Below are 72089 nucleotides of genomic sequence, written 5' to 3' on the forward strand. Positions count from 1 at the left end.
CAAGATTGTAGCATCTACATAAACATGTACATCACAATGAGGAGAAGAAACTACCATATTATTTATATATAATGTAAATAAAAGCTGCGGAACACCTTTACTAATTTTAAAGAGAGCTTGAGTCGAAACCGCTCGTGTTCTCTCAGAGAGATCAGCTGGCGGGGTTAGCCTGCCAGCTCTAGAAGAGATCTATGGTGTCAGGCTGCTTTCCCGTGCCTCTGGCATCATCAACGACCCCTCTGGTCACCCAGCCGCAGGTCCCTCTTTGTCCCCCTCCCCTCGGGCAGACGCTACCGCTCTATCACACGCTCTACCTCTGGGTTTACTAAGAGCTTCTTCCACAGTGCTGTGCGCAGCCTGAATGACTCCAAAGGCTAGATTTGTATATTATCCTATTTTTGTTTTGCTGTGTTATTAGTCAGGTTGTGGAAGTGCTGTTTTTGTGTGTCTGTGCATCATGCACTTTGATTATATGCACTTTTACTGTAAATTGTGCCTCTATGCATTATGCACTTTACTATGATATGCACTTTTAGGGGATGTTGATATCAACTTTAGCATTTGTCCTTTTATACTGTCTGTGTTTTTACATATTTTTTTCTGTACTGTTTCTACTCTGCTCCTGTATTGGATTAGTTGTAGACACACAGTGTTTACTCTGTACCTGTATTACAATGTGGATTCGTCCATACATGGCAAATAAAATCTCTGACTCTGACTCTGATTTATACTGTGTAGCCTACTACTAGATATTTTGGCTGCAATTTTCTATATTTATCTTTGCTTGCATAACATTGACTTGTTAACTAATTGAATAATTGATTTGATTTGATGAGCTGTGCATTGGGGGGGGGGGGCAGGTTGTTACGGTATATATCATACAACAGCCCACTATAAAGGTGTGTGAGATCAATTCTTTTTTATTAGAAATGAACCCGATGAAGCGCATTTTTGCGAAACGCAACGCTCTTTCATTGTGGAACTAACAAAATAAAGAGGTGTCACGCAAAGTCAGTCCATCATGCAAAGTTGTTTTTGTAAGAATGTGCGGCCCTTTCCTATATGGACGTGAATCCAGAGAAGAAGGTTTAATGACCACCATGCACCACCAGCACCTCCCACCCTGGTCCTATTTTATTATTACCGTAAATCCTCAAATATAGGACGGGTCTTCTATTTACCTCAGCTGCAAAGAGCACCAGGCCTTTATTAGAGAGAGGCAGGCCTTAATTTAAAAAAAATGACACTCATGGACATAATCCCTTCATTTTCAGACTTTTATTGCATTATTATTATTATTATTATTATTATTATTATTATTATTATTATTATTATTATTATTATTATTATTATTATTATTATTATTATTATTATTATTATTATTATTATTATTATTATTATTATTATTATTATTATTATTATTATTATTATTATTATTATTATTATTATTATTATTATTATTATTATTATTATTATTATTATTATTATTATTATTATTATTATTATTATTATCTTTTTTATTTTTTAATACGTACATTGTCTGTCTACATTTATTTAGACTAGCATTGGTATTTAAATATTGAGTGCAGTTGAGTAATTGTGGGATTAACGTAATTCACACACTGAAGTTGGAACTGTGTATACTAGGTTGCGGGGTCCGGGGACGGTTTAGCGTGTGGTACCTTCTCGACTTCCTCAGTCGAATCGAGTTGTTGACATGCAGGGAATAGGTTTAGCTGACGCTATCATAGCATCATGATCTGTAATGTGTCAACTGGACAACGCCAGCCTCGTCTGCCAACGTCATATAGATAGCGAAAGTTAACGTTTGCAAACGAAGTCAACGTCATCAAGCTGACACCACAGATCTAGATATTATGACAACGTTAGCTAGCGGCTAGCGCTAAAGCTAACCAGAGGGAAACGTTAATGTATGTCAGTGTAGCGGGAGGCAGCACTTGATTTCCATTGGCAAGAGTTTATCTCATTCTATATCACGGCACGAAAAATAAAAAAAAAACTTTTTTTTGCGACCTTATATTAGAGACCGGCCTGTGTTTGTCTAAATGCATCAAACCCCAGGCCATTATAAGAGGCCCCTCCTTTATTGGAGGTCCCTCCTCTATTAGAGGATTTACGGTATGTAAAATAAGTGTTTTATGTATCAAAAATGCAATATGTACAGAGAGATGCTCGAGGTGTATGCATGCTGAGGGTCATGGTGACTGTGTGGAGGGGCTGCTCCCCAACATGCTGAACTCTTACTGTGGGGCCGAAATTACATCTTATGTTCGACGACTTCGCAATCAGTTCAACTCTCAGTCTCAGGTTACTAATTTAGTATATCTCTTCTGGGTTTGGCTATTCCTTTGTAGATGGTGGTCACGGCCCTCGACCTCGTGATGGTTAAAAGGGGAAGAACTCTCCTCTTCCTGCCGTTCTTGGCCAGCTCTGTGATTCAGGACACAAAAGTGACTCAGAGATACAGATGATACGGTGGCCCCTATCGAATGCACTTTAATCGTATCTTTCTTTTTTTTATCCACTTTTTCTCTTTTTCTCTTTTTCTCCCATCCCAATTTAGCCGTACCAATTCTCCCCTCCCCTGTCTTGAACGTTGCTCACATGTGCCCCCCACTGGCCGGTTGTAGGGAGGATAGAAGCCCATCGCATGTCCCCTCCGATACATGTGTAGGCAGCCAGTCGCATCTTTTCACCAGCTCATTTGGCGAGGAGTAACGTGTGGGAGGCTCACACTACCCCCACCATTTTCCTGTCTCTGCTGTGCAGGCGCCCCAACCGACCTGTAGGAGTCGCTGTTTACAACGTCCAGACTACCACCCTTCGACTTCCCACCCGCTAACTCTGCCAATTGAGTCAGTATGACGGCCGGCCCAAGCCGGATACAACGCCGACAGCCGGATTCGATACCGGTGTATCGTGCGTTGGTGACGAGCGCAATGTCCGCTGCACCACCCAGCCGCCTGCTTTAATCTTATCTTTGAACGAGTCCGCCTGTCTCTCCACGCCTCGCTAAACCATGGCCGTCTAAATGAACGTATGCCAAGAGCCCCGAGATGATAATTCACATGATGCGATATCGATATTCACTCGGGTGTCTCCCTATATACGATCATCTTCTCAACGGTGTCGTAATCATCAGTCTCCATTAGTTCACAGGAAGTTGCCCGTCTCGTAGGAGGAGGCTGAGGTCGGGCTGGCGGGACCGGGCGCGGCGGCCGCAGGCAGGACGGACATCTGGGCGAAGCGGAGCGAGTAGGACGCCCGGCGACTGGGCCGCCAGTGGATCCCCCGCCGGCGCTCCCAGCGACTCTTCGGCCTCACGTGGACGTACCGCCCGTTCAGGTTTGTCTCTCCGCAGGCGTTGAACCACCAGCCACCTGGAAAAATGCCACAAGTGCAGATGCAATTGGTTGGAGAAAAAGGATCCATCGAGATCAATACCTCCTTTGCAGAGCATTACATTAAACGGCCTTGTAGAGAGAGGATCTGATCCTGTCCCTGTACATTGTTTTATTTTATTTTTTATATAGATGCACGAATGCCTAGTGAGTGAATGTACAGAAACTGTTTTTATATTAGCTTTAATATCCTTCTATTTTTTTATAAAAAAAATTTGGCTTAAACATCTAGCTCAGGGACTACAACTGAAAACTAGCAACCCTGCTAATGTTGGCATATTTACAGTGTTTTTTTTTTAAATTTATATTCACTTATAAATGTATAAACTGTTGATTGATATGCACTGTCCCTGATCAAATAAACGGAGTAAACTAAACTAAACCGAAGGCGAAATCATTCTGGTCAGACTCGGGGGTTCCGAAAACTCTCATAGATCATTTTGGCACGGAATGCAGCGTTTTGTATTTGACTCATCGTCGGTGTGACTGACCGCCGGTCCTCCTACCTGTGTACTCATGAGCACAGTTGGAGTCAATTATCAAAACTCTTATCTTGGAATATACCTGTACACCCCTCTGTATTACTATTGAATGATGTTTTTGAGTTTGCAGTACATCCACAGCTAAAGAGATTGGTTTTATCGGGTATCACAGTAGCTAAAAAGCTGATCGCATCACGCTGGTTTCTTTGTATTTTATTTTTTTATTATTTTTTAAACAAACACATATACAAACATGACAACACACGATAAGATATACAAGCATTAGTTGTCAGTGCACATCCAATGAAATCACATTTTAGTTAATTGTCTTATATAGGATATACCCCTAATACCTGTTATCTAAAAACCTACACACATATGCTCCAGCTCGAACCCCCCCCTCCCGGACCCCTCCTTGGATAGTACCTCCATTATCCCTCGCTCCTAACCAGACACTACCATTATAAGCTAGCTTTTATTCTCTCCACCACTTCTAACCACATTGACATTTTGGATTCATTGAGACCCAGAATTCTTGCTGTAGATATTTCTAGATAAATCACATCGAGATATGTAAGAAACCACACTTTCCGGCACATTTTTTCCGGTTGAAACCAGCGTGATGCGATCAGCTTTTTAGCTACTGTGATACCCGATAAAACCAATCTCTTTAGCTGTGGATTTACTGCAAACTCAAAAACATCATTCAATAGTAATACAGAGGGGTGTACAGGTATATTCCAAGATACGAGTTTTGATAATTGTTGGGTCACATCTTTCCAGAATGTCTTAACTGGTGGGCAGTCCCAATACATGTGCATAAATGTCCCTTCGTCCCCATTTGTACATTGGGAGCATTTGGAGTCTTGTTTAAGACCCATTCTGTTCAGTCTTATAGGAGTCAAGTATGTCTTGTGAATATAGTTAAGATTGATTTGTTGATGGTCCGGGTTCCTTGATGTAAGTCGGACATTTGCCCAGGCTCCTTGCCAATCAAAGTCACTTTCCAGGTCTGGTATATCTCTCCTCCAGGCAGAGTCTAGTTGGAGGGTTTCATACGAGGACGTTAGTAATTGATGATAAAAATCTGAAACAAAACCTCTCGATGTCTCTCTTTCATAGAAGAATTTGTGGTATCTGTGGTGTTCAATTGGTATGTCTAATGGAACACTGTGAGACTTCAAACATAGCCGTAACTGTATGTTAAAAAGCCATGTGGACTTGGTGAAATTAAATTTTTTGCATATTTCTCTATAACTACAAAAACCCTGTTTGTTAAAAACATCCCCTAATGAGTGTATGCCTTGCTCTTCCCATATAGGGAATCTTATAGGTAGTTTTTCAATTAAGAGTGCCTTGTTATTGAATAAGGGAGTATGATTGTGCCATTTATGTGGGTTAGGATATTTTTTTTGTGTTTCACGCCATATCCGGATCGCACGAGTAATTATGGGGCCAAATTTCTGTTCACAGTGCTTGATTGGTAGTTTAGTGTATGCTATGTCCTTCAGTCTATGTGGGGCTACTATGTTTTCTTCTAATTTTCTCCAGGATACTAATGCTTGGGGATCAAACCATGTTGTCAATGGTCTTAATGTGTACGCCTTAAAATAGTGGAAAAAATCTGGAAATGCCATGCCACCGTCTGCTTTATTTCTCTGTGCGGTGGATCTTTTTATACGTGGTGGTTTATTATTCCAAATAAATTTGTATGTGGAGGAGTGTAATCTTTTCCAGTAACCCTCTGGAGGGGGTAACGGTAGCATTGAACTGAAGAAGTTGATTCTAGGTAGTACATCCATCTTAACTATTGATATCCGTGCCTGTACTGAGTTTTTAAGTTTTGCCCACCTATCAAGGTCGTCTTTGATTTTGTTTTGGATTTTTGTGTAATTGTGCTTCACCGTTTGTCTTATGGTGGGGAATATTTCCACTCCCAAGCATCTAAAATGTTTTACCATAGGTATCTCTCCTGGGAGGGTTATATCTTTTTTTGCAGGGGTGTTAAGTGGAAGGAAAGCCGACTTCGGCCAATTTATCTTAAATCCCGATAAATCACCAAAGTTCTCAATCAACTTGAGCAGATGAGGCAATGTGGTGTTGGGGTTTTGCATGAATAATATTACGTCGTCCGCATATAAACAAATTTTATGTTGTGTGCCCTTGATTACGATTGGTTCTATGGATTGGGATTGTCTTATATATTGTGCTAAAGGCTCTAATGATAGATCGAATAGTCCGAGACTAAGAGGGCAACCCTGTCTGGCTGAGCGTGATACCGGAAAGATTTTGGAGATGATTGTACCTGTTGTAATCATGGCCGATGGGTCTTTGTATAATACTTTAATCATATCAATGAATCCTTTTCCTAACCCCATCCTTTCTAATACTGCCCATAGATACGACCATTCCAGCCTGTCAAAGGCTTTCATAGCATCCAGGGACAGCATCGCCTTAGGTATGGTGTCGTCCTTGTCGGCATCTAGTACGTGCAGTATTCGTCTTATGTTATCAGTGATCAGGCGGCCTCTTATGAAGCCAGTTTGGTCCGGATGAACTAAAGACGTCATATGCTTTTGTAATCTGATGGCTAATACCTTAGAGTACAGTTTGATATCGGTTCCGAGGAGGCTTAAAGGTCTATAACTACCGCACTCGTTGGGGTCTTTGTCTTTTTTAAGGAGGACTGTTATGAGTGCAATATTGTCATTCTTATGGAAGTTCCCCTCCTTGACCGAGTATAAGATCATATTTAGTAATAAGGGTCCAATTATGTCCCAACAAGAAAGGTACATTTCTGGTGGGATACCGTCTCTTCCAGGAGCCTTACCACTTTGCATTTCGGATATGGCCTTCTTGAGTTCCTCTAGTGTGATCGGTGTTTCTAACTGTTTAGCGTCATCCTCTGAAAGTTTAGGGAGAATAATTTGGTTAAGATATGTGTCCATTTTGTTTTGATCGAAGGTCGTTTCTGATTTATATAAGTCGGAGTAGAATTCTTTGAATGTATCGTTTATTTTTTTAGGGTCTGTTTCAAGTACTTGTTGTGCTCTAATGGTAGTTATATCTGCAAATTTTGCATTACGCTGGTTTCAACCGGAAAAAATGTGCCGGAAAGTTTGGTTTCTTACATATCTCGATGTGATTTATCAAGAAATATCTACAGCAAGAATTCTGGGTCTCAATGAATCCAAAATGACAATGTGGTTAGAAGTGGTGGAGAGAATAAAAGCTAGCGTATAATGGTAGTGTCTGGTTAGGAGCGAGGGATAATGGAGGTACTGTACTATCCAAAGAGGGGTCCGGGAGGGGGGGGGTTCGAGCTGGAGCATATGTGTGTAGGTTTTTAGATAACAGGTATTAGGGGTATATCCTGTATAAGACATTGGTATAAATGGTAATTTCGTTGGATATACACTGTGTATTAATGCTTGTGTATCTTATCGTGTGTTGTCATGTTTGTTTATATGTGTGTTTAAAAAATAATAAAAAAATAAAATACAAAATATCCTTCTATTTTTTTATTAATTTTTTTTGGCTTAAACATCTAGCTCAGGGACTACAACTGAAAACTAGCAACCCTGCTAATGTTGGCATATTTACAGTGTTTTTTTTTTTATTTGTATTCACTTATAAATGTATAAACTGTTGATTGATATGCACTGTCCCTGATCAAATAAACGGAGTAAACTAAACTAAACCGAAGTCGAAATCATTCTGGTCAGACTCGGGGGTTCCGAAAACTCTCATAGATCATTTTGGCACGGAATGCAGCGTTTTGTATTTGACTCATCGTCGGTGTGACTGACCGCCGGTCCTCCTACCTGTGTACTCGTGAGCACAGTTGGAGTCCTGGTGGTTGTCGTTGTCCCGGTCCTTGGTGGAGAACATCATCCCCGTGTGGTTGGTCATCATGGCGTCGGGCAGATCCCCGGACGGCCGTGCGAGGTGGATGGTGTAGCTGCTCTCGGGACCCTCCAGGGAGAAGCTGTAGTCGATGAGGTGTTTGCCCTGCCGCCAGTCCTCCAGCTGGACGCGGAGGAGAGAGGGACCCCGAGAGGCCTGCAGGGAGTGGATCTTCTTCAGGCCCAGCCAGAAGTCACCTGTGGTGGGAGAGAGAGATCAACAAGGCGCTTACAGCCAGACGACCAGCGGGTCAACTATTTAACCCCTTCACTGCCAAACGGCAGAAGGTTAGCCCTTTCACTGTGACAATACGGAAGGTTAGCCCTTTACTAACCGAGCCGTTTCTTGGATGAGCTGGAGTTACTGACCTTGAAAATCACCGAATCCGTTTTCATACTCCTCCCAGATCTGGTCAAAGTTCACAGAGCCGTCTGTCCGTCTCTGGATGACAGTCGCCCCTCCATCTGAAAGAGAGAGAGAGAAAGACGGAGAGGTAGCAGATTATTTAACCAGGACGTTGAATTTAAATGCTTGTAAACCTGTATTCTCTTCGATTGTCCACGATTTGAAACGAGAACTGTGTATATACTCAACTATGTGGCCTACAATTACATGGAATACGCATGTCATTTGAGTCTACAGTACAAATATTGAGTCTACAAGTATTCCTCTCAGGGCCGCCTCAAGGGGTGTGCGAGCAGTGCGGTCACACAGGGCCTTGCGGGGAGGGGGGCCTAAAAATATATATATATATAATAATACTTTTTTTAATTTAAATAAAAAAATATAATGTTAACAATCACTTTCCATCACAGACTTAAAATCCAGTTTTGCTTACATGCTTATATATTTCACATTAGACACGTTTGTAGAATGTGTCTGACTTGTTCCGGGCTCTGCAGCTCTGCAGATATACTATTGGAGCTCTGCGGCTCTGCAGATACACTATTGGAGCTCTGCGGCTCTGCAGATATACTATTGGTTTCAACGAGGGGAGGGGTTACAGGTACGGCCGGGGTCTGACTATTCGGAGCGCTGTGCAGCATCGGAGCAGAAGAAATAACTCTGCGTGCCGTAAGCTTATCAATACCAAGTATAGTGATTAGGTTATGCCAAGACGAAGAGGACGTTCGGCAGATGGACTGAAGATGAAAGTTGTTGCATGTTAGAAAGTTCAGTCAGGCTAGCCATGTCGGCTTAGCTAAAGGCAGGGACAGCTAACTAGCGTTAGCTACGTTATTGAGTGCTAACATGTGGCAGATAAACTAGGAACAGACTCCCAAGTTCATCCCAACGGGGGGGGACAATATGGACTGGTGAACTTTGTCAACTCCACGGTTGTCTCCTTCCTCTTGGACGTTTGGTGAGTTTTTAATGCAATCTATTCTGTTCCCGCCGTGGATCTCTCTCTCTCTCTCTCTCTCTCTCTCTCTCTCTCTCTCTCTCTCTCTCTCTCTCTCTCTCTCTCTCTCTCTCTCTCTCTCTCTTGCTCTATCTCTCTCTGTCTCTTTCTCGCGCTTTCTCTCTTGCTCTCTCTCTCTCTCTCTCTCTCTCTCTCTCTCTCTCTCTCTCTCTCTCTCTCTCTCTCTCTCTCTCTCTCCGTCTCTCTCTCGCTCTCTCTCTCTCTCTCTCTCTCTCTCTCTCTCTCTCTCTCTCTCTCTCTCTCTCTCTCTCTCTCTCTCTCTCTCTCTCTTCTCTCTCTCTCTCTCTCTCTCTCTCTCTCTCTCTCTCTCTCACTCGGGGTGTTGCATCATGCAAGGGTCTGCTCACACTGTGCTCGTGCAGTTTGTGACGTGTGTACTAAGCTTATAGAGTTCGATTCAAATAAGGCAAAACTGCAAATCTGCATGTCGTGCTTGAAAAATTAACCTGGCTTTAAGCTTGTTTATCAGGTTCCAGGGGTGTTTTATGCATTTCCCTGTTACTGCCAGGTGTACGACTGGCAGTAACTATTATTTAAGAATACGTTGACTGTATCATATGCCCAGCCTCGGGCAGTGCTATTATTTAAGAATATGTTGACTGTATGCACTTTTTTTTTTTTTATGTATTAAATATATATATATTTTGTATTGTTATATTTTTATTATTATTATTATATTTTTTTGTACCTTTAGGGGGGGGGGGGGCTCGCATTTAAATCTCGCACAGGGCCTCGCATTTCTCCCAGACGGCACTGCTCGTAATTGTATTGTATTGTCTACTACGTGGTCCTTTATTGTAGTTATATGACTTTGTGTGTATACTGTATTTTGTACTTCTTTTAGTATTTCTGTTTTTGTATTGTACAGGTACAACTTCGGTTGATTTTAAATGTGCTATATATAAATAAAGTTGACCTTGACCTTGACCTCATTTCAAATGATCATACAAGTAACAGTGAGTAAGAACCATTTTGTACTGGATTCCTGGAGGGCTTACCTTTGTTCATGTCACAGAAGACCATGAATGCTTCTGATCCAGTGGGTCTGACGGCGTAGATGCCACTGGCACGCTCGCCTCTGTTGAACAGGTCACTGCAGTCTGACGGCAGATCTGGTGGACAGATAACCACGTGCAACGCTGTCATTCAAAAGCTCCGAATGAACGATGGGCAGGGGTGTAAAGTACTTGAGTAATTGTACTTTGTTACAATACTTAAGTAAGTACTGTTTTGGGGTATTTGTAGTTTACTCGAGTATTATTAGGTTTGTATACTTGTACTTTTACTCAATTACATTTCAGAGACAAAAAAACATACTTTTTACTCCTTACATTTAAAATGCAGACCTATAAGTACAAAGTACAAATCTTGCAGGTCCAACTATTTTAATTAGTATATTTGTTTCTCTGGCCGAACTAACGTTAACGTTATTATTCCTGCGGCTGCACTTTATTTAAAAACAGCCAATCAAATCCCCATCAATGGAAAATTAACCCGCCCATACCCATGCTGATTGGTCCTTGTGCAAGACTAGAAAGCGGGGATCTTTGATTAAACACCTGCTATCAGAAGAATAGACAGATAATAAATAATAAAGTTGTCCCCCGAAGAGGGGGGGGGTGGATGGAGTGCCCTCAAAAAAGGGCCGGGAAAAAAGTAAAAAAAAAAAAAAAAAAAAAAAAAAAGAAGAATAGACAGTCAGAAAAAAGGTTTTTACTTTTACTTTTTAGTACTTAAGTACATTTAAAAGTAGAAACTTTTAGACTTTTACTCAAGTGTGTTTTTAGCCAGATACTCTGACTTTTACTTGAGTACGATTTTGAGACGGTATACCCATACTTTCACTTAGGTATCATTTCTGGGTACTTTTTACACCCCTGACGATGGGTTATATCTCCTGGTGTCACTCAATGTCTTTCTCAGGTAAAAGAACGTGATACGGATCCCATTACCTTTTATTTCTGAACTGCTTTGGGAGTCTGCGGCGAGATAAGGGGTCAGACTCGGCACTTCAGGGTCAAAGACATCCGTGGACCTCTCGATCGTCTCTTGGGAAAATGTGAACTTGAGAAGGATACGAATATCGTTATGGAACAACAAGAACACGTTTTATCATAGATATATATATAAACACTAGATGGCTCAAGGCGGAGTCTCCCGCGTAGTTCACCAGTGGCCATCTTGCTTGAGTGGACTACTGCTTTAAGGTGGTGTGATCTGCACAAACAAAAATACTCTTTAACTCGCTGAAATATTGATGGATTTACAAACGGTTCGGTTTATTACAAACGTTTCTTTTTTTTATGAAAGGCCATCAAGGTCTTCACCTGGACTCCAGAGTAAGATACAGTATAGCACACAGAGGGAAAGGCATCCAGTACCTTCTCCAGGCTCTTGATCTTGATCCTCTGGTGGTCGAGCTGCTCACTCTGCTCCCGCACGGCCCTCAGCAGCTCCGTGATGCTGTCCTCCTGGCTGCGGATCACATTCTGATGGGCACAACATGTCCAACATATTCCCAAGACCTAATTAATGTCCACGGTGGAATCAAATGTCCTTTACACACAGCATGCAAAGTACTAGCTGAGCTGAGCACAAGTGACTTGCATAAATACAGTGACTTGCATAACTACAGTGACTTGCATAAATACAGTGACTTGCATAAATACAGTGACTTGCATAGCAACAATGATTTGCATAACTACAGTTGGTCACCGTGCTGTCGCTGTTTCCTGGATGAGCTGGAGTTACAGGCCTTGACACAGCATGCAAAGTACTAGCTGAGCTGAGCTGAGCACAAAACGACACAAACTCGGTCAACGTACAGCATGAGGCCTTAACAGCCTTAACATCCATGTGTGTTTGTATGGGTTTTCTACGAGTTCCATACATTAATGACTAACGACTATACTTAGTATAATATAGTAAATATGATATTTAGCATTTCAAAAACGTATCGTTTATTTTTTCTCCCCCCAAATCAATATTCATGATTTTCTTAGCTTTGCACCACAGAGCTACACACACAGAGATACACACACAGAGATACACACACAGAGCTACACACACAGAGATACACACACAGAGATACACACACAGAGCTACACACACAGAGCTACACACACAGAGCTACACACACAGAGCTACACACACAGAGCTATGCACACAGCTACACACACACAGAGATACACACACAGAGCTACACACACAGAGATACACACACAGAGATACACACACAGACCTACACACACAGAGCTACGAGAGCAGGTTGGCAGAACTATCACTGTCACAACTCGGGACTCAAGAACTAGAGACTCACATCATCATCACCGACTATCTTGATTCTTTGCACTAGAGCAGCGGTTCCCAAACTTTTTTGGCCGTGCACCCCCTGTCACCTCTCGACCTAGCTGACGCACCCCCCAATGGGTTTCTGTTAGAACAAATTGTTGCTGGTCTCCGTGCACAGATTACATTTTTTATTTTATCTCTTCCCATGGCGACTATGGATAGGGAATTTCTTTATTTAATTAAAATGTTCACAACAACATGGATGCATGTACTCTGCCAGCATGTTGAATATCCATAATACTAAAGGTTTGACTAAGATTTTTATGAAATTGTATTGTATTCCTTTTCATGTCACGCACCACCTAGAGGGCGCTCGCGCACCACAAGGGGTGCGCGCACCACAGTTTGGGAACCACTGCACTATAGACTCACCACTGGACTCTCACCATGGACTATCTTGTGTTTGTACTTTTATATTACTATTTTATAGTTTATATTACTTTATTTTATATTACTTTTTACTAGGGATGTCAGTTTATCGCGTTAATTAGATTCATTAATTACACAGCAAATTATCGCGTTATGAAAATTAACTCAAAATTTATAAAAAAATTAATATGGTTCATTTGCATGTTCTTGGTATCTGATTCTAGGGACATCTATGGATCTCAGGGAATGTATTCCCGGTGTCAGAAATACTGTGTCTGCTACTAGGCTTGAGTAAATTGAAATGAACCAAATGAGAATATCAATTAAATTTTGTTTTATCTTTGACTGTGAATAACACCATGCTAAAATGTACCAGACCTGAAAAATCGAAGCAAATGAATAAATGGAAGATGATTAAACAGAAGGATTTGTAGATACAGTACTGAATTCTGCCATCCGGACACATGCCATTTGAAATATGATTATAGAATATAGAATATCAGGCCTAAAAATGGTTATGCGATTAAACTGCGATTAATTAGATTAATTAATTACAAATCCTGTAATTAATTAGATAAAAAAATTGTAATCGCCTGACAGCACTACTTTTTACATTACTTTATTATTATGTTTTATATTTATATTGTATTTGTACTGTGAAGCTATGCATCCCCCACCCTGTACCCCCCCTTCCCCCCCATGCTGCTTTGACACCCGAATTTCCCCAAGGGTATCAATAAAGGTAGGGCTGTCTTAAATACTTCAAAGCTTCGTTCGATGGGCATGGGATTCGAATATGAAAATAATTCTTTTATATATCATTAAAAAAAATCTTTTTTTTGTATGTGCAAAATCAACTCTACCTCTCTTTGTTAACTACAACAAGCAATGCTGTTTGTTATTTAAGATGAGGTCGGACTCGGCACTGACAGATTTGTGTTCATTGTGCTGCTTTTATAAAGCCTCAAATGACGGCTTACAATATTTCATGAAAGCAAAGTGTTTCGTTTGTCTATGATTTAAAAAGGTTTAAACTTTACAGCACTGACAAAAGTTGAACAAAGTGCTGTACAAGTCCCACAACATAAAAACAAATAAAAAAACATAATTAAAAAAAAAAAAAAATGTATTTATAATTTTTTTATAAATTTTTTTTGGAAGAAAAAAAACTTTGAAGGTCAGCCCTAAATAAAGGACTATCTCATCTTATCTTATCTCAGGTGACTCACCTGGAGGGCAGTGATGTCCGCCAGCCGCTCCGTGGTCGCCACACTCCGGGACAGGCTGCTCAGCCTCTCCTCCAGGCGGCCCACTTTACTCTGCAGCTCGCTGCGCTCCTTCAGGACGCTCTCCACCTTGGAGTTCACCTCCAGCGACAGGCTCTTGATCTCGTCGTTGCTGGCCTTCAGCACCGCCGTGGTCTTCTTCAGCTCCTCCTCTTCCTCCTTGATCTCGCTGGCCAGCGCGGACAGCCGGTAGAAGGAGCGGTCGAAGATGTTGATCTTCTGGAAGATCTCGTTGATCTGACTCTTCGTCTTGTGCACGAAGTCCCGCAGGCCCTGGCCCAGCTGCAGCAGACCGTTGGCCAGGAGATGCACGTCGTCCAGCTCCGCGAAGGTGGACCGGGCTTCTTCACCGCGGCGGGGCTTCACCTCGGGCTGCGGCGGCGCGGGGAGCTGCTCTGCGTCGGAGAGGACGGACGCACAAGGAGAGGAGGCGAGGAGGACAAGCAGCAGCGTCAGTGTCGTCGGCGGCTTCATGTTTCGATGGATTCCTGCTTGAGCTTCAAATCCTCTGTGTGTCAAACGGGTCTTTGAAGTGCCTCTCCCCCCGAACTGGACCAGACCCCGGGGCTATTTATAGGCTGCCTGTGGAACGAGGTCACTGATTAACAGGTCTGCTATTGGGATGTGACCTCCTCCTCCCGCAGACGGTCTTTCTACCTGACAACAGCAACATCCTAAAATGGACTACTATGGTATTGTTATGTTACACGACTGGTCTATTTTTAAACAAAGGGCACATGACCCCATGTAAATATAGTATTGATTCAGAAGCGTGACCTACAACAACCTAGCCTGACCTTGACCTACAACAACAACCTAGCCTGACCTTGACCTACAACAACAACCTAGCCTGACCTTGACCTACAACGACCTACAATGACCTTGACCTACAACGACATAGCCACACACCCACGGAACGTAACACAAGCTATGCTGTGGAGGTAACTTCCGTACGTTCCCCCCTTTTTAGTTTTGTTGTTGTCGTCGTTGTCTCAAAGGGAGAGAGAGTAGGAAAATAATACTGTATTTTTATTTATTTTTTTTATTCTTTTTTCTCCCTTCTTTTTCCGTTTTTCTCCCCTCCCAATGTTAGTCGTTATGCCAATTCCCAATCCCCTTCCCGGTCGTTGCGCACTCTACCCCCTACCATCTGTCTGGCAGGGCGGAGACTATTGATTGATTGATTGATTGAAAACTTTATTAACAGATTGCAGAATGGGTACAATACAGTACAGCTCAATACACACAATTGTTAAGGGGATGCAGACCAGAGAAAGACTTTCGTCTTGTTTACATCAGGGTCCCCCATTTTCAATTCATCTGGACATATATGACATACACTATCACATGCTTCCTCCGACACATGTGTACCCAGCCCACCGCTTCTTTTCACCTGGCAGCGCGGACTCTCACTGGGAGAGTGTAACATGTGGAAGGTCACACTACCTCTCCTAGATCCTTCCCTTGCTGTGCAGGCGCCCTGACCGAACTGTAGGAGTCGCTGTTTTACAACGAGCAGGACCCACCCTCGCCGGCTTCCCACCTGCTAACACTGCCAATCGTGTTAGTATGGACGGTCGGCCAAACCGGAGGCACCACAGCTGGATTCGATCCCACTGGCTCTGTGGTGGTAGACAGACGCTTAGTCCACTGCGCTACCCGGCCGTGCTAATAATACTGTCTTTAAAGGATTACGCACCTTTCCTTTGACTTTTGAGTTCTCTTCTTGACCTTAGAGCCTTAGAATTAAAATGCTGCTTATTATGGTACATTAATAACTGCCTTTAGTCCAGTATCACCAACGCAGCTGTAGGTAGACCATTATGCAAAACTATACTTTGGGTATCTCACCCTATAGAGAGGTGTAGTCTGACGTCACTGGTTGTTCCACCCGTATAGGGATTTATCATTGGGAAAATGGATTATCGGCTACTGTAACAATTCTGCCGCATGGAAATAGAAAAACGTTCCACTTTTGCACAAAATGAGTTCCCTTCTATCACTAACATTATTGTTTAAGCATATTTGGTTGAAATAAAATTCCGCTTAATTGATTAATTGCGAATATTTTCATGTTGAGCTATAGATTGTGAATATGCACAGAAAGGTACACCATGCCAATGTTAATGCTTTATTTGTTTTAAACGAGACGATTTAGAAATGGGCAATGGGGAAATGCATTGGGTTGGACAGAGGGTGGAACACGAAAAACGGCAATGAGGTAACCACTACACCTCCCTATAGACCAGGAAGGCAGGAAGTAACCACTACACCTCCCTATAGACCAGGAAGTAACCACTACACCTCCCTATAGACCAGGAAGTAACCACTACACCTCCCGCGTTATTTTTTTCCGTAGCCGCATTTCTCGGAGACGCTCTCTGATTGGCCGACGCCTGTTTCTACACTGGTTAAGCTTAGGCACTATTTCGAAGTTGGTTAAGGTTAGAGTTTGTCTTAGAGCGTGACGGCAAGTTCTTTCGACGGTTAAGCTTAGGCACTCTTTCGAAGTTGGTTATGGTTAGAGTTTGTCTTAGAGCATGGCGATAGAACGGCAGGTAGTTTGCAGGCTGTTCGACGCGGAAATGGGCAAAGACACAGCTCGTCACGCGATTGGGCAACCATGTCAGTGGCCAATCAGAGAGCGTCAGTCAGTGGCCAATCAGAGAGCGTTCGCCAGAAATGCGGCTACGGAAAGTATAGACGCACACCTCCCTATTGTGAGAAAATCTAACGGTTGTTTTGATGGGTCCTTTTGCAACTTTAACCCTTTCACTACCACACTACCAAACGGTTAACCCTTTCACTGCGACAATACAGAAGGTTTAACCCTTTCACTGCCACACTACAGGAGGTTAACCCTTTACTATCACACTACTACGCCATCTGTAGTGTGATAGTAAAGGGGTGAATGAATGAATGAATGACTTTATTTGACAATATAAAAAATAAACATGTGACAGAAGAGCACAGTCGGGATATACTGCCAAGGATGAAACACAAAAAAGCTCAGAGCTTATTTCCATTGTGGTCCTTGTAGGGGGGTGGGGGAATGTGATGCTTAAAACATGCATCATACAAAACGTGACATCACAAGTTCAACACATCACATAAACCATTTAACATTTATATACATACAGACTCATACAACATGCAAGGGTGCCTTAAGCTAAGTGTCTAGGTATAGTCCCTTTTGAGCCATGTCTTCAGGCTGGACTTGAATCTAACGGCACTGTCTATGGTTTTCAGTTCACTGGGCAGACTATTCCAATAGACAGCTGCTGAATATAAAAATGACTCCTTCCCCATACAGCTCCTGAATCTGACTGGCACAAAGTCAGTTGAGCTGCGCCTTGTTTGGTAAGCATGGGTGTCTCTGATTCGGTTGAAGTAGTTGTTAAAGTACACTGGCACTACCCCATGCACTATTCTGTGGACTAGGCACATCCCTATCTGGTTTACTCTGTCTTCCACCTTAAGCCATCTCATGACCTCAAAGTGAGATGGGTCAAGGTGGGTTCGAGCAGGTAGCCTTAGTATTACCCTGATTAGCTTGTTTTGAGATGTCTGTAGTTTTATTTTCTGACTTTTGGGGGCACTGTTGTACCAGGAGCCACACGCATAGTCATAGTGACACTGTATGAGAGCTCCAGCAAGAATCTTCACCGCTGACTGATCTAAAAAATGTGAGATTCTGGCTAGGTATCTAGTCCTGTTATTTATCTTTGTAAGTGCTTGGTGAGCCATGCTTTCCCCTGATAAGCTGTTTTCCAGGACGCAACCGAGATATTTCACAGATGTTTTGTCTGTGAGAACAGTATCTCCTATTCTAATGTTAAAACCTGGCGATTTTCTGAGCCTGACCTTTGACCCGAATAAAATTGACTCAGTCTTCCCCACGTGGAGGGACAGCTTGTTGTGGCCTAGCCAGTCGCTAACCTTCTCTAGTTCTGCACTCAATGTCTGCTCAACCACTTTTTTGTCTTTGTGAGACACTAGTAGGGCGGAGTCATCTGCATATAAAAAAAGGTCACATGAGCAAGCTGCTTTCAGGTCATTTATATACAGTAGAAAGAGGAGCGGACCCAAAACACTCCCTTGTGGGACCCCGCACTCTACTGTCCGAGGACTGGAGAGTACTCCGTTTATATCTACCACCTGTTGTCTCCCTGTTAGGTAGGAACCAATCAATTTCTGAGCTGCCTCATTAAAGCCTAGGGCCCTAAGCTTCATTAACAAGATGTTGTGATCCACTGAATCAAATGCCTTCTGGAGGTCTAACATTACCATTCCACAGAACTTTCCCTCGTCTACCTCTTTCCTGATGTAATCTGTGAGGAACAGCAGGCAGGTGTCTGTGGAGTGGGACCTCCTGAAACCAGATTGGTATTTGTACATGATGTTATTAGTGGAGAAATATTTAAATCTATTTGCTCATATACTAGCCTCGCAATGGTTTTTGATAGAACGCCCAGGATGGAAATGGGTCTGTAGTTACCCGGTTCCAATTTGTTTCCCTTTTTGTGGAGAGGAATAACTCTTGCCGATTTCACTTCGCTTGGAAATGTTCCTGTGTCAATGGCTAGGTTGGTAATGTGAGCTACATATGGGGCAATGATTTCTGCAGCATCCTGCAAGAATTTACCAGGGATGTTGTCTAATCCAGTAGCCCTTGAGGTGTCAAGTTTTTTAAGCTTTTCCTGGACCTCCATCTCAGTCACTTTCCTAAAGGAAAAAGCATTTGCTTTAACCCCCTGATCTAGGTAGAATTTATGGACTTCACTCTCTATGTTGTTGCCGGGTTTAGCTGGGATCTTTTCCGATATAGTTTTTGCAATGGATGTAAAATAGCTATTCAGACAGTCTGCCACCTCTGATTTGTCTGCTGAAATTTTGTCTCCTATTTCTAAACTGATATTGCCCGATTTAGTCTTTAATTTCTTACTGTATCCTACCTCTTTAAGTGTCCTCCAGAGTTTCCTTGAGTTGTTCCTAAACTCTGTTATTTTTTCATTAAAAAAACCCTTCTTCGCCCCTTTAATCAAACTATTTACATAGTTTTTGTGTTTCTTTAAATCTAACCTTCTGTAGTGTGGTAGTGAAAAGGGTTTAATGAGATTAATTCGCACCCCCCCCCCCTCCCGATACGTTCATCCACCCGCGCATGTAGTGAACGGTGAACCCTGTTAAATGTTAACAGTACATAATAGGAGGAGGACACGGTAAACACCCCCCGACTTCCTCCACCGACAGTGGACACAGTTAGCCCCAGATACTCTCTGGAGGGAGTCTATAGATGTTACTGTATGTTTATCCAACTCTGGGGTCAGGGGTCAGGGTGCATGCGGAGGCATAAAGAGTGCAAGGGGGCGTGTATCTGATAGATGTGCCAAGGTGTGTGTGTGTGTGTGTGTGTGTGCGTGTGTGCGTGCGTGCGTGCGTGCGTGCGTGCGTGTGTGCGTGCGTGTGTGTGTGTGTGATATCAAACATAGTGTAGTGACCCCATTAGGGGTGGGAAACCAGAGGTCTCACAAAAACATATGTAAAAGGGTGGATTATCCCTGCTTGTGGGAGTAGTAGTACACAGACACTGAGTAGTAGGATAGCCAGTGGGTCTTGGACTTCCTGACGGGCAGACCCCAGGTGGTAAGAGCAGGCAACTGCACCTCCTCATCCATCACGCTCAACATAGGGGCCCCCCAGGGCTGTGTTCTGAGCCCCCTCCTCTACTCCCTGTACACACATGACTGCGTGGCACAGCGGAACAACAACACAATCATCAAATTTGCTGATGACACAGTAGTGGTGGGCCTGATCTCTGCCAACGACGAGAGGGCCTACCTGGAAGAGGTAGAGAATCTGTCACAGTGGTGTCAGGAGAACTGCCTCTCCCTGAACGTCAGCAAAACAAAAGAGATGATTGTGGACTTCAGGAGGTCGGGGGTCAAGGACTACAGCCCCCTCAGCATCGACGGGGCACCGGTTGAGAGAGTGAACAGTTTCAAGTACCTCGGAGCCCACATATCCGAGGACTTGACATGGACCACACACATTGACAGTGTTGTGAAGAAGGCACGACAACGCCTCTACTTCCTCAGGCGCCTAAAGAAGTTGCAAGTCAGTCAGAAGATCCTTAGGAACTTCTACTCATGTACAATAGAGAGCATCCTGACTGGCAACATCACCTCCTGGTTTGGGAATAGCACTGCACAAGACCGTAGCAGACTACAAAGAGTGACACGTTCAGCCGAACGCACAATTGGAGGGGGGCTTCCCACCCTCCAGAACATTTACAACAAGCGGTGCAGGGGGAAGGCTAAGAGAATCATCAAGGACTCCAGCCACCCGAACAACTGCCTCTTTGAACAGCTGCGGTCAGGCAAGCGATACCGGAGTCTTAAGGCGAGCACAGAAAGACTCAGAAGAAGCTTCTATCCCCAGGCCATCAGGCTGCTCAACGAACAATAAACACTATGCAACAACCATCAAATGCACACAGCACAATCACCCACACGCACACACTCACTTAAACAAACAACACACTGCAGCACCCACTCTCCACACTTTAGATCACCTAAACACACTTTACACTTTATATTTATTGGTAAAGGATTTACATTTACATTTAGTCATTTAGCTGACGCTTTTATCCAAAGCGACTTACAAGTTCTGTACGACAAGACAGCAAGAAGGGTACAACTCTATCAGCTGAGTAACAATGTTCATCAAGTGTTGCGTGTTACAGTGTAGGTTAGTTTATTAGGACAAGTGCATGACAGTAAGGTTAGTCAGGGTTAGTTTTTTTTTTTTTTTTTTTTTTTTAATCATTTCAGATAATGGTTGAAGAAGTGAGTCTTTAGTCAACGGCGAAAGATTTTCAATAAATGGATCCTCGTCACTCTGTCGAGCTCCAGCTCTGTCACTCAATGACTTTTCCTAAAAGTACCCGTTTTATCTGGCACGGTTTCTGAAATTTCAAAATGACTCCAGGAAAATGTAATTAGAACGTTATTCCACATAATGGGCCGTTGGAACAGACGAAAGTCACAGCACTTTGCGAGCATGGGTGGCCAACCCATGGCTCGCAAGCTGCATGTGGCTCTTTGCCCGTCAATGTATGGCTCTTCCATCCAAATTATTATTATTTTTTTAATAATATATATATAAAAAAAATTATATATATTTTTTTATGTCACTCAAACCTACATTTCATTGTGGTAAACCTCATATTTTTATATTCAGAGGTAATTATATAGTTTACACTGTTTATTTTTCTCATATTTCTCATATAAGCTGTCGGGTCATCTGACCCGTTCCCGGCGGGAATCAGTGACATTTTCTCCATGGCTGTGCTAGTGTTAACGTGACGTCCCATCTCGTTGTTGTCAGGGGAAAAAGCTTCGTTGATGACCATATTTAGTCATAATCTTTGTTGACTAAATTAACACTGCTAAACACCCACTGGTTTTCTAACAAAAAAGTCCATGGGCTGTTCAAGATGTGCATATTCCTGTTGCCTGGCATTATCACAGTTTAGTTTGGAACCCAATGTGCAGACAAAGGGGGTATATTTAATTAGAATGGTCAGTGTCCAGGCAGGGGTTGATACACGGGGAAGGTACTCATATAGTCCAGGGTGTGCGTGGGGGCAAGAGAGTCAGACAGGCGGGGGTTCAGAGCAGCTACTTGTGAGCCAGCCAGTGTCTCCAGAACTTCACCAAGCAGGCTGGGGAGAGAGGACGATAGCATAGAGTAAGCACGGTCAAAGAACATGAGATCCAGGCGAACAACTAGATGAATCAGAATAGGGAACACAAGCAAAGTAACACGACTAACCGGTAACAAGAGTTTACGATCTGGCAGCCTCTCAACATCTGGGGCGGGGTTATATCCCCGACGCAATAGGCCCACAGACGTCAGATCAGCTGCCACGCTGAACACCACACCTGAACCTACTTAATCAATAAAGAGAGCGGGAGAAGGGAAGAGAGAGAGAGAGAGAGAGAGAGAGAGAGAGAGAGAGAGAGAGAGAGAGAGAGAGAGAGAGAGAGAGAGAGAGAGAGCAGTGAGCACTGAACTGCAGGTGAACTGCAGGTCCACACAAACTCACTGTCTCTACGTATGAGGCTCCACACATAATATTATTGTTCTCAATCACAACAAAAACACATCTCTCTCTCTCTCTCTCTCTCTCTCTCTCTCTCTCTCTCTCTCTCTCTCTCTCTCTCTCTCTCTCTCTCTCTCTCTCTCTCTCTCACACACACAGACACACACACACCGACACACACACACACACACACACACCGACACACACACCGTCACACACACACACCGACACCGACACACACACACACACACACACACACACACACACACACACACACACACACACACACACACACACACACACACACACACACACACACACACACACACACACACACACACACACACACACACACACACACACACACACACACACACACACACACACACACAGACCAATGAATGCTGATACAGCTGTCTTCCTCTTCTTCCACTGTAAGAGAATCCTCCCGTTTGGTGCTCTAACCCTCTCCATCAATCTCCCTCAGCCTGACAGAAGCAATGTCCACCTGTTCCCTGACTTCCTACCACAAGCAGGGTGCTAGGTACTATAGTCACTCTACTTCCTACCACAAGCAGGGTGCTAGATACTATAGGTCCTCTACTTCCTACCACAAGCAGGGTGCTATTATAGTTCCTCTACTTCCTACCACAAGCAGGGTGCTAGGTACTATAGGTCCTCTACTTCCTACCACAAGCAGGGTGCTAGCTACTATAGTTCCTCTACTACCACAAGCAGGGTGCTAGCTACTATAGTTCCTCTACTACCACAAGCAGGGTTATAGCTATACTGTAAAAATGAACCAGCATTTCACAACATTTAACAGTATTATCTTACAGTAACATATTGTAATCAAGGCCCCCTGTAATATCCCAACAAATACATGTAAAAAAGACAGTATCCTTTGATTTCACATTATATTATTATTATTTCACAATAAAATATTGCAATCAAAATCCTCTGTAATATTACATCAGATTTTGTAATCTCACAATAGCATAGCAATATTTCAGCACCTGTGTAGTCTGCGTCACGATATATATATATATATATATATATATATATTAGGGATGTCCGATATTATCGGACGATATCGGCATAAAAATGTGATATCGGAAAATATCGGTATCGGTTTTCCATTTTTTTTTTTTTTTTTTTTTTTTACATTTCTATAACCTTTATTTACCCAGGCAAGCAAGTAAGAACAAATTCTGATTTTATTTATTGTCAAAAGTATGCATAATGTTGTGTTAATTCCACAACAAGAGATATGTAATGTTAATTACCTGAAATTATAAAAAAAAATTGGGGGGGAAACCCTGCATATATCGGTATCGGTTGATATCGGTATCGGAAATGAAGAGTTGGACAATATCGGTATATCGGTATCGGTAAAAAAAACAATATCGAGCATCCCTAATATATATATATGCGCGTCACTGCTACTAAACTGAAAAAACGGGAAAGAGCAGGTCTTTGAATTTACATCAATACAGTATATGCAATATATGCAACAAATTAATTTATAATCATTTTGTGATCATGTTTCAAGTAAATCCCGTTTCCTGTCCACGCCGTATTGTGCTGTCATCCTATAGTAAGTGTTTGTTGTTTTGTTGAGCAGGTTTTTAAGTAGTTTCTGTATGTTCCTATAGTAAGTGTTAGTGTTTGTTGTTTTGTTGAGCAGGTTGTTAAGTAGTTTCTGTATGTTCTTTGTATTGCACTGGATTCTACAGTAAACTCCCTCTCCAAGCTTCAATCCTCGTCTCTGCCTCCTCCAATCCTTTCCCTTTCTGCAAAACTGTATTCTACCTACCTCCACCGTAACAGAATGTCGCCACCAGTAATGAATACAGCAAACAGGGCAAGCGATACCATTCGGGTCGTCCAGAGCCTGATGGCCGGAGACATGAAGCACTACTCACTGGCCAAGTGGGGGTTCCTGCTCCGGAAGATCGACCAGGTCGCCACGGAGAATCCGACACTGCAGCCAGCGATGTGGGAGATGGCTGAACATATTGCTGTCCTCATGGAGAAGCATAAGCCGGAGGCTAGGGTAGCTAGCCTGCCGACTGTTCTCAGGCTTACGGCCAGCCTAGAGCCCCCCACAGCCGTTGAGGCTGTTCGGGTGTCCATCGCTGTTCTGACGTCCACAGCTAACACAAACCCGCCCGTTAGCTTCGTGCCAATAGCTAATCGGCCGTCCCCAGTTAGCACAGCTTTGCCTGTTAGCTCCGCCACTATAGATGGCCAGACGTCTCCAGTTGGTACAGCTCCACCCGTTAGCTCCGCTCATACAGCTAGCCAGACGTCCACAGCTAACATAGCTCCGCCCGTTAGCTTCGTGTCAATAGCTAACTGGCCGTCATCAGTTAGCACAGCTCCGCCTGTTAGCTCCGCCACTATAGATGGCCAGACGTCTCCAGTTGGTACAGCTCCACCTGTTAGCTCCGCTCATACAGCTAGCCAGACGTCCACAGCTAACATAGCTCCGCCCGTTAGCTCCGTCCCTATAGCTAATCGGCCGTCCCCAGTTAGCACAGCTCCGTCTGTTAGCCCCGCTACAGTAGCTAACCAGACGCTCACTGCTAGACTAGGCTCCAGGTTCAGGGTGAGCCTAGTAACTGAGACAGACCAGATGTCCCAAGATAGTCAGGTCTCTGCAGCTAGCAGGCCTAGGAGGGCTATCAGGACAGGAGCTGCTAGGCTCTCCCCGACTGTTAGCTTAGCCTCGGCAGCTAGCCAGGCATTCCCAGCTAGCACAGTTCCCACTGTGAGTCCAGGGCCCACAGTTAGCCTAGCCCCAGAGGCTAGTATGGCTAGCAAGGCCTCCACAGCTGGTCCAGCTTCCACGCCCAGTCCAGCCTCTCCTCTGGGTCCTGGCTTCTCATCCCCGGATCCTACACCACGCCTCGCCGCCGAGACCGGTCCGGTCTCCACGCCCTGCCCGGCCTCTACACCTGGTCCGGCTGCCGTGCCGGCTCCCGGCTCCTCGACGGATCCTGGCTCCTCATCCCCGGATCATACACCACGCCTCGCCGCCGAGACCGGTCCGGTCTCCACGCCCTGCCCGGCCTCTACACCTGGTCCGGCTGCCGTGCCGGCTCCCGGCTCCTCGACGGATCCTGGCTCCCCATCTGGTCCTGCTCTGCGCGGTGATCTGCGTCCTGGTCCTCGCCGTGGTCTTCGCCGGGGCCTGCGTGGGATCATGCTCCGGGGGTCGTCGCCGCCGCACCTCCGTTCCGGCTCTCCCGAACCGGTCCCTAGTCCGGCGGCTGGAGGGCCTCTCGTCCGGGATCCGACCCCGGGGGCCAGATCCCCTTCCCGGGCTTCTACACCTGTCCCCACCCCCCCTCGTCGGGCCTCTGTTCCCAGGTCCAGTCACCCTCCCCGGGTCTCGGTGCCCATCCCCACCCCCCCTCGTCGGACCTCTGTTCTCAGGTTCTGCCCCCCTCCACGGGTCTCGGTGCCCATTCCCACCCCTCCTCGTCGGGCCTCTGTTCCCAGGTCCAGTCCCCCTCCCCAGGCCTCTGTTCCCTTCCCCACCCCCCCTCTCCGGGCATCTGCGCCCGTTTTCAACCCCCCTGGCTGCTATGCCCCTCCTGGGTTTTTCGCTCAGCCTCCCGGTCCTTCTTCTTCAGGTCCTCTCCCTGGGTCCTCTCCGGAGTTCCGGCTTCCTCCCTCACCTGCTTATGGACGTTGTTTTCGGGGGTCTGGAAGCCCCCCGTTGAGGGGGGGGTACTGTCACGATCCTAGGCCCGGTCCTGGCTTGACTGGGCAGGATGGTAACATTGGGCAGTGCCCTCCACCTAACAGTGGGCAATGCCCTCCACCCAACATTGGCTCTCCACCCAACATTGGTATACCACCCTCTAGTGGTCACAAACAATCGATACACGCTGTAATGATAAATATCCTTAACAGTATGCTGTCATTACATTGTTTGTTGATATTACAATTGTTAGCTGTTTAGGTTGTTCTCTGTGTTTGTATCTCTGATTCTGTGTGTTATATAGCCTAGTTCTAGTTCCTTTGTGTTGATTGTTGTATTAGTTCTTATGCCTTCTCCCCCCAGCTGTCGTCCATTACTAATTAACATTAATTAGGAGCTTTATTTATTGCCTGTGGTTGCTGAGATGTTTGTGGCGACATTCCTCCTGTCTCCTTTCCCGTTTCCTGTCCACGCCGTATTGTGCTGTCATCCTATATTAAGTGTTAGTGTTTGTTGTTTTGTTGAGCAGGTTGTTAAGTAGTTTCTGTATGTTCCTATAGTAAGTGTTCGTGTTTGTTGTTTTGTTGAGCAGGTTGTTAAGTAGTTTCTGTATTTTCTTTGTATTGCACTGGATTCTACAGTAAACTCCCTCTCCAAGCTTCAATCCTCGTCTCTGCCTCCTCCAATCCTTTCCCTTTCTGCAAAACTGTATTCTACCTACCTCCACCGTAAAATGCATGTAACAGTACTGTATATCTGTATGTCATAAATGTCATGATGAATTGAAAATCGGGGACCCTGATGTAAACAAGACGAAAGTCTTTCTCTGGTCTGCATCCCCTTAACAATTGTTTGTATTGAGCCATACTGTATTGTACCCATTCTGCAATCTGTTAATAAAGTTTTCAATCAATCAATCAATCAAACAGTATAGTAAAACAGACCTGTACTTTTGTACCTAATGTAAATGGTCAAAACCAGTTTGAGGCTTTAAAACACACATACACACCCACACAGGTACGGAGCACTCAGCACTTCACACCTTACCAACCACCCCTCTCTGTCTCTCCACCCCTCTCTGCAGTAGGAGTTAGATCATTTTGTGTACTGTATTGTGTAGGGACTGTCCTGCTCCACTAGGGGCAGGCTTTTCTCATTCACTAGGCTGGGGGCGGGGCTGGCTTTTCTAATTCACAGGAGCGATCTTTTCTACCACATTGTACAACTCCTGAGGCTGACAGTAGTGCACACACTCTACGTTGGCTTTGAGAGTTGTATTATACTGATATAAAAGTTATGCTGTAGGTTGTGTATGTGGGAGGGGGGCGGGGGGGGGGTACGTCGCCCACGGTCTATTTGGTTAACGTTATGTACAGTAGTTGTGTTTGATTGATTGAATTGATTGAAAACGTTATTAACAGATTGCAGAATGGGTACAGTACAGTACATAGATGTAGCAGTACTGTCTATCTGTATGTCATGTATGTCATATGTCCTGATGAATTGAAAATGGGGGACCCTGATGTAAACAAGACGAAAGTCTTTCTCTGGTCTGCATCCCCTTAACAATTGTGTGTATTGAGCTGTACTGTATTGTACCCATTCTGCAATCTGTTAATAAAGTTTTCAATCAATCAATCAAAACAGCTCAATACATACAATTGTTAAGGGGATGCAGACCAGAGAAAGACGTTTGTCTTGTTTACATCAGGGTCCCCCATTTTCAATTCATCATAAACTGTACTGTGCAGGACAGTGATGCAACAGTAGCAGGACAGTGGATCACAGTGATGTAGCAGGACAGTGCATCACAGTGATGTAGCAGGACAGTGGATCACAGTGATGTAGCAGGACAGTGGATCACAGTGATGTAGCAGGACAGTACATCACAGTGATGTAGCAGTACAGTGGATCACAGTGATGTAGCAGGACAGTGCATCACAGTGATGTAGCAGTACAGTGGATCACAGTGATGTAGCAGGACAGTGCATCACAGTGATGTAGCAGTACAGTGCATCACAGTGATGTAGCAGGACAGTACATCACAGTGATGTAGCAGGACAGTGGATCACAGTGATGTAGCAGGACAGTACATCACAGTGATGTAGCAGGACAGTGATGTAGCAGGACAGTGGATCACAGTGATGTAGCAGGACAGTGGATCACAGTGATGTAGCAGGACAGTGGATCACAGTGATCATTTTGTGTACTGTACTGTGTAGGGACTGTCCTGCTCCACTAGGGGCAGGCTTTTCTCATTCACTAGGCTGGGGGCGGGGCTTGCTTTTCTAATTCACAGGAGCGATCTTTTCTACCACATTGTACAACTCCCGAGGCTGGTAAGTGCTAGTTAAAATGTACAGTAGTGCACAAACTCTACGTTGGCTTTGAGAGTTGTATTATACTGATATAAAAGTTATGCTGTAGGTTGTATGTGGGAGGGGGGCGGGGGGCTGCATCGCCCACGGTCTATTTGGTTAACGTTACTGTGGGATGATAACAGTGGCGCACGGTCTGTTTAGTTAAAATGTACAGTAGTGCACAAACTATACGTTGGCTTTGAGAGTTGTATTATACTGATATAAAAGTTATGCTGTAGGTTGTGTATGGGGGCGGGGGGGGGGTACGTCGCCCACGGTCTATTTGGTTAACGGTATGTACAGTAGTTGTGTTTGATTGATTGAATTGATTGAAAACTTTATTAACAGATTGCAGAATGGGTACAGTACAGTACATAGATGTAGCAGTACTGTCTATCTGTATGTCATGTATGTCATATGTCCTGATGAATTGAAAATGGGGGACCCTGATGTAAACAAGACGAAAGTCTTTCTCTGGTCTGCATCCCCTTAACAATTGTGTGTATTGAGCTGTACTGTATTGTACCCATTCTGCAATCTGTTAATAAAGTTTTCAATCAATCAATCAAAACAGCTCAATACATACAATTGTTAACACTTTGAATGCCAGCCAGAAATCCGGAAATGACTGTGCATTGCCAGGATTCCTGGGCGATTTTAGCATATCTCATGATCTTAGCGGAGATATTTCTATATTTTATATTATAACTATGGGGAAATGGTTTGGCTCATTTGACGACGACGAGTTGATGTACACAATGAAAAAAACCGTTTGTGTCTGCATGTCTTCGTTCGTTCACAATTACAAGTTAAAAAAGGTCAACACAGGTAAAAATCCAGGTAGATTCTTTAGAAAAGGAGTTACGGGCACTTTTATGAAATGTGCGCCGCCGGGGTGTTAATAGGTACTGAACGTGTTATAAAGCAATTTAGACTGGGATGGATGGATGGATGGATGGATGGATGGTTTGATTGATAGATTGTTTGATAGATAGTTTTATTGGTTTGATTGATAGATTGTTTTATTGTTTTGTTGGTTGTTTGATTGATAGATTGTTTTGTTGGTTGTTTGATTGATAGATTGTTTTGTTGGTCGTTTGATTGATAGATTGTTTTGTTGGTCATTTGATTGATAGATTGTTTTGTTGGTCGTTTGATTGATAGATTGTTTTGTTGGTCGTTTGATTGATAGATTGTTTTGTTGGTCGTTTGATTGATAGATTGTTTTGTTGGTCGTTTGATTGATAGATTGTTTTATTGTTTGTTTGATTGATAGATTGTTTTGTTGGTTGTTTGATTGATAGATTGTTTTGTTGGTTGTTTGATTGATAGATTGTTTTATTGGTTGTTTGATTGATAGATTGTTTTATTGGTTGTTTGATTGATAGATTGTTTTGTTGGTTGTTTGATTGATAGATTGTTTTGTTGGTCGTTTGATTGATAGATTGTTTTATTGGTTGTTTGATTGATTGTTTTATTGGTTGTTTGATTGATAGATTCTTGTGTTGGTTGTTTGATTGATAGATTGTTTTATTGGTTGTTTGATTGATAGATTGTTTTATTGGTTGTTTGATTGATAGATTGTTTTATTGGTTGTTTGATTGATAGATTGTTTTGTTGGTTGTTTGATTGATAGATTGTTTTGTTGGTTGTTTGATTGATAGATTGTTTTATTGGTTGTTTGATTGATAGATTGTTTTATTGGTTGTTTCATTGATAGATTGTTTTGTTGGTTGTTTGATTGATAGATTGTTTTGTTGGTTGTTTGATTGATAGATTGTTTTGTTGGTTGTTTGATTGATAGATTGTTTGATTGTTTGATTGACAGTCCGACTGACTGACTGACAAACTTGAAAAGCAGTAATACTATTATATCGATCAGGTGGGAATATATTGTATTGATCAGGTTAGTAGATATTGTACCGATCAGGTATTATAGATCATGTGCATGCAATAAACTAAAAAAAAAACATTTTGACTGTTTCTCATTCATGTACTGTGCATAATCTGCTCCCGTGTTGTAGACACTGTGTTGCTCTGTACCTACCTGTTTTCCAATTTATTCGTCCATACATGATAAACACATTCATAAAGTAATAATAGTTGTATTGATAATATATCAATTAGTTTCACTTGGAAATACTACTACCTTATCAACCACCATGCCTGGCGCTAACGAACAAGTAAGTTATAACTACTGGTGTAGGTCCAGAAAACATTATTATAAAATACAGAATACTTTACAATGCAGAACACTTGAAACTTTGATGAAATGAACATTTTTATTTCAAAATATGTTCAATAAACTGGGTGACAAGTCATCAGTACCAACCATTGTTGCTGTGCATTAGACACATATGCTGGTAACATTCACAGTATAAAATTATGTTAATTTACCAAGACAATACCTTATAAAAAGTGAACACTGGCTGATGATAACCAACCATTGTTTCAGTGCATTTAGGAGTTTGCTGGTAACATTCACAGTATAGGATTATGGTAATTTACCAAGACAATACCTTAAATAAAAAGTGAACACTGGAGGATAATCAACCATTGTTTCAGTGCATTTAGAAGTTTGCTGGTAACATTCACAGTATAGGATTATGGTAATTTACCAAGACAATACCTTAAATAAAAAGTGAACACTGGCTGATGAAACCAACCATTGTTTCAGTGCATTTAGGAGTTTGCTGGTAACATTCACAGTATAGGATTATGGTAATTTACCAAGACAATACCTTATAAAAAGTGAACACTGGCTGATGATAACCAGCCATTGTTTCAGTGCATTTAGGAGTTTGCTGGTAACATTCACAGTATAGGATTATGGTAATATACCAAGACAATACCTTATAAAAAGTGAACACTGGAGGATAATCAACCATTGTTTCAGTGCATTTAGAAGTTTGCTGGTAACATTCACAGTATAGGATTATGGTAATTTACCAAGACAATACCTTATGAAAAGTGAACACTGGATGATAACCAACCATTGTTTCAGTGCATTTAGAAGTTTGCTGGTAACATTCACAGTACAGGCACGTCACATGATCAACTACAGGGCATATCTTACTTGGTCTCTCGCATCGATGACTGCATTGTCCATTGATAAATGGATGAATCGCCAGATGATCTGTGGACCAAAAAATATCCAATACATGCTTCCAAAGTATATAAATAAGAGGCCAATGGACTGCATTAGAAAAGTGTGGTATGTTACCTACAGTATATACTTTTATAAACTGGGTGACTGTCAGCAACCATTGGTTCTGTGCAAACGGTAAAAATGAGGGGGGAAAAAGATAAATAAAAAATAAACCATATACACACACAATGCAAATGATGAATGGAGTCGACACAGCTAGATCGCTAACATAACGTCTCATCTGCAAGTGGTCCAAACATGCCTATGCAATATCGACAACCGTGGCCCAAATACATGTGTTCAACGCATTTGTCTTGTACAGAAAACAGTGCAACTACCCATACACTATACTATACTATACTATACTATACTATACTATACTATACTATACTATACTATACTATACTATACTATACTATACTATACTATACTATACTATACTACTCTCAGCTAGCTATACTATGTACCGGTACACATGGTTCTGTCTGTATCACACAATGATGGATTATTTAGAAGTAATCTGTACTTCTGTGTGCCGGATTGTTTAGAAGTAGTCTGTACTTCTGTATGACAACTAATAAAGAAACTATTTAGAGAAATCCCTCTTTGTGTGGTACAGAGCGAAGCATTTGTCACGATGCAGGGGGACTTTGCACGATGTGCAAAAATATCTGGTCTCACTCCTGATGCCACGCCTACTGCAGATCCGACATTTCCTACACGGTAGCTTTTGCTTGGGGGTGGCTTTGTATGCAACCATTACATGCTTCACAAAGCCACCCACTAATCTGCTCTGCGGTTCCCCCGGTGGGGCCCTAGGGTCGTGCTGCCCGTCACGCCCCACCTGCTCAGCCCCTGCCTCCTCCTCATCCCCACCCCCTGCCTCCTCCTCACCCCCACCCCCTGCCTCCGCCTCCGCCTCCATCTCCGCTGTCACCCCAGGAATCTTCTTCTCCTGACCCCCTGTGTAGGTCCGTACCACAGCCCTGGTGAACCGGAAGAGGTTGTAGTAATGCCCTTGTGGGTGCTTGCTTTTGTACAAGACAAAAGCGTTGAACATACATATTTGGATCAGATACATCACAAACTTTTTGGTCCACTTTCCAGTCTTACGTGTAACCGGATAGTACGAGAGGTTTTCATCCAGCTGATCGACGCCGTTCATGAATTTATTGTACGACATGATTGATGACGGCTTGAGCATCTCCACCCTCAGCGCTTTGCCCTTCTTCTGCTTCTTCCACACCTTCGCCATTTCCATAGCTGCTGATGGTCTTCACGATCCTCTTATCGCGCCATGCCACGATCAGGACCTCCTTGTTGTTGACCGCAATGCGCTCCCCCACACCGATGTCACGTTTGGTCACGTTTTTGATGATGGCTGGCTCCCCCCGGTGCTTCCTGAGGGTACCACAGACGTCGGTCCTCAACTGTCGGAGCCTGGCGGACATGCGTACACTGTTGTAGAAGTTATCCATGTACAACGTATATCCGGCCCCAGACAAACGTCCAAGCAGACCGACGACCGTGTCCCCCAGGAGCGAGCCTTCCCGGCAATATGGCTTAAATGCAAAGCAATATCCTGTGCGTGATTCGCACAGGAAGTACGACTTGATGCCATACCGGGTTGGCTTGTTGGGGTTGTAGACCCGGAAGGTCAGGCGGCCTCGCCATGCCATCACCCCCTCGTCAATGGCGAGCTCACGTTCGGGCTGGTACAGTTCCTTGCACCTCGCGTTGACATGGTCGACTACAGGGCATACCTTACACAATTTGTCTCTAACTTCCAGGTATGTATTGTCCGCAAAGTGGAGGAATCGCCAGATCAATTGATACCGGTTGCGTGGCATGGTCTCCGAGTAGTCAGTGGTCCACATCATGTCCACGCGAGGCTTCCGAAGGACACTGCTCAGGAAATTGAGTCCAAGGAACTTCTTCAGCTCCTTCAATGTGAGGGCCTTCCAAAGCAGTGCCCTGCTACTGGTTAGCGTGGGGTCCAGCCGGGCAATGGACTGATCAGCGTAGAGGTTGGTCTGGGCAACAATGGAATTGAGAAAAGCATCCGTCAGGAACAGATCTAGCCATTTTGCAGGCCGGTACGATTTCAGTGCCGCGGCGTCCTGGAGCAACCCCGGTTGGGCTGTGAAGGGGATCCTGTGAGGCACCCAACCCTCACGAGACCAGGCATTCTCCTCTTCCTGACGGATCGCAGCCCTGCTCTTCGCTCCTCCGCGTCGCACGCCACGACCTGTCAATTATACAAATATACTATAACACCCCTACTGTAGACAAACATTCATATGCCACGTAGTTACAAACTGTGTGTGAGTGAGTGAATGAGTGAGTGTGTGTGGGGTTCAGATGTCAGAGCTGGACGTGGTGTGGGGGTCAGAGGTCAGAGCTGGAAGTGGTGTGCAGAGTGAGGCCAACTTACCGCTCTTAGATGTGCGTTTCCGCCCTGCAACGGGTTCCGGCATGTCCAGACTAGCATCCAGTTCTAGAATCACATGATGTAATACATTACACTAGGGCAACGTATTGTCATTTTATTTACATGATATATATATATATATATATAGCATTATGTGTTATATTTTATGTACAATTACCTGCAGGAGTAGAATGTGATCCTATGTCGTTGCCAGTCTCTGCGTCACTCTCTGCGGAGTCTGCGCCATAATCTGAATTGGATTAAATTCATTCAGTAAGTAAGTCTCATAAAACACAATAGTAATACATTTACATACATGAATGTAGTTAGTACATACCCAAGCATGTTGGTGTACCAGCGCCGGACTCTGTGTCAGATCCTGTATGAACACAAAATAAATCAGCTGCCATTGTACATCAAAGCATGTACATGTACATGTGTGTGTGTGTGTGTGTGTGTGTGTGTGTGTGTGTGTGTGTGTGGGCAGCACATGGTGGCCTCTATATGCATGTGTAGCATAGCATTTAGCACAATTCCATTGATTACAGCACACACACACACACACACACAAAGATCAAAGGGCATGACCCCTATCCAACAGCTTTGAACTTTGCAGCACATGGTGGCCTATATATGCATGTGTAGCATAGCATTTAGCACAATTCCATTGATTACAGCACACACACACACACACAAAGATCAAAGGGCATGACCCCTATCCAACAGCTTTGAACTTTGCAGCACATGGTGGCCTATATATGCATGTGTAGCATAGCATTTAGCACAATTCCATTGATTACAGCACACACACACACACACACAAAGATCAAAGGGCATGACCCCTATCCAACAGCTTTGAACTTTGCAGCACATGGTGGCCTCTATATGCATGGATTGTGTAGCATAGCATTTAGCACAATTCCATTGATTACAGCACACACACACACACACACACACAAAGATCAAAGGGCATGACCCCTATCCAACAGCTTTGAACTTTGCAGCACATGGTGGCCTCTATATGCATGGATTGTGTAGCATAGCATTTAGCACAATTCCATTGATTACAGCACACACACACACACAATCAAATATATAGCACATGGTGATGCCTCTGCCTCTATAGCATGCAACTATCGATTTGAACATGCTTGCTCAAGGGACTTACCCTTCTCCCCTCGATCACCACCACGTCCCCCGTCGGACTCGTGAGATGAATCAGAACCATAATACCTCCGACCCAGATCGATATCCTCGTCAGATGACTCCGGAGCTATAATAAATGCATACCGGCGTTGGTTGGCGAACTAATGTTACATATTCACAGTATACAATGAATCAATTAGCGTTAGGTAAATCATCATCAAATATACACGTTTCACACACACACAATCCTTACCTGGTGGTTCCCAATCGGCGCTCCCATCAGATTCATGGACCGTTGAATCGCTGTCCGAGGACTCGGCTGAAGAAGATATCAGCACAGCAGCCACCTTCCTCTTCCTCGAACTGCGACGGGGAGAGCCGCTCCCGGTCCCGGGGCGAGACACGTCGCTGGGCCCAGCGACGGTCTCACGGCTCTCTCCGATCGGAGCTACCAAAGGTCCATCGTTGGTGCTACTGCTGCTGCAACGGCGGGTCCAAACGCCAGCTTCGTTTGAACAAACCGATCCGCTGTCGGTCTGTCGCCTCTCTTACCTACACTACGTCTCCTCATACTGATCTAAATGGAACTACTAACAGATCAAACTACTATTACTACTACTGAAATATACTACCTAGACTACACACTAATCCCTCACAATAGTACTACTACTTAGCACGACTAATTACTTCTAAAGCACAGCTGAAACCTTACAATTATTCTGATACTACCACTATACTGTATAAAACTATAAATATAGACTATAGGCTGATCTCAATTCAAATATCTCTCTCTCAATCTCTCTCTCTCTATCGCTCTATCTATCTCTCTCTCTCCCCTACAAAACCTTGTCGATTCTGGGATCCCGCTAAACTTTTATACCTGTGGTCACACTGGTCAGGTATGTTGGCCAATCAAATGCCAGATTCATTGTGGGGTGCAATATTCATTATCTTGTGATTCAGTGTTAGAAAATAGGGGGACACTGCCACCTAGTGTAATTTGAGAGGAAATGCAGTTTCCTGTTCAAACTCTCTGCCAAAAGCTCCGTGGTGAAGTTCAGACTGGGAAAATCGAAAAAAGATGTAAACAGAACAAAGACGAGTTACGGCGTCCTCGGCAACTTGAGCATGGCGGGGATGGACGCCTAAACATGTTTTCGGCACTTAAAGTGTTAAGGGGATGCAGACCAGAGAAAGACGTTTGTCTTGTTTACATCAGGGTACCCCATTTTCAATTCATCATAAACAGGGGTGTAAAAAGTACCCAGAAATTATACTTTACTACTACTATTATACTAAGTACACTGTACAACTGTACAAGCAAAACTGGAATATTGACGAAACCATACTTGGTCATTTACTGTACATTGGAGGGGGTTGGGTTAGGACATTTACAGGGGCCAGTTTCGAATTGCAGTCTCCCGTAGTTGCTCTTTGAGAGTGGTTTTGAAAGTGGGTAGTGATTCACATTCCTTTACAGCAGGGATCAGCAACCTTTTTGATACGAAGTGCCATTTTAAAATATTCTTGTTAACCAGTGTGCCATATCAATGTTAAGGTTAATTATGACACCACATCACAATGTAAATCTCCAACAGATCTGTAATTCTATTCCATCCATATAGGCATAGCAATAGTTTTAATAACCATTTTCCTCTCATAAATATATAAGAGAATGCTGCCGTCTTTATCAGATGCTTGCTTGCCATACCTGGACACATTCAGCCTTGTCTGCCTCATCCTTTAAAGTTCTCATGTTTGGTCTCAAAATGGCGTTTAACACTCAATGTTCGGCAAACAACAACAGACTGACCCTTCTCATTGGCTCTGACCATGAAATATCCCTGGTATATCAGTCAACCTACAGTACCATAAATAACAGGCTGTGCAACTGCCAATGGCTGTGAAAGAGGTAACTGCATGGGGAGGTAACTCAACATTTCCAAAAAGGTTCCTCTTACACATTTGCTAGTGTGCCATGTTGGTTTAGATAATGTGTACCAATGGTGGCACTCGTGCCTAAGGTCGCTGACCCCTGCTTTACAGCTTTGGGTAGGGCGTTCCACATTGGTGTGGCATAATTGCGAACCGTGTTTAGTCCCTTGTTTGAGCCGAATCTGGGTTTAACATGATTTGTGGAGCTCCCTCTGGTGTTGTGATCGTGGTATTCACTGACCTTTGGGAAGTATTTTGACATGTACATGGGTACCTTAGTCGTATAGTGTATCTTGTTGACCAGGCCCATTGCAAGTTGCTGTACTCTGTCGTCTACTCTAAGCCATCCTAGGTTGTCAAAGTGGGCAGGGGTGAGGTGGGTTCTAGGAGTAAGGTCAAGCAGTAGTCTGACCAGTTTGTTTTGAGATCTGCCAGGTTATGACATTTATGCTTCTACCTAAAACCAGGTTAGCTGGGATTGGTTCAGGTTCTGATATTGCTGTACAGGCCAAGATTTCACTGATCGCTTTAGTACTTAGAAACATAGCACTATGTTGTATCCTCTCACCAGGCTCCAATGCAATGGGGCACATTTTCACATGATGTTGCTGTCAATGACGCATTATACAAAATGGTCATCAGTAGTGGCCACAGAAATAAACCCATATTCCATAATGGGACTTGAGTATACTGAATATTTGACCATACCAAATATCTCATATAAAAGGCCTTCTAGTAAGCCAGTTGACTAAATCACATAATTAGCATCATATAGCCACAATACTAACCCTAACCCTTTCGGCACAGCTAGACGTGGTCAACAAGAACAACCACTCTCTGTCCCCACTCAACTATGACCCACACATCAGAGAAAGATATCAATATCAACACAATTAAACAGAAGTTGAGTAATTTGTCTAGATGTCATTGCTTCTCAACATTAAATCTTTGACCTTTTAAGGATTGTGAGTGATTTATCGTGGCCCAGAGACACCCCTATGTACCTGTACTAGGCGTCAACCTGACCTGTAGACTGGGGTAGAGAGACACAGATGGATTTATAGCCATGCTTAAGATCAATCATTATTACAATGTCTTTGTAAACACAAAAGACAATACATATCTTTGCTGGTGGCCTTCTGATTACCACTCCAGGACCATCTAGTTAGGAACCTTTGTTTAATATGGGGCCTAACATAACCTGATCTATCTATTTTAAAGGCATTGGAGGCAATAGTGTGGCAGATCGGATGCAACATTCCAAATGTAAGTAGCCAATTGCAATTAACATTCAGTCAACTTGCACTCAAGACATAGTACAGTAATGATCTAAGTCACATATTTCTATCTCAGGTACATACACTGCCAATCTACGCATTTATACTGTGGCACAGGAACTGGGACAAAGGTGAATGTGTTGAGATATCAAGATCATTACAGGTAGGCCTTGATATCTTAAACTTTTAACAGTTATGTTAGTAGTAACATAAGTATTTGCTATTAGGTAATCTTCAAATTCAGTCATGGGCATTTAAAATATTAACTACATGCAAGTTTTAAATATATCTACACTTAAGGCTGTTGAATAACTGCTTGTGTGGTATTATGCTTTATTTTCATGAAGGCTATCACGTCGTCAACCTCTAAAGTGCTTCTCCTAAGAATTGTGGGTCATGCAACTACTGAGACAGGAAACCATTTTATTATGTGGGTAAGTAGAAATCGGGTAGCACTTTTGTAAGTCATTGAAATCTGGAAGATCTAAATCATGTGGGAATGTTATTGTAATTAGGGCTGCACTGCATTAATCGTAAAAAAATAAAACTATGCGAATCGCATTTCAAAATTAACTTAAAAAAATTGTTATATATATTTTTTTTTACTTTTAAAGCACTTATATGTTATGTTTAAGTTTAAGTCAAGCACTTTGATATATGTTATGGTGTCTATTAAGAGAGTGCAATAAATGATTTTATTGAAAAAATAAGAATCGTGTGAGAATCGTGATCTCATCGTATAAAAAATCGTATAAAAAATATGGATTATAGATAATGTAGCTGTTATACATCTAATTTGTCTACCGGTATATGCATTAATTCTGATCAATGTTAACTATTATAATTAAAAAGCTATAGGTTAATATACCTTATTATTTGGTAACAAAAACACCTACTAATTACTTGTAGGCACACATGGAATTGTGGAATTTATTATGTGCTCTCCTTGGAACCAAAATCAGTTGCCACATTTTTGCTGTGATTTAGCAAGCAGCATTATGTTACTGGAATGTGCAGAGATTTGATACCCATCCCAAATAATTTGTTTGTATAATAATAGTTTGTTTGCCCATCATTTATGAATTGTTATGATATTATTTTGTATTACCAATGTCTGTCCCTCCTTCCCTTAGGCATGTCTTTATATATTGAATAAATATGAAGGCATGAACCGATACCAAGGAGAAGAACTCATCGGAACACCAGTAGCGGCTAGAAAATACAAAAAGATAATAGATAGATAGATAGATAGATAGATAGATAGATAGATAGATAGATAGATAGATAGATAGATAGATAGATAGATAGATAGATAGATAGATAGATAGATAGATAGATAGATAGATAGATAGATAGATAGATAGATAGATAGATAGATAGATAGATAGATAGATAGATAGATAGATAGATAGATAGATAGATAGATAGATAGATAGATAGATAGATAAGTTTCAAGTTTCAAGTTCAAGTTTCAAGTTTCTTTAATAGTTGTCATACAGAAGTACAGAATACTTTTATACAAAATGCTTCTTACTGTTGCGCTCCAGAGACTGTGCAAGACAAGATAAGTATGAAATAAAATAACATAGCAAAATTAGAAGCAAAAAAAGATGAGGTCACAGTGTTCAGTTTAGACATATGTACAATGTTCGATGCAGAATAGACGTAGTTACCATACAATATACAATACTGTGCAGTGTACTAATATACAATACTATATAGTGCAAGGCAGAAATGGAGAATGGGACGAGGTGCAATTTAGGTACAATTCACAGTAGGTGTACGAGTTGTAGTGCAAATCCCCCATCAATAAATATAAAGTGTAAGTGTGTTTGTGTGATTTAAAGTGTGGAGAGTGGGTGCTGCAGTATGTTGTTTGTTTGAGTGAGTGTGTGCGTGAGGGTGTGTGTGCTGTGTGCATGTGTGCATTTGATGGTTGCCGCATAGTGATTATTGTTCGTTTAGCAGCCTGATGGCCTGGGGATAGAAGCTTCTTCTGAGTCTTTCTGTGCTCGCCTTAAGACTCCGGTATCGCTTGCCTGACCGCAGCAGTTCAAAGAGGCAGTTGTTCGGGTGGCTCGAGTCCTTAATAATTCTCCTTCCCCTTGCACCGCTTGTTGTAAATGTTCTGGAGGGTGGGAAGCCCCCCTCCAATTGTGCGTTCGGCTGAACGTGTCACTCTTTGTAGTCTGCTACGGTCTTGTGCAGTGCTATTCCCAAACCAGGAGGTGATGTTGCCGGTCAGGATGCTCTCTATTGTACATGAGTAGAAGTTCCTAAGGATCTTCTGGCTGACTTGGAACTTCCTTAGGCGCCTGAGGAAGTAGAGGCGTTGTCGTGCCTTCTTCACAACACTGTCAATGTGTGTGGTCCATGTCAAGTCCTCGGATATGTGGGCTCCGAGGTACTTGAAACTGTTCACTCTCTCAACCGGTGCCCCGTCGATGCTGAGGGGGCTGTAGTCCTTGACCCCCGACCTCCTGAAGTCCACAATCATCTCTTTTGTTTTGCTGACGTTCAGGGAGAGGCAGTTCTCCTGACACCACTGTGACAGGTTCTCTACCTCTTCCAGGTAGGCCCTTTCGTCGTTGGCAGAGATCAGGCCCACCACTACTGTGTCATCAGCAAATTTGATGATGGTGTTGTTGTTCCGCTGTGCTACGCAGTCATGTGTGTACAGGGAGATAGATAGATAGATAGATAGACAGATAGATAGATAGATAGATAGATAGATAGATAGATAGATAGATAGATAGATAGATAGATAGATAGATAGATAGATAGATAGATAGATAGATAGATAGATAGATAGATAGATAGATAGATAGATAGATAGATAGATAGATAGATAGATAGATAGATAGATAGATAGATAGATAGATAGATAGATAGATAGATAGATAGATAGATAGATAGATAGATAGATAGATAGATAGATAGATAGATAGATAGATAGATAGATAGATAGATAGATAGATAGATAGATAGATAGATAGATAGATAGATAGATAGATAGATAGATAGATAGATAGATAGATAGATAGATAGATAGATAGATAGATAGATAGATAGATAGATAGATAGATAGATAGATAGATAGATAGATAGATAGATAGATAGATAGATAGATAGATAGATAGATAGATAGATAGATAGATAGATAGATAGATAGATAGATAGATAGATAGATAGATAGATAGATAGATAGATAGATAGATAGATAGATAGATAGATAGATAGATAGATAGATAGATAGATAGATAGATAGATAGATAGATAGATAGATAGATAGATAGATAGATAGATAGATAGATAGATAGATAGATAGATAGATAGATAGATAGATAGATAGATAGATAGATAGATAGATAGATAGATAGATAGATAGATAGATAGATAGATAGATAGATAGATAGATAGATAGATAGATAGATAGATAGATAGATAGATAGATAGATAGATAGATAGATAGATAGATAGATATATAGATAGATAGATAGATAGATAGATAGATAGATAGATAGATAGATAGATAGATAGATAGATAGATAGATAGATAGATAGATAGATAGATAGATAGGTAGGTAGGTAGGTAGGTAGGTAGGTAGGTAGGTAGGTAGGTAGGTAGGTAGGTAGGTAGGTAGGTAGGTAGGTAGGTAGGTAGGTAGGTAGGTAGGTAGGTAGGTAGATAGGTAGGTAGGTAGGTAGGTAGGTAGGTAGGTAGGTAGGTAGGTAGGTAGATAGATAGATAGATAGATAGATAGATAGATAGATAGATAGATAGATAGATAGATAGATAGATAGATAGATAGATAGATAGATAGATAGATAGATAGATAGATAGACAGACAGACAGACAGACAGTAAGACAGACAGACAGACAGACAGACAGACAGACAGACAGACAGACAGACAGACAGACAGACAGACAGACAGACAGACAGACAGACAGACAGACAGACAGACAGACAGACAGACAGACAGACAGACAGACAGACAGACAGACAGACAGACAGACAGATGGTGGGCAACAGTGGCTCAGGAGGTAGAAGTAGAATGGTAGATGTAGATGTGGTCGCAATAGGGGGGAGGGGGGGGGTGATTGTTCAGTTCAGTGATGGTTCTTGGGAAGAAGCTGTTCTGCATCCTCGAGGTGCGGGCATTGAAGGCCCTGTAGGCCTATCACCTCCCAGATGACAACAGGGAGAAGAGGTGGTGAGAGGGGTCAAGTCAAAGTAAAAAAAGTCAAGTCAAAGATTTTTATTGCCATGTATGGACGAATCCACATTGGAATACGGGTACATGAGCAAACACTGTGTAAACAGTACAGGAAAAATATGTAAAAACACAGACATTATAAAAAGGACAAATGCTAAAAATACACCGAGGGTGTATATAAACAGCAATAAGAAAGATGGCTGGGAATTCTTTAGGGAGATAAAAGGGGCGACATTTAATGACTAGGCATTCAAGATTAGTATTGCAGGTCTTGTTCATGACCGTAGTATCGGTACACCACTTTTCATTCACAAGAAGACAGATCCCTCCTCCTTTGGTTTTGCCGGTACATTCCTTCAGTCGGTCTGAGCGAAACACAGCGAATCCCGGCAGCAGGACTGCATGTTCGCCAGGTAGATGGAAGGCAGTGGAGGCTTGAAAGGGCGCTCGCGGAGTTTGACAAGCACCCCGCCTCGCCTGCCCCGGTGTCTGCGTCTTTGACGGCTCCCGTCACCTGCCGAGGGACATGCAGCGAAGTCCTTGCATCTGAGCTCGGGATTAACGTGGGAAACTTCCCGAACATCGTCGCGGATCCGGAGAAGTAATTCTCTGTTGTATCGAACAGTAGTAGATGTCCCGGACACATACACATTTAGAACGATTTCGTGCGTTTCATCCTTCAGGATGCTGCTAGCTCTGCGGAGGCAGCATGTTCTTAATATGTCATCCAGTGTGGGCAGGGGGAGACCGAGGATTTTTTGGGAGGTGTTTATGATGTTTCATGTTAAATTAAAGTTTTTTACTATTAAGTTGTCATCTGTCATTCCTTAAAACAGCAAACATTTTCCTGAAGGAATTGTATGGGCTAGCAAGCTGGAAGTCATGAGATTACTTGAATGTAATTCAAGCATATATACCTTTAGGAGTTGAACATGAAGTAGTATTTTAACTTTGGGTGGAATAAAGTTTTAGAAACATTTGGGATGAATACACCTTTAAAGCTATTTGTGGGAATACACATACAAAAATAAAAACGAAAGAATGGAAAAACATGCAGAACTGATCGCTAATGCTGTCACGTCCCTGATGAAGATGAACAGGAGCACTTGGATTGGCAAGGTATTGTATTGGAGCGGACCCACGACAGGATGAAGGATGACAGGATGGGTCAAGCACAGATGACATTTCAATGGCAACCCCCCCAAAGGAATGCGTGTGTGCTGCCCATCTCACATGTGTTACAAATAAAGACTTCATAGTCCCATTTCATTCATTTATTCATTCAAACTATTTGGGGTTATAAGCTTTAAAATGATTTGGGGAAGACACCATAACACAATTGGGTATTCGAACCTTTAAAACCATTTGGGTGGAATACACCTTTAACATGATTCGGGAAGACACATTGGGTATTAGAACCTTTAAAACCATTTGGGTGGAATACACCTTTAAAATGATTCGGGGAAGACACATTTGGGTATTAGAACCTTTAAAACCATTTGGGTGGAATACACCTTTAAAATGATTCGGGGAAGACACATTTGGGTATTAGAACCTTTAAAACCATTTGGGTGGAATACACCTTTAAAATGATTCGGGGAAGACACATTTGGGTATTAGAACCTTTAAAACCATTTGGGTGGAATACACCTTTAAAATGATTCGGGGAAGACACATTTTGGTATTAGAACCTTTAAAACCATTTGGGTGGAATACACCTTTAAAATTATTTTGGGAAGACACATTTGGGTATTAGAACCTTTAAGACAATTCGGGTGGAATACACCTTTAAAATTATTCGGGGAAGACACATTTTGGTATTAGAACCTTTAAAACCATTTGGGTGGAATACACCTTTAAAATTATTCTGGGAAGACACATTTGGGTATTAGAACCTTTAAGACAATTCGGGTGGAATACACCTTTAAAATTATTCGGGGAAGACACATTTGGGTATTTGAACCTTTAAAACCATTTGGGTGGAATACACCTTTAAAATGATTCGGGGGAGACACATTTTGGTATTAGAACCTTTAAAACCATTTGGGTGGAATACACCTTTAAAATGATTCGGGGAAGACACATTTTGGTATTAGAACCTTTAAAACCATTTGGGTGGAATACACCTTTAAAATTATTCGGGGAAGACACATTTGGGTATTAGAACCTTTAAGACAATTTGGGTGGAATACACCTTTAAAATTATTCAGGGAAGACACATTTGGGTATTAGAACCTTTAAAACCATTTGGGTGGAATACACCTTTAAAATGATTAGAGGAAGACACATTTGGGTATTATAACCATTTGGGTGGAATACACCTTTAAAATTATTCGGGGAAGCCACATTTGGGTTATAACCTTTAACACTATTTGGGTGGAATACACCTTTAACTGTCCTGCAGCCATTTTATCACTGTCCTGCAGCCATTTTACCACTATCCTGCAGGCTGCAGCCATTTTACCACTGTACACTGTCCTGCTACTGTTGCATCACTGTGATGCACTGTCCTGCACTGTCCTGCTAACAATTTGGGTGGAATACACCTTTAACTGTCCTGCTACATCACAGTGATGCACTGTCCTGCTACATCACTGTGATGCACTGTCCTGCTACATCACTGTGATCCACTGTACTGCTACATCACTGTGATGTACTGTCCTGCTACATCACTGTGATGTACTGTCCTGCTACATGTCCTGCTACATCACTGTGATGTACTGTCCTGCTACATCACTGTGATGTACTGTCCTCCTACATCACTGTGATCTACTGCCCTGCTACATCACTGTGATGTACTGTCCTGCTACATCACTGTGATCCACTGTACTGCTACATCACTGTGATGCACTGTCCTGCTACATCACTGTGATGTACTGTCCTGCTACATCACTGTGATGTACTGTCCTGCTACATCACTGTGATGTACTGTCCTGCTACATCACTGTCCTGCTACATCACTGTGATGTACTGTCCTGCTACATCACTGTGATGTACTGTCCTGCTACATCACTGTCCCGCTACATCACTGTGATGTACTGTCCTGCTACATCACTGTGATGTACTGTCCTGCTACATCACTGTGATGTACTGTCCTGCTACATCACTGTGATCCACTGTCCTGCTACATCACTGTGATCCACTGTCCTGCTACATCACTGTGATCCACTGTCCTGCTACATCACTGTCCTGCTACATCACTGTGATGTACTGTCCTGCTACATCACTGTGATCCACTGTCCTGCTACATCACTGTCCTGCTACATCACTGTGATGCACTGTACTGCTACATCACTGTGATCCACTGTACTGCTACATCACTGTGATGCACTGTCCTGCTACATCACTGTGATCCACTGTACTGCTACATCACTGTGATGTACTGTCCTGCTACATCACTGTGATCCACTGTACTGCTACATCACTGTGATGCACTGTCCTGCTACATCACTGTGATGTACTGTCCTGCTACATCACTGTGATGTACTGTCCTGCTACATCACTGTGATGTACTGTCCTGCTACATCACTGTGATGCACTGTCCTGCTACATCACTGTGATCCACTGTACTGCTACATCACTGTGATGCACTGTCCTGCTACATCACTGTGATCCACTGTCCTGCTACATCACTGTGATGTACTGTCCTGCTACATCACTGTGATCCACTGTCCTGCTACATCACTGTGATGTACTGTCCTGCTACATCACTGTGATGTACTGTCCTGCTACATCACTGTGATGTACTGTCCTGGTACATCACTGTCCTGCTACTGTTTAATCACTGTGATCCAGTGTCCTGCTACATCACTGTGATCCACTGTCCTGCTACTGTTGCATCACTGTCCTGCACAGTACAGGACACAAAATGATTTAACTGCCTCTCCCTCTCTGTCTCTCTCTTCACTTCCCCCTCTATCTCCACCCCTCTCCAACCCTTTCTGTCTCTCTCTCTTCACTTCCCCCTCTCTCTCCTCCCCTCTCTGTCTCTCTCTTCACTTCCCCCTCTTTCTCCCTCTCTCTCCACCCCTCTCTATCTCTCTTCATCTCCCGCTCTCTCTCTGCCTCCTTTCTCTCTCTTCACCTCCCCCTCTCTCTTCACCTCCCCCTCTCTCTTCACCTCCTCCCCTTTCTCTCTTCATATCCTCCCCTCTCTCTCTTCACCTCCCCTCTTTCTCTCTATTCACCCCCCTCTCTCTCTTCCCCCTCTTTCTCTTCACCTCCTCCCCTCTCTCTTCACCTCCTTCCCTCTTTCTCTCTCTTCACCCCTTTCTCTCTTCACCTCCTCCCCTCTCTCCGGGTCCTACTAATCACCCCAAAGTACCAGAAAATACCAGAAAATACCCCAAAATACCCCAAAATACCCTAAAATACCCCAAAGTATACCCCAAAGTACCAGAAAATACCAGAAAATACCCCAAAATACCCTAAAATACCCCAAAGTATACCCCAAAGTACCAGAAAATACCAGAAAATACCCCAAAATACCCCAAAATACCCCAAAATACCCTAAAATACCCCAAAGTATACCCCAAAATACCAGACAATACCCCAAAATACCCCAAAGTATACCCCAAAGTACCAGAAAATACCAGAAAATACCCCAAAATACCCTAAAATACCCTAAAGTATACCCCAAAATACCAGAAAATACCCCTAAATACCCCAAAATACTCTAAAATACCCCTAAGTATACCCCAAAATACCAGAAAATACCAGAAAATACCCCAAAATACCCCCAAAATACCCTAAAACACCCCAAAGTATACCCCCAAAGTACCAGAAAATACCCCAAAATACCCTAAAATACCCCAAAGTACCCCAAAGTATACCCCAAAATACCAGAAAATACCCCAAAGTACCCCAAAATACCCCAAAGTACCCCAAAGTATACCCCAAAATACCCCACAGTACCCCAAAATACCCCAAAGTACCCCAACATATCCCAAAATGAAAAATGAAAATGTGCACATTTTGTGTAATAGTGTAATAGTGTGTAATAGTGTAATAGTGTAATAGTGTGTAATAGTGTAATACTGTAATAGTGTGTAATAGTGTAATAGTGTGTAATAGTGTAATAGTGTGCTAGTGTGTAATAGTGTAATAGTGTGTAATAGTGTAATAGTGTGCTAGTGTAATAGTGTAATAGTGTGTAATAGTGTAATAGTGTGTAATAGTGTAATAGTGTAATAGTGTGTAATAGTGTAATAGTGTAATTTTGTGTAATATTGTGTAATAGTGTAATAGTGTGATAGTGTGTAATAGTGTAATAGTGTAATAGTGTGTAATAGTGTAATAGTGTGTAATAGTGTAATAGTGTAATAGTGTGTAATAGTGTAATAGTGTGCTAGTGTAATAGTGTGTAATAGTGTGTAATAGTGTAATAGTGTAATAGTGTGTAATAGTGTAATAGTGTGTAATAGTGTAATAGTGTAATAGTGTGTAATAGTGTAATAGTGTGTAATAGTGTAATAGTGTGCTAGTGTGTAATAGTGTAATAGTGTGTAATAGTGTAATAGTGTGCTAGTGTAATAGTGTGTAATAGTGTAATAGTGTGTAATAGTGTAATAGTGTGTAATAGTGTGTAATAGTGTAATAGTGTAATTTTGTGTAATAGTGTGTAATAGTGTGTAATAGTGTAATAGTGTAATAGTGTAATTGTGTGTAATAGTGTAATAGTGTGTAATAGTGTAATAGTGTGTAATAGTGTGCTAGTGTAATAGTGTGTAATAGTGTGTAATAGTGTAATAGTGTGCTAGTGTGTAATAGTGTAATAGTGTAATAGTGTGTAATAGTGTAATAGTGTGCTAGTGTAATAGTGTAATAGTGTGTAATAGTGTAATAGTGTAATAGTGTGTAATAGTGTAATAGTGTAATAATGTGATAGTGTGTAATAGTGTAATAGTGTGTAATAGTGTGTAATAGTGTAATAGTGTAATAGTGTGTAATAGTGTGTAATAGTGTGTAATGGTGTAATAGTGTGCTAGTGTAATAGTGTAATAGTGTGCTAGTGTGTAATAGTGTAATAGGTAATAGTGTAATAGTGTGTAATAGTGTAATAGTGTGCTAGTGTTATAGTGTAATAGTGTGTAATAGTGTAATAGTGTGTAATAGAGTAATAGTGTAATAGTGTGCTAATGGTGTAATAGTGTGTAATAGTGTGTAATTGTGTGCTAGTGTAATAGTGTAATCGTGTGTAATAGTGTGCTAGTGTGTAATAGTGTAATAGTGTGTAATAGTGTAATAGTGTAATGGTGTAATAGTGTGTAATAGTGTGTAATAGTGTGTAATAGTGTAATAGTGTAATAGTGTGTAATAGTGTAATAGTGTGTAATAGTGTGCTAGTGTAATAGTGTAATAGTGTGCTAGTGTGTAATAGTGTAATAGTGTGTAATAGTGTAATAGTGTGTAATAGTGTGTAATAGTGTAATAGTGTAATAGTGTGCAATAGTGTAATAGTGTGTAATAGTGTAAAAGTGTGTAATATTGTAATAGTGTGTAATAGTGTAATAGTGTGTAATAGTGTGCTAGTGTAATAGTGTGTAATTTTGTGTAATAGTGTAATAGTGTCTATTACACTATTACACACTATTACACTATTACACACTATTACACTATTACACAAAATTACACACTATTACACTAGCACACTATTACACTATTACACTAGCACACTATTACACTATTACACACTATTACACTATTACATTATTACAGACTATTACACTATTACACACTTATACACTATTACACTATTACACACTATTACACTATTACACACTATTACACTATTACACTAGCACACTATTACACTATTACACACTATTACACACTATTACACTATTACACACTATTACACTATTACACACTAGCACACTATTACACTATTACACACTATTACACATTACACACTATTACACACTATTACACTATTACACACTATTACACTACACTATTACACTATTACACACTATTACACTATTACACACTAGCACACTATTACACTATTACAATATTACACTAGCACACAATTACACACTATTACACACTATTACACACTATTACACCATTAGCACACTATTACACTATTACACACTATTACACTATTACACACTATTACACTATAACACTAGCACACTATTACACTATTACACACTATTACACTAATACCTATTCCACTATTACACACTAGCACACTATTACACTATTACACTATTACACTATTACACACTATTACACTATAACACTAGCACACTATTACACTATTACACACTATTACACTATTACACTATTACACACTAGCACACTATTACACTATTACACTATTACACTAGCACACTATTACACTATTACACACTATTACACACTATTACACTATTACACACTATTACACTATTACACACTATTACACTATTACACTATTACACACTATTACACTATTACACTATTACACACTATTACACTATTACACACTATTACACTATTACACACTATCACACTATTACACTATTACACTATTAAACACTATTACACTATTACACACTATTACACAAAATTACACTATTACACTATTACACACTATTACACTATTACACACTAGCACACTATTACACTATTACACTAGCACACTATTACACACTATTACACTATTACACACTATTACACTATTACACACTATTACACTATTACACACTATTACACTATTACACTATTACACACTATTACACTATTACACACTAGCACACTATTACACTATTACACTATTACACTAGCACACAATTACACACTATTACACACTATTACACCATTAGCACACTATTACACACTATTACACTATTACACACTATTACACTATTACCTATTACACTATTACACACTAGCACACTATTACACTATTACAGTATTACACTATTACACACTATTACACTATAACACTAGCACACTATTACACTATTACACACTATTACACTATTACACTATTACACACTAGCACACTATTACACTATTACACTAGCACACTATTACACGATTACACACTATTACACACTATTACACTATTACACACTATTACACTATTACACTATTACACACTATTACACTATTACACACTATTACACTATTACACACTATTACACTATTACACACTATTACACAATTACACACTATCACACTATTACACTATTACACTATTACACTATTACACACTATTACACACTATTACACAAAATTACACTATTACACTATTACACACTATTACACACTATTACACACTATTACACTATTACACTATTACACACTAGCACACTATTACACTATTACACACTATTACACTATTACACTATTACACACTAGCACACTATTACACTATTACACTATTACACTAGCACACTATTAAACTATTACACACTATTACACTATTACACTAGCACACACTATTACACTATTACACACTATTACACTATTACACACTATTACACTATTACACACTATCACACTATTACACTATTACACTATTACACACTACACTATTACACTATTACACACTATTACACAAAATTACACTATTACACACTATTACACTATTACACACTATTACACTATTACACACTATTACACTATTACACTATTACACACTATTACACTATTACACTATTACACACTAGCACACTATTACACTATTACACTAGCAAACTATTACACTATTACACACTATTACACTATTACACACTATTGCACTATTACACACTATTACACTATTACACTATTACACACTATTACAGTATTACACTATTACACACTATTACACTATTACACACTATTACACTATTACACAAAATGTGCAATTATTTGTTGTCATTTTGGGATATGTTGGGGTACTTTGGGGTATTTTGGGGTACTGTGGGGTATTTTGGGGTATTTTCTGGTACTTTGGGGTATACGTTGGGGTATTTTATGGTATTTTGGGGTATTTTGGGGAATTTTCTGGTACTTTGGGGTATACTTTGGGGTATTTTAGGGTATTTTGGGGTATTTTCTGGTATTTTGGGGTATACTTTGGGGTATTTTAGGGTATTTTGGGGTATTTTCAGGTATTTTCAGGTATTTTCTCGTACTTTGAGGGATACTTTGGGGTATTTTGGGGTATTTTCTGGTATTTTGGGGTATACTTTGGGGTATTTTAGGGTATTTTGGGGTATTTTCTGGTACTTTGGGGTATTTTAGGGTATTTTGGGGGTATTTTCTTGTATTTTCTGGTACTTTGGGGTATACTTTGGGGTATACTTTGGGGTATTTTGGGGTATTTTCTGGTATTTTGGGGTATACTTTGGGGTATTTTAGGGTATTTTGGGGTATTTTCTGGTATTTTCTGGTACTTTGGGGTATACTTTGGGGTATTTTAGGGTATTTTGGGGTATTTTGGGGTATTTTATGGTATTTTGGGGTATACTTTGGGGTATTTTAGGGTATTTTGGGGTATTTTCTGGTACTTTGGGGTATACTTTGGGGTATTTTGGGGTATTTTGGGGTATTTTAGGGTATTTCGGGGTATACTTTGGGGTATTTTAGGGTATTTTGGGGTATTTTGGGGTATTTTCTGGTACTTTGGGGTATACTTTGGGGGTATTTTAGGGTATTTTAGGGTATTTTCTGGTATTTTGGGGTATACTTTGGGGTATTTTAGTGTATTTTGGGGTATTTTGGGGTATTTTCTGGTATTTTCTGGTACTTTGGGGTATACTTTGGGGTATTTTCTGGTATTTTCTGGTACTTTGGGGTGATTAGTAGGACCCCTCTCTCCCACTTCACCTCTCCCATTTTCTCTTCACCCATCCCCTCTCTCTCTTCACCTCCCCTCTCTCTCTCTTCACCTACTCCCGTTCTCTTGCTTCACCTCCTCCCCTCTCTCTTCATCTCCTCCCCTCTCTCTTCACCTCCCTCCTCTCTCTCTTCACCTCCTCCCATCTCTCTTCTCATAAAACTCATATTAACTATGTAAAGAAAAAAACAGCGCGTAACTTAGGTAGCTAAAGTCAAACCACACTTAAAAGTATGTCTGTGTCAGTTAAAGGAGTGAAACTCTGGAACAATCCACCCTGATGAAATAAAAAACAGCAGCAGTATTAAGTTAAAAAATATGTTTAAAAACAGGGTTCTAGAATCTTATAGTAAAATGTAACCTACATGTAGAATCTGTTTTCTCTACCATGAAACTCGGGTATTGCAGATTAAGTATTTATGTTGGCTTATGTTCTTTTCAGGAACGGTTTTTGTTGATTGTTGATTTTTTGTTTGTTTTTTTGTTTTATCTTGCAAACTTTAATTTGTTTTGTTCTTTTCGGGATTGGTTTTTGTCGATTGTTGATTGTTGATTTTTTGTTTGTTCGTTTTATTAAGCAAACTTTAACTTTTTTGAATTTGTTTTTGAATTTGGGGTAGGTTGCTCTATAAGCCTTTTGGCTTCAAACCTATCCTTTTCGCTTGTTTATTTGTAAAAATGTCGATTTTTTTTGGTTTATTGTTTATTATTTGTAAACATTCGAAATAAAATAATTCATTCATTCTTCACCTCCTCCCGTTCTCTTGATTCACCTCATCCCCTCTCTCTTCACCTCCCCCTCTCTCTCTTTTTTTTTTGATCAACTTTTTTTTTTTTTTTTCTTTTTTTTTCTCTCCAACATGAAACAAAACATATATCACAAACAATACAATAATAATACATAAAAAGACTTCCCTCCCCCTCTCTCTCTTTACCGCCTCCTCTCTCTTTCTTCACCTCTTCCCCCTCTCTCTTTTTTCACCTCCTCCTCTCTCTCCCTTTCTTCACCTTAGACAGGGTACATTTTCAGAAAATCATAACCCTGAAGGCATTTCGTGTTTATTTTTGGTACACAACATTTCTAGGGGTATTAAGGGGTGCTGAATCCAAATCAGCTGTATACCAAGCTCAAAAATGTCAAATAAGGCCTCAAAATTGAGAAATCCAACATGGCCGCCAGCGCCAGGCTGAAATCTATTTAAGTGCATATCTTTTTGACTAAACAAGGTAGAAACATGAATGAAATGTGTTTTTATATGTTTGCATACATGAGGCATTTAAAATCATATCCTGATTTTAGATCAGTTGTGAAAATGTTGCTTGAAACTCATATTTATAGCAGAAACGGTGGTCGTTATTGATGCATAACTCATCAACCAAATAAGAAAGAAAAGCAGGATGATCCCAGGCCATGGATTTATTCATCAAACTCTTTTCTCTTGATCTTTTTTAATCAACATGCCATTTATGCAAATTAGATAGTTCTTAATATGCGTACAGTAGCTTAGGTATAGTAATTTATTGTCAGTCATCAATCGTATTCAGGCATGTGTCGCAGGTGTCTTGCAGTTGCATGATTCATCCAATGCCACTTTTCCAGAATAGAATAGAATAGATTATAATATAATAAAATAAAAATATTATTTTACCATATCAATATAAGTGAAGGTTCAAGTTTCTTTATTAGTTGTCATACAGAATACAGAATACTTTGCATGAAATGTTTCTTTCTGTGTTGCTCCTGATAGTGTGCTAGATAATAACAAGATAGTATAAAATAAGTATAATAAGTATAAAATAGAAAGTCAAGAAGTCAAGTACGTAAACAAGTGTAAACAACAAAATTGTTCAGTGTTTCTATATATACAGTATGTACAGCTGGTACAAAAATGGTGAGGTATAGCTTAGCTTGTGGTGCCACCTTGTAGTGGTGAGGTGCAATAAGGAATGAGAATGATGTGCAATTTCCTTACCAATAATATAAATATAAAGTGTAAATTGTGTCTAAAGTGGTAAAGTGGGTGATACAGTGTGTTGTTTATTTAAGTGAGTGTATGTGCGCTGTGGGTGTGTTGATGGTTTGCTTATTGTTCATTTTTCATTCATTGAGCATCCTGATGGCCTGGGGATAGAAGCACCTTCTGAGTCTCTCTGTGCTTGCCATGGAGACTCCGGTATTGCTTGCCTGATCGCAGCAGTTCAAAGAGGCAGTTGTTTGAGTGGCTGGAGTCTTTGATTATTCTCTTAGCCTTGCCCATGCACCGCTTGTTGTAAATGTCTTGGAGAGTGGGAAGCCCACCTTCAATTGTGCGTTCGGCTGAACGGGCCACTCTCTGTAGTCTGCTGCGGTCTTGTGCAGTGCTATTCCTAAACCAGGAGGTGATATTGCCAGTCAGGATGCTCTCTATTGTGCATGAGTAGAAGTTCTTGAGGATCTTCTGACTCACGTTGAACTTCCTTAAGCGCCTAAGGAAGTAGAGGCGTTGTCGTGCCTTCTTGATAACACTGTCAATGTGTGTGGTCCATGTCAAGTCCTCGGATATGTGGACTCCGAGGTACTTAAAACTGTTCACTCTCTCAACCGGTGCCCCGTTGATGCTGAGGGGGCTGTAGTCCCTGACCCCGACCTCCTAAAGTCCACAATCATCTCCTTTGTTTTGCTGGTGTTCAGGGATAGGCTGTTCTCTTGACACCATCCCGCTAGAACCTTAACCTCTTCCAGGTAGGCCCTCTCATCGTTTGCAGAGATCAGGCCCACCACTACTGTGTCGTGAGCAAATTTGATGATTGTGTTGTTGTTCCGCTGTGCCACACAGTCATGTGTGTACAGGGAGTGGAGGAGGGGACTCAGGACACAGCCCTGGGGGGCCCCTATGTTGAGAGTGCTGGATGAGGAGGTGCAGTTGCCTGTTCTCACCACCTGGGGTATGCCCGTCAGGAAGTCCAAGACCTACTGGCAGAGGTCATAGTTCAAGCCCAGGTCCCTGAGCTTTGCTATGAGTTTGGAGGGGACTATGAATAGAATAGAATAGAATAGAAATACTTTTATTATCCCGTGGGAAATTAGACACTGCAAATCGCTCACATTTAAACATTTAGACAGGACAGGTCACAATTTAGAATGATGGTATTGAATGCTGAGCTGTAGTCGATGAATAGCATTCTCACATAGTTCCCCTAGTTCCCCTGCCTCTTGTCCAGGTGTGATGCTGCTGTGTGCAGCACATGGGCTATGGCGTCCTCCGTGGACCTGTTGGGGCGGTATGCAAATTGCAGGGGGTTGATGGGGAGGGAGGAACAGATGTAGCCCTTCACTAGCTTCTCAAAGCACTTCATGGCTATGGAGGTGAGAGCTACAGGGCGGTAGTCGTTGAGGCAAGCTGGCTTGGATTTTTTGGGTACAGGGATAATGGTGGACTTCTTCAGACAGGTGGGGATGACAGCCTGTTCTAAGGACAGGTTAAATATGTCAGTGAATACCGGGGCCAGTTGGTCGGCACAGACTTTTAGGACGCGGCCGGGGATACCGTCCGGACCTGCTGCCTTCCTGATATTCACTTTTTTAAACGTCCTCCTCACCTCATGTTCTGTTATCCTGAACACTGAGTCTCCATCAGCAGTGCCCCCCCCCCTCCTCCATTGCAGTGGTTTGTAGGCTGGTGCTGTTATTCCCAGCCTCAAACCTCGCATAGAAGGTATTGAGATCATTTGCCAGTTGGATGTCACTGTTCAGTTTGAGGGAGGTGCCTTTGTAATCTGTCATCGTTCTGAGGCCCTGCCACATAGCTCTAGAGTAGCCTGTTTATATTGAAGTTCAATTGTATCCCTGTAGCGCCTTTTTGCTTCTATTACTGTCCTCCTAACATTGTATCTCACCACCTTGTGGTCATTCATGTTGCCTGTCACAAGCCTGGCGTTGTATGCTGAGGTGCGCGCCTTCAGAGCTTCACGGACGGATTTGTCTACCATGGGCTTTTGGTTTGGGTAAACTCTAATTGTGGTAGAGGGGATTGTTTCTTCTACCAAAGTACAAACAAAGTCCAGCACTGTTTCCGTGTAGTCATTAATATTATCTGTGTTATTGCGGAACACCCCCCAGTCTGTACATTCTAGTGCAGCTTGGAGCGTCTCCTCCGAAGCCACCGTCCAGCGCTTCACCTCTCGCGATACTACAGGAATGCGCTTGAGACTTTGTTTATACTGCGGTACAAGAAAGATAGCGTCGTGATCTGACTTGCCGAAAAGACTGGCAGCATGTGATATTTAACCGCTCTTAAATTGCGAGTAGCAATGGTCTAAAATATTCCCGCCTCTGGTAGAAGAAGTCACATGCTGGTAGAATTTTGGCAACACTTTTCTCAGATTAGCGCTATTGAAATCACCCACAACCACAATAGCAGCGTCAACGTTAGCTGCTTGGAGCTTGTTTACCTCGTTGTGGAGCTTGGAGAGCGCGTCGCTTGTGTTTGCTTGTGGTGGAATATACACTCCGATCAGAATGACCGACGTTAATTCTCTCGGGAGAAAGAATGGCCGGCACTTGATGGATATATACTCCAGGTTTGGGGAGCAGTGGTTTGAAAGCTCCTTCACGTTGCCTGGATCACACCAATTGTTGTTCAACATGAAAGCTATTCCACCTTCCCGCTTTTTACCGGAATCTTCCTCTGTACGTTTGAATACTTGTTACAGTAATCCTTACAGTGACAGCTTATTCACACTCTTCCTCAGTGTTCCGGCAGGTGTTGACTTTCTTACAGTTGCATGCTTCGATACATGCCATGTGACTCTTCCTGAATAGAATAGAGTAGAAGATAATTAAAAGATTATAGCCAGCTCCCGTACAAGTATATTCGAACACATGATACAATTGTCCTTACAGTGATTTATTCTGTTCCTTCATTCCTTTTTTTCTCTCTGTTATAGGCATTATGTTCACAATTCTGTTAACGACAAACAGTCTAGAGCAGGGGTGGCCAACCCGCGGCTCGCGAGCCGCATGCGGCTCTTTGCCCGTCAATGTGCGGCTCTTCCATCCATAAAAAAAAATTAAAAAAAATTAAAAAAAAATATTTTTTTTTATACTTTTTTTCTTTTTACTTTTTTTTTTTTATGTCACTCATTCCATAAGGACGTAGAATAAACATTTACAATTTTTTTTTAAATGGTCCATTTGCATGTTCTTGGTATCTGAATCTAGGGACATATATGGATCAGTGTCAGAAATAGTGTGTCTGTTACTAGGCTTGAGTAAATTGTAATGAACCAAAAGAGAATATCAATTCTATTTAAAAAAAAAAGTATCTTTGACTGTAAATAACACCATGCTAAAATTGACCAGACCTGAAAAATCTAAGCAAATGAATAAAGGGAAGATGATTAAACAGAAGGTTTTGTAGATACAGTACTGAATTCTGCCATCTTTTTTATAATGTAAATTTCTCCACCATTTTTCATCATATTGCAACACCGTTTTTTGCAAGACGTTCACAGAAAGGTAGAGAAACTAACTGCGTTCTGTTTTATGGCAATAACGTTCAGGTTTGTGGGAGATAATCCCAAAAAATAAGAGAAATTAAAAAGTAAATCCAGAAGTCAGATGATTGACAGGGGCTGGTGTGAGCTGGGTAGGGTAGTTTTTCGAAATTTGAAAGCCCTGAGTCTCTTCCTTCAAAAGACTACACTCACTTTTGGCTGTGCCACTTCCTCCTGTCAATATGCGCCGGTTTCCGACTCAATGCCCTGAGATTTCTATAATCTTATATTTCACTAATAACAGTTAAAATAATTGGTAAACAAACATAATGCTGAAAATATACACTTTTACTGTATATCTCGGGCTTAAGAGGTTAACCCTGTGAGGCCCAAATTAAAAAGAAATTAGCAACTTCAGAGGCCAGAGGGTGGGACATATAAACACATTTACTATCAAATAGCATTGTGAGGCTGAACAACAGGACCAATTGACTATACATGTGCTTAAAGGGGAACTATCTTATAAATGGCTTTTTTCAGTGTTTACCATTGTTTCTTAGCTATGTGGACTTATATTAATAGGATATATGTCTCTAATTCTCATATTGGCGAATTCTTCCAATTCTCCTCTCACAATATTCACCCTCACTGAACTGAGTCATCTGAAAATGTGCATATCTGTGATGTCAGAGATTTCTCAGCTGCATAATAATGTGGCAGTTGATGTGGCAGTTGGCACCAGGCCACACAGTGGTTGGAGCCCAGCCTCAAAACGGCTTAAGATCTTGAGGTAGAAAAATGTGGTTTTTAGTACTTGATTAGAAATACAAAACAATGAATTTTTTTTGAAAAAAACCTAGGTGTTCCATAGACTCACAGGAATTGTGTAAAAGTGCCCAAATAGTGAAAGAAATAGTAAAATAGTTCCCCTTTAACATTTTTTAAATAAACATTCTTTTTTTAAATGGCTAAAAGTGATTTTGTAATTTTGCAACCGTGGGTCTCACAGGGTACTTTTAACCCTGTGAGGCCCAAATAAAAAAGACATTAGCAACTTCAGAGGCCAGAGGGTGAGACCTATAAACACATGAAGGGTGCCATGACTGAAAAAAAAGGTTGAGAAACGCTGGTATATGGTGTGGCTCTTTGTGGTACCACAGTAATTTTTTTGTGGCTCTTAGTCTCTGACTGGTTGGCCACCCCTGGTCTAGAGTATACAGTCTTGCAGGTGGATGTAGAGATCCAGCTTTCATGTAGAGATGCGTACATCGGATTCTGTCATAGTGAGCCAAGAGTAGAAGCAGCACATCTGTGTCACGCGCTGACACGACGATTGTTTCCACTGGAGCCTGGATGAGAAAATCAGACGTGTATCAGCTTCCTCATGGTCAGCACTCAGAGAGGAGACTTCAAGATCTGGATCTGTTGACTTGACAGTTGTCGCTTCAGCAAACCTCTCTGATACTACAACTACAGGTTCATCATCCGGGCTGTGTTCTATCAGGTGGTTTGAGAGTAGTTGAGCGATATCTGATTTGTTGTCTTCAAGGGCCATGAAGCTCGACCAATCGGCAGGAAGTGGAACAGACTTGTTTTTGATTTCACGACGTACTGGTCTGTGGCGCTGTTTGCGTTTCACCCTTGTGCCTGTTTTGATGGATTGGTCATGGTATCTGTCAAAGACGACATATACCCTCTGGTATTTTGCTCCCATCTTCAACACGGTGTCAGTGAACTTGTTGGCATAGTCACCAAATGTTGTAGTGTCAGGTGGCTTTCCGAGTGCCATTACCAGAGCTTGGCCATCAATGACCAGGCAGCTGGGTCCCTGAAGGGTAAGATCTGCAGGGGTTTTAACTTGTTTCGTCAGTATATTTACTAACACAGACTTGTTGGTGGAATGTAGACTCCCGTTAGTTGTGGCCAGAGATGGCGGCATGAGCTCATGCTGGAGGATATAGTCAAGGTCTACCTTACGACCTGCTCTGTAAGCTGTGATGAGCCTTTGTAGAATCTGCCTGTCCACTTTGATGGTGTTTTGCTTGTTCTTGGAAAGTTGCACAACTTCATACAAAGAGGCAAATGTCTTGGCTGTTCTTTCGAATGGGTGATTTCAGGTTCAGGTGCTGGTCACTATCTGGAGGTTCACACAAACGTTTGTCCACAAACATGTTCAGTTGTGCCTGTCCAAGGTGTTCTGCGCCAAGTATGGATTCTTGAATCTCCGGTGTGACTACGTCCTTGTTGATGTATGTAAGAAAACTTACAAAAGCACATTTAATTCAGGTTTGTACCTTGTGTAGTCACACTTAACTCATTAAGCCCCACCATTTAAAACAGCATGCTTACATTAAAATGCTTATATATCCAGATCTATAAGAGCTACTTGCATAAACTTGGTGCCTGAAGAAAGCTAAGACTTGGGGGATTCTAATGTTGGTGTCCAACACTGTACAGTTTTTACCAAATTGCTGTCGTATCCCTGCAAACACTGAAGAAATGTCATTTTTTTATCCTCACCTATACAAAGATTACAGTTAGACAGTCAAAAACACCCTGTTACTCATGTTTGCACCCCAGCTATATTCCTACTCTCTTCCTCCATAGGTGCAGATGTTCTGTGCAAAGTTTCATGTCAGTAGAATAAAAACTGTGCGTTTAGCACCTGTTTTTGTGGAGAGAGGGCCTGGTGCTGGCGGCCATGTTGGATTTCTCAATTTTGAGGCCTTATTTGACATTTTTGAGCTTGGTATACAGCAAATTTGGATTCAGAACCCCTTAATACCCCTAGAAATGTTGTGTACCAAAAATAAACACGAAATGCCTTCAGCACTTTATACAAGCACATTTTCTGAAATTCTGCCTAGTCTACCTCTTCCCCCCTCTCTCTTTTCACCACCTCCTCTCTCTCTCTCTCTCTCTCTCTCTCTCTCTCTCTCTCTCCTCCTCATCCCCTCTCTCTCTGTTACCCCCCCACCCCCCAACACACACACACACACACACACACACACTAAATTCTCTTGTTTTACCCTTGGCTCCATTAAGAACTTACTCTCTAAATCTCTTCACACGTACACGCACACACACACACACACACACACACACACACACACACACACACACACACACGCGCGCGCACGCACGCACGCACGCACGCACACACACACACACACACACACACACACACACACACACACACACACACACACACACACACACACACACACACACACATATACACACACACACACGCATGCATACACACATACACACACGCACACACTTTACTACTGTAAAATAATAGGCAGCTGAGATGTGAGTGAATGGAAATAATGATGGGGGCATAAACAGACATCAATAAAAGTCAGTACAGTGTATGTTTTTCAACTAGATTTGGTTTACTCTGCAGTGGATAGATTTGGCAGTCAAACCTTGGCTACCCACTACACAGCTGTGTCCCCCCCCCCAACACACACACGTACACATTCATACATACACACATACATATTGTACATACGTACATACATACATATATATATGCACATACATACATACAGTACCTACATACACATGCATACATACATACATACATACATACATACATACATACATACATACATACATACATACATACATACATACATACATACATACATACATACATACATACATACATACATACATACATACATACATACACACACACACACACCCTCCCTCTCCTTTAGATGTAGCCTGTATCCAGTCAGTTAGTTCAGACATCCTGATCAAGCAGCATTGTAGTGATTTGTTAATGCAGTGTGTCTCTGGGTTTGTTGACGTACCGACCTCAGCGTGGGGCTCTAGTTTCCTACTGGACTCAGTGTTTGTGTTGTAAACTCACATCCAGTTAGCCGCCACAATGTCTCAGCTTGCTAGCACAAGTATCTGGGCCATGGAAAATGTCATACAATTTCCCTATGTACTTACAGGTTTATTAATATTTGCTTAATCTCGCAATATGCGCTCACACCAAGCACTACTTGATTCTTGTAATATTATATATAGTCTGGTAAGGAATACTACCAAGAACTCAGCTCATCTATCTATCTATCTATCTATCTATCTATCTATCTATCTATCTATCTATCTATCTATCTATCTATCTATCTATCTATCTATCTATCTATCTATCTATCTATCTATCTATCTATCTATCTATCTATCTATCTATCTATCTATCTATCTATCTATCTATCTATCTATCTATCTATCTATCTATCTATCTATCTATCTATCTATCTATCTATCTATCTATCTATCTATCTATCTATCTATCTATCTATCTATCTATCTATCTATCTATCTATCTATCTATATATCTATGTTGCTCTGTCTCCCTCATGATCTCAACTCTTTCTTTCTTCCTCTGTCAACCTCTCCCTCCCTCCTTCCTCCCTCTCTCTCTCTCTCTCTCTCTCTCTCTTTTTTCCTGTCAGTTGTTTGTAACAAACTGTCCATCATTCTTCCTCCTCTTTCCTGCCAGTGCCGTTTGTTCTGAGGAGAGGATCTGTAGCGGGCCGTGGTCAGACAGGTCTGGAATGCTCCAGGATTCACTCTCTTTTGTTAAAGGTGCGTTACGCTTCGCTACCCTTGTAAACAGTTGTCCGGGAGGTGGTGGGGGGTAGAAACTCTATCTCTTCACTTAGCTCTGGTCTGATCAGCAGAAATCATCAGGAGTGTTATAGGGGACGAGGGAAGGCAAGAAAAGTAAAAGTAAGGCAGAAAAGTAAAAGTCAACGATATTTCTTTCTTTAAAGGTACACGTCAAAACATTATGTGAAATGTGCTTTACTGTCAGTCAGACAAGAAGATAGATACCAAGGATGTAGGAAGGGGGGTTATAGTTTTTAACAAGCCTTGGTAAAGAACAGGATACTACGTGGAGTGGCAGCTGATCTGGTTAAGGCTCCTCCACGCACCATATCTGTCCCCGTCATGGAGACAAAATATTTCATTGTGAACGAAATTCTCAGCATGAGAGAATCATGGATGACTGTGATTATGTGGCGATCTACGCCATCCTAGGCTCTCTGACAAAGTACTAGCAGTGTCCGGATTGTTGCAAAGTCATACAGTCTGGCTCTCTCTGATCATAAAGGTAACTGTAGTAGAGTGAAGAAGGCACAGCAACGCCTCTACTTCCTTAGGCGCCTAAGAAAGTTCAAAGTGAGTCAGAAGATCCTCAATAACTTCTACTGGTAACATCACTTCCTGGTTTGGGAATAGCACCGCACAAGACCGCAGCAGACTACAGAGAGTGGCCCGTTCAGCCGAGCGCACAATTGGAGGTGGGCTTCCCACTCTCCAGGACAGTTATAACAAGCGTTGCAGGGCCAAGGCTAAGAGAATAATCAAAGACTCTAGTCACCCAAACAACTGCCTCTTTGAACTGCTGCGGTCAGGCAAGCACTACCGGAGTCTCATGGCCAGTACAGAGAGACTCAGAAGGAGCTTCTATCCCCAGGCCATCAGGATGCTCAATGACAATGACACTATGTAACAACCCATAATATACACCCACTGCACACACATCCACATGTACACACTCACTTTAAACAAACACTCACCTTACCACTCACTTTACTCACTTTAGACACTTTAACACACTTGTTATTTTATATTTATCTATTATTTTAATTAAGAAAAATTTAATTATGTTTTTGGTAGATATTTTATTGTTTTTTGTTACCGGGCAGTCCGGTAGAGAGAGAGAGAGAGAGGAAGTATGGGAGATAGATGGGGGAAGACATTCGGCAAAGGTTGCCGGGTCCGGGAGTCGAACCTGGGACAGCCATGTTGCACCGCAGCGCTGCACGTGGTTCGCCACCCTGGCGCCCCATATTTATCTATTATTAAAGAGATTTACACTACATTCATACCTCATTTGTACCCTACCCTACGTTTTGTACCTCTGCATTGTACCTCACTGTTACTCATTTTACTCTGTATTGTATATTGTATATATGTATATTGACTTTACTTACTTTTTACTTACTTCTTAATGACCTTTTTACTTACTTTATTTTTACTGTATGTAGCACACTCTCAGGGGCTCATACAGAAACAAGCATTTCACCATAAAGTATTCTATATTTTGTTGTGACAAATAATAAACAAACAAACTTGAAACAAACTATCTCTTTCACAGCCTCATTTGGTAAACAGGTAGACATGGTACAAGTCACATAATTATAGTACAGTGGGGAAGTAAAAATAAAAATAGAATAAAAAGTCAGTGTAAACAATATAAGAATATAATTAACTCTGGACATGCGCATATGGGCAACAAGGTGCAAGATGAGGGTATGTATACCCTCTCAGTTATATTTGCCCTACAATAAATATAGTTACAATATATAATCTAATAATCCAATAATCTAAATTTAATCTAATATATAATCTAAATAAACTAAATGCTAAATGCTAAATATATGCAATATATAATCCAATAATCTAAATAGAATCTAATATCTAATCTAAAAATGCTAAATGCTAAATATATGCTCTGATGAAGTATACAGTATACACATAAGGTGCGGTATGCATAAGGTAAGTATATAGTCTCCTTTTAGGTGGGAGTCAGCTATTAGGTTCCTATAGTTGGATGTCTGGCAGCAGTCCCTGCCCACTGTTGTGGAGCCTGATGGCCGGTATGGAGGACTGGCCGAGGCGGTTAGTTAAGTGTCGGGGGGATGTATGAGTCTGTCACTGAACGTGCTTCTCATCTTGACTAGCTCATTGTAAAGAGGGTGGGAGAGATTCTCCAGGATAGCAGCCAGCTTCCTTCTCATCCCCCTCTCTGCCACCACCTCTAGTCTGACCAGCTCGACTCCCACCACAGAGCTAGCCTTTCTCACCAGCTTGTTCAGTTTGTTGGTGTCCCTCGAGTTGATGTAGCCCCCCCAGCATGCCACAGCATAGAAGAGGATGCTGGCCACTGGTAGAATGACTGCAGCAGTCTATTGCAAACATTGAAGGACCTGAGTCTCCTCAGGAAGAACAGCCTGCTCTGTCCCTTCCTATAGAGGGCCTCTGTGTTGTCCGACCAGTCCAGTTTATTGTTCAGGTGTACCTCAAGGAACTTATATGACTCCACCACCTCCACCTCATCCTCTCGGATGGTAATGGGAATGGGGGGGGGGGGCTCTTCTTGCCCCTCTGGAAGTCCACCACCAGCTCCTTTGTTTGACTGGTGTTGAGTTGGAGGTGGTTGCTGTCACTCCACCCCACAAAGCTCTTCACAAGGGCTCTATACTCCTCCTCATTGTCGTCGGTGATGTAGCTTACGATGGAGGAGTCGTCAGAGAACTTCTGCAGGTGGCACCCGCTTGAGTTGTGGCAGAAGTCTGAGGTATAGGGGGTGAAAAGGAAGGGTTCCTTGGGGGGCGCAAGTGTTGCTCACCAGTACGTCAGACTGACTGTCCTGTAGTCTGATGTAGTGCGGTCTGTCAGTGAGGTAGTCCTTGATCCAGGCCACCAAGCCGTGCTCCAGCTGCATCACGGAGAACTTCTCTGCTAGCAGTGACGGCTGGATGGTGTTGAAGGCACTGGAGAAGTCGAAGAACATAATCCTCACTGAGCTGCGCGGCTTCTCCAGGGGCGTGTAAGCTCTGTGGAGCATATAGATGATGGCGTCCTCCACCCCGATGTTTGCCTGGTATGCAAACGGCAGGGGGTCGATGGAGTCATACACCAGGGGCTTGAGGTGTTGCAGGACCAGCCTCTCGAACGTCAGAGTGACTGGCCTGTAGTCATTGAGGTTGCTGGGTCGTCCCTTCTTGGGCACCGGGACAATGCAGGAGGTCTTCCAGAGCTGTGACACCCTCTCCAGCCTCAGGGAGAGGTTGAAGAGATGTTGGAGCGGTGCTGCCAGCTGCCCTGCACATGCTTTGAGTACCCTGGGATTGGTGTTGTCCGGTCCTCTGGCCTTATTCACACTAATCTTGGAGAGCTGCCTCCTGACCTGATAACACTCAAACTCATGGTTAAAACACACAAAACGAACTGCAACTGGGTGTAACATGGATAGAGACATTAAACCACACAAAAAGTATAACATTTGCAATAAATAACTTACTTATACTTCCTTATACTTCTTATTTGACATATTATAAAACAACTAGAACCACAAATTGTCCATCAACCATAAAGCATGCTGGGATGGTGGGAGTGGCCAACTGTCTGGAGTATTGCACTGTCTCTGTGCTGACCCCCTGCAGTGGCAGCATTTGAAGCATTTGTTGTTGCCCTTTAAAGCCTGTAAAGAAAGTGTACCACAACGACACAAAGAGAATGCTGGAAATTAATTCCCAAAAAATACCATTGCCTGAAGTGAGTATCGAGTAATAACGGACCTCTGACGAGCGCTATTGACCAATCACAAGCAAGCATTTCGGCGAATGTGAAAACGCCATGTAATAAAGAGGCACACGCTAATCATTATGCCTCTTTATTACATGGCGTTTTCACATTCGCCGAAATGCTTGCTTGTGATTGGTCAATAGCGCTCGTCAGAGGTCCGTTATTACTCGATAACGGACCTCTGCCGAACAATAATGACCGCTGTGCGCAGCTGTTCGCAATCAAGCCCACTGACACACTGCATCAGTGCAGCCAATCAGACACACCTGCCGGCTGCACTGACAGCGGAGTGTGTGACGATGACAGCGGGAGCGACAGAACAGAACTGCGTCTGCATTTGATCTCGTCTTGTCGATGTAAAATGAATTAGGTATATTGTTAGTAAGTTAGCCATGTAATAAGCGGGATAATGTATAGCTATACTCGATCATTGTCGCAAAATAATTGACCTTCACTGATGTTTAAAACGCCTCGGCGAGGCGCCTCTGTATTTTAAACTCTGTGTATTTTGCGACAATGACCTCGTAGCTATACATTATCCCTTACGTAACCTTCTGCACCAAAGCTGCAGGCTGATTGGCCCTATACTGTAGTTTGTGAGATATTGCACAGATTCACGCACCCAGACACACACACACACACACTCACCCACACACAGATGCTACCGAATGCATAAATAGGCTCGGCCTACAGCGAACATAATAATAATAATAATATACAACCTACAAAGAAAAACAGACTGGCTCACAGAAACAGAACACATAATTTACTGTACATACAGGAGCTCTTGGCCACAGTGTACTGGTTAATTATTATTATTATTATTATTATTATTATTCCGATTGGATACTGCTAACAGGTTGGTTGCCTATTTAGAGCCCTATGAGAAACAATGTTTCTATTGGCTACTGCTAACAGGTTGGTTGCCTATTTAGAGCTAACCTCGTTCCCAGTTTTATCTCCTCCGTGAGATAAAGACTGGTAAAGCACTACGGCCGAAAGTGTGTATGGGGTAGAATTTCCGGTGAATGTGCTTCCCCTGGAAGCTGCCTCCAAACGGACCAAACTTTTCCCGAATCCTGTCGGCAAACAAGCTAGAACGTCCCGGTCATGTAGTAAATTCTTCAGGAAAAGCCGTTGCAGTGGCTTAAACGAGGAAATATTGTGCACTTCACATGTTTCTATAATTATTTTGTCGAAACCGGAAAGCCTGTAGCCGGTACTTCCTGAACTTCCGTTTGCACACTTTAGGAGGCATAGCTTTTGTGAGGATTGGTCCGTTGCCGAACGCACACTTCTAGGTCAAGTACCAATTACCATCACGCACCTGATGTGTGTTCTAATCAGCGCTCCAGAGGCTTCATATACTGGGACCTCCTTTCAATCGATGTCGGGTCGTTTTGAATACTACTGCTTCTGCCTGCTTTCCCCCCGTTGTTGTGCCTCGTCTACTTTCCCTCCAGGACATCTTTGGATTGCCGCTGGTGAATATCTTGATCCTCCGTTTGGAGCTGCGCCCCGTTGCCCGCTTTACGCGTTTGCGCTTTGGTGAGTTTTGGAACCAAACCCTTTTTGGATTATCTGTTTTGTGTGTTTTGATAACACTGAAGAGTATCGTTTTTGTTTGCACTGGACTCAGCTAAATTGTGTGTTTTGGATAACACTGAAGAGTATCATTTTTGTTTGCACTGGACTCAGCTAAATTGTGTGTTTTGGATAACACTGAAGAGTATCGTTTTTGTTTGCACTGGACTCAGCTAAGGGAGGACTGAACTGCACTGCCTCTGTGTACTGTTGGACTGTTGTTGATCTCTCTCTCTCTCTCTCCGTTTCCACTCCGAGTTGGAGCTGGGAGTATCTGCAGAGCCGCAACGGCGTCTACGCCGATTCCCCACCTCTAACACCGGGAGGATCTGCAGAGCCGCAGATAACTCTGCCGAAGGCAGTCTCCTTTTTTGTTGTTCAGAATTGTTACTTGACTCTTTTTGATTCTGTAAATAAATACGCCCTAGTGTTTGGCTAACTCTGAACTACCTGTCTGTGCCGTGCTGTTGAGGTCGGTTTCAAACCCTAACAGCTTTACCAGCCTAATTTAGAGCCCTAGGATAAACAGTGTTCCTATTGGCTACTGCTAACAGGTTGGTTGCCTATTTAGAGCCCTAGGATATACAGTGTTCCTATTGGCTACTGCTAACAGGCTGGTTGCCTATTTAGAGCCCTAGGATAAACAGGCTGGTTGCCTATTTAGAGCCCTATGAGAAACATGGAAGTTGTGAATTAGTCCTGCATGATGTGTCTCTGTGTTTATCTTCCCTCTTAGATAGAAACAAGCACAGTGCAGGAAGCACCTTCTCTCTCATTGTGTCTGAGATGCTGTTGTGTTGCTTCACCTTGACCGTATAGTGACATTTAATATAAAACAGTAAGGATACACTGAGGAAAAATACACACTTACAGATATATCCACCTTTTCTCCTATGGTTTCTCTCATCCTCTCCATTAAATACAAGTGTATCTTAAAGCACCAAAAATAAGATGCTTTTTATTACTCAAAGCTTATCATAAAGCACCATAAACATATAAGGTGTTTTTTATTACTCAAAGCGTATCATAAAGCACCATAAATATATAAGATGCTTTGTATTACTCAAATTTGATCATAAAGCACCATAAATGTATACGTTGCTTTTTATTACTCAAAGTTTATCATAAAGCACCATACATATATAATATGCTTTTTATTACTCAAAGCTTACCATAAAGCACCATACTAAGATGCTTTTTATTACTCAAAGCTTATAATAAAGCATCATAAATATATAAGATGCTTTTTATTACTCAAAGTGTATCATAAGGCACCATAAATAAATATATAAGATGCTTTTTATTACTCAAAGTGTATCATAAAGCACCATCAATATATAAGATGCATTTTATTACTCAAAGCATATCATAAAGCACCATAAATGTATAAGATGCTTTCTATTACTCAAAGCTTATCATAAAGCACCATAAATGTATAAGATGCTTTCTATTACTCAAAGCTTATCATAAAGCACCATAAATGTATAAGATGCTTTCTATTACTCAAAGCTTATCATAAAGCACCATAAATGTACTATAAGATGCTTTCTACTGACAGACTGGTATCCACTCTGAATAAGCAATGGAATGAAAATTGTACAGTAGAATACGTACAAGTGAGCTAGACAATGATGATTCGACGGCGTTAATAACTGTTAATACTTCAGTCAAATATCTGGATTCAATTCAGTCATTGAGTTGTCTCTGTTTGTTTCCATGTGAATGATTTGATTAACAAGCAGATCTTGTCCTTAACCCGAACCCTGCCAATTAGCACTTCTCTATTCAATCTGTTTCCATTCTGCTGGAGAGCTAATCTATCTCCTAATGGCTGCCTGAATGCGTACAGGCTTTGTTTAACCATCTCAGGAGACCCAGGGGGGGGAGAGATGGAGAGAGAGAGAGAGAGAGAGAGAGAGAGAGAGAGAGAGAGAGAGAGAGAGAGAGAGAGAGAGAGAGAGAGAGAGAGAAAGAGGAGGGGGATAGGGAGCGAGAGAGAGAGAAGAGAGGAGGGGGATAGGGAATGAGAGAGAGAGAAGAGAAAAATAAAGAAGAAACAGGATGAAGAGAGAAAGAGATGTGTAGAGGGTGAGAGAGAGTGAGATAGATGGAGGGAGAGAGAGACAGAGATAGAGAGACACTGAGTGACACAGAGAGAGAGAGCATCTCTCCAACCCTCTCTCGTCCTTCAACACTCCAGTCAGAAGCTGATATTAATCTACAGCTGTCTGCTCTCAGCACACACACACACACACGCCCCCCCACACCCACTCACACACACACACACACGCCCCCCCACACCCACTCACACACACACACACACGCCCCCCACACCCACACACACACACACACACACACACACACACACACACACACACACACACACACACACACCCACCCACCCATATGCACACTTACACACATACACACACGCACACCTATGCACAGACGCACACCTACACATGCATGCACACCTACACACACATACATACAAACACACACACATGCACACACCTCACCTACTGTACATACACACACATTTTCACATAAACAAGTCCACACACACACACATGTACGCACACACACGCGTGCGCATACACATGCATGAACACACCCACACACACACAGACACACACACACACACACACACGCACACGCACACGCACACACACACACACACACACACACACACACACACACACACACACACACACACACACACACACACACACACACACACACACACACACACACACACAGACTCGCTACCAGTACAGTAGTGATTGAAGAGAATCTCCACCTGCTTGGCTCCTCCTCCCCAACAGGCCTGCAGTCCTCAAGACACTAATAGCATGTCTGTAGACATGAACCAAGACCTCTGATATCAGGACCATTAGCATACAGCCATATAACTCTGATATCAGGACCATTAGCCTACAGTCACATACCTCTGACCGATCTATCTATCTATCTATCTATCTATCTATCTATCTATCTATCTATCTATCTATCTATCTATCTATCTATCTATCTATCTATCTATCTATCTATCTATCTATCTATCTATCTATCTATCTATCTATCTATCTATCTATCTATCTATCTATCTATCTATCTATCTATCTATCAGGCGCTTTATTCGCAGATTTAGCGCCTTAGCCAATCCGTTAACAGCTCTCACTAAGGCCTCTCTCCCTGGCTTTGAATGGTCTCCTAGGGCAGAGTCGGCCTTCTGCGATCTCAAACGTCGGTTTACATCCACTCCTGTATTGATCCGCCATGATGCGGAGGTTCCGTTCATTGTGGAGGTGGATGCCTCTGACATCGCGGTGGGGGGGGTGCTCTCTCAGAGGTGCTTAAAGGATGGGAAAGTGCACCCGTGTGCTTTTTTTTCTCGCCGTCTGTCACCAGCCGAGCGCAACTACGACGTGGGTAATCGGGAGTTGTTGGCTATCAAATTGGCACTGGAGGAATGGAGACATTGGTTGGAGGGTGCGGCACATCCTTTCATTGTTTGGACCGATCATAAGAACTTGGCTTACATCCAAGGGGCTAAACGCCTTAACGCTCGCCAGGCCAGGTGGGCGTTATTCTTCACACGATTTCGATTTACCATCTCCTATAGGCCCGGGTCGAAGAATATCAAACCCGACGCGTTATCGCGCCAGTTTGATCTTCCTGGTCGGGAGGAGCAGCCCCATCCCATTATTCCACCGGCCTTGATTTTGGCACCCGTGTCTTGGGGCATAGATAAGGTGGTAAGGTCGGCGCTGACACGGGAGCCCGATCCTGGCGGGGGCCCTCCGGGGCGGTCGTATGTGCCCAAGGCGGCACGCTCACGTTTGCTGCAGTGGGCACATGCCTCATCCCTCACCAGCCACCCTGGGGCCACCAGGACCCTGGAATTTATCCGTAGGAGGTTCTGGTGGCCGACAGTGGAGGGGGATACGCGTTCCTTTGTGGCGGCCTGCCCGATGTGCGCGCGCAGTAAGACCTCTCGCCGTGCACCAGCAGGTCTCCTCCGGCCGCTTCCTATTCCTAAACGGCCCTGGTCGCACATATCCCTGGACTTTATTTCTGGCCTCCCCCTTTCGGACGGGTTCACCGCCATTTTGGTGGTGGTGGACCGGTTCTCTAAGGCGGCTCACTTTGTTCCTCTCTCCAAGCTTCCATCGGCCCGAGAGACTGCTGATCTGGTGATACAGCATGTCTTTCGGGTCCACGGGCTTCCGGTGGA

General features: G+C 42.2%; 1 protein-coding gene across 1 annotated transcript; it reads right to left on the reverse strand.

Annotated features, from left to right (window-relative positions):
- Positions 1–3174: 3174 nt before the first annotated feature.
- LOC311228281 (angiopoietin-related protein 3-like) lies at positions 3175–14713 on the reverse strand (the record flags this gene model as incomplete). Its single annotated transcript, XM_084314189.1, has 7 exons — positions 3175–3401; positions 7729–8007; positions 8179–8274; positions 10232–10345; positions 11186–11297; positions 11615–11722; positions 14183–14713. The coding sequence occupies 7 exons, from the start codon at positions 14711–14713 to the stop codon at positions 3175–3177; spliced, it is 1467 nt and encodes a 488-aa protein (XP_084170315.1).
- Between the last annotated feature and the right edge of the window lie 57376 nt (positions 14714–72089).

Source organism: Notolepis coatsorum (assembly GCF_963971535.1).
Source record: "Notolepis coatsorum genome assembly, chromosome: 5".
NCBI classification, from domain to species: domain Eukaryota; kingdom Metazoa; phylum Chordata; class Actinopteri; order Aulopiformes; family Paralepididae; genus Notolepis; species Notolepis coatsorum.